The sequence below is a fragment of the Dipteris shenzhenensis genome, chromosome 29 (genome assembly GCF_047967505.1).
Source record: "Dipteris shenzhenensis isolate YYH24624 ecotype China chromosome 29, Dip_SZ_1.0, whole genome shotgun sequence".
NCBI lineage: Eukaryota > Viridiplantae > Streptophyta > Polypodiopsida > Gleicheniales > Dipteridaceae > Dipteris > Dipteris shenzhenensis.
The window spans coordinates 11,228,890-11,289,837 of record NC_141624.1 but is presented as its reverse complement, the minus strand read 5'-3'; the positions used below and the strand labels follow the sequence as shown (position 1 = coordinate 11,289,837).

The 60,948-nt window shown below is 41.5% G+C and overlaps 1 pseudogene; it reads left to right on the top strand.

Moving 5' to 3' along the window:
- Window positions 1-1,155: 1,155 nt before the first annotated feature.
- On the top strand, window positions 1,156-16,949 carry LOC147882434 (uncharacterized; annotated as a pseudogene).
- Window positions 16,950-60,948: the final 43,999 nt, after the last annotated feature.

Below are 60,948 nucleotides of genomic sequence, written 5' to 3'. Positions count from 1 at the left end.
CTGAAATTCGATGACAAATGATCCAAAAAATCAGCCAAAATCGTCAAAAACACAGTCAAAATTGAAGGGCTTCTCTATGGCGACATGACAAACAATTGCGTGATTCTTCTGCTGTGGATTCAAGTTGATATGTAAGCTTTTATTCTACAGTGAAAGCCCCTTGAGAATTGCTACAAGCTTTGCAAATCTTGGGCTCCAAATTTTCAGTTTGATGGTTGAAGATTTTTGACTGATTTCTGATGATAATGGTTGACCAGTCAACTGTGTGATGGGGCTTTTAGTCTTACTGCTCATTTACTGAGTTTTTCAGTTGATCATAACTGTGGTTGAGTATAAACATCATTTGGGAATTATTTTTCAAAGGATTATGAGAGTTTTATGATGATACACTTGGCTCATTACGTGGGTGGCATGAAGGATTTTCCAAAAGGAGTTGACGCTGCATTATAGAGGGGGAGCGCAGATTGTAGAGGGGGGGGGAGAGGCTTTCCAAAAAGCACGAGAGAAGGTGACGACTCTGGGTTTTTTGAGAAGAGAAGAAGGTGTGCGCTAATTGCACGTCGCTGGTGGTCTATGCTGCCTTCTGCGCTGATTGTGAGAGAGAGCTTTGCTTGTTTGAGGTGCTCGTACAAAGCTTGCCCCCCCCTTCACTGGAATTCTGTCGTAATCGCTTGTTCTTGAGGTGAATGAGAATTTGAGGAGCAGATGCCAAAGGATTGCACAAGAGACTGCTCATACACGGTTGTCCATGAATATTGCATGGCGCCTTCTCTGGTCGTGCTTTTTGCTGGTGCTACTCCGTAATTCTTCCATGCATGCATGGTGCCTTCTCGCGGTGTTGGCGATGAGACCCTCCACAAATCTCGCATGGCGCCTTCTCTGGTGGTCTTTTGTGCCGGTGGTGTTTCGCAATTCTTCACTGTGTTGGCTGTGTGTTCTAGTTCTTGGCATGTTAGTTGTTCGTTTTGGCATTCTATGATCTGTTTCCCTGGCATGTGTGTGGGATTCTCCCATGAGATGCAAGGTGGTTATATAAAGAATGGTACTCCTCTACTTGGATGCACTCGTCTCTCGCATCTCCTTCGTTTTTGTTTGTTGTGGTTGCTCATACATGCTACGGACTCAACTAAGAAGGTGGAGCTTACGATTGAACTGATGGACATTGAGAGTAGTACTTTTCAGGGAGGTTTGCTTAACACTTCTCACTTCTAACTTCCTTTTGTTTCATTTTTGTTTCTCACTTTGTTTTCTTGCTTCTAACTTCGCAATCTGAATTCGTTAATTGTGGATGTTCAGCTTTGGACGAGAAATTTGGCATCCCTATTGACGAAGAAGGCTACGACGATAATTCTGAATCGACAGGTGTGTAGTATTTTTCTTTGCATGTTTTTGTTTTTTAGGGTAATCCACGCAGCATGACAATATCTTATGGGCATTTTCATGTTGTATAGGGTATAGTCCTTTGTCTATAGCAGAAGAAACGAGATCAAATTTTGATGGGAATGTCACTTCGTCGAACAAATGCGGAGAGAAGCTAAAGCGCAGACTTATTGAAGATATAGTGTATTGTCGTGAGGGCAACAGTGTTTTCAAAGGTAACATACTGGTAGTGTGCGTAGTGTTGCTTTGTCATTGTACTGGTAGTGCTTGTTAACCTTTAGCTACTGACATCTTCTTTATTCGGGCTTTCTCCTTTTACTAGTGCAGTAGAACTAGGCGAGTGTTCCAAGTTCAACTCCAAGCATGTGGAAGGTGATCTCTGTTTGTCACACTATCGGGTTGAATCTGCATTTGCTTTGCTTGTCAATCCTATTTTCTATATGCATGAATGTCAAGACACTGTGGCCTATACCTTAGCAATCTTCTAATGTGTCACTCCGCATTCGATCTCCTTCTCCTCATACTTTCGCCTCCCATCAAGCTTCTATATCTCCTGCGCTAATTCAACCACCATCCTCATCCATGCAACCTCCACCATCCTCCTCCAAATCCCTACTTCTCTGCATGCCTCAACGAGCATTGGCCATGTAGCAATTCTAGCTCTGGACCACCTCTGTTGCCTTTGACAGCTCCTGCCACCATTACTGACATGTTTACAATGTAATAGAGGCTTTATAGACGCTCTTTGCCTTTGATCACCTTCACGAAATGTGTAGAAGCATGCATTGATTATCTTGCTAGAGTTTGATGGTCCTAAGAAGTCCATCCGTTCAACCTTTTCCCTCTAGGTCATTATCCTTTGAGTGAATTGAAAGAGCGATTGGCCCGTTCAAAGGCTTCCGAGTCACTGAAGACTTGCTATCATCTCTTGCACCTGTTCATCTGACCTTCCTGTCTTGAATATGTTCTCCAAGTTCGCATAGTTGTATCAGACCATTAACAATAAGATCGCTCGTTCCACTTCTTTTGTTAATCTCACATAATTCATCCACGTTTGAGTATTCATGTCTTATCACTGTGTTGTCACCCTTCAGTATTCCTGCATTGTCAATTGAATTAACAAGCTGTCTTGTTCACTTAAACCAGCTGTCTTCACTTTTGTTTGTGCTGCTTCCAATCGCATTTTGTACTACTCTGATCGTTCTTCTTCTCTGTGTGTTTGTGCGCAGAGGGGATAGCTACGTCAAATTCTCTTATGGTGATGACATCCTATTCTAAAGCATTAAAGGTTGGTGGTGGCAAGAGTTGTGTAATCAACAAGGGTAGCGCTTCCAAATCTTTGTAATAGGCTTTCTTGGGTGCAACCAGGCAAGGGTATGCTGAAGGTTGTTTTAGTGTCTTTTAATGTATTGTGCCATGTCTTAGTATTCGTATGTTTCTGCTTTAGCAAAGCGTATTTTTTAGTTGAATTGTTATTGTTACTGCAGGTTTCTTTTACTCCAATCGTAGGCTGAGTTCATACTGTTCAAAGTATTATGGTTGTGGTGATGATTCAGTGGTATCATGTGTGAAGAGGAGACGTTTGCACTAGTGTTTACAAACATGAGGATTTATAATATTGGAGTGCTTATGTGGTAGATATTGCTTTTTGTATTGAATAATTATTCGACATTTGTTGCGAACAACATTGTCATTTGCCCAATTTTTGCAGAACATCATGTTATGACTATTGATTTTAATATGGATGTTATTTAGTATTTTTCTATAATGTTTTCAGATTATGTGAAGCGCTCATAAAAATGATTGCCAATTGTGCAATACTAATGTATTTACATTTGTAGGCCTTTAATATAATATGCATTGGATAGTTACATTAGTAAGTGGCTTTCTAATTTCCATACTTGTAGTGAGTAAAACTTCTTCCAAAAGCTCTTCTAGTGGTTCTTTAGGCCGGAATGTGAACGAACCACCCCCCTTTGCAATTTCTTCAAGCTCATGCAAAGTTCTTGCTGCTCCTTCTTCTTTTGTTCCTGGAGGAAACGCATTGCCTTTGCTTTGCATAGCTGAGGTCTCTGAGTTCATTAGATTCCGTTTTGCTTTGGAGGGCAAGTTGCTTGTTAAGTATGGAACATACAAGGCTATGGATGTGGCATATGTACCTCAATATGGTTCCACACACATATGTACCTCAATATAGGGATGTCCTTACCATTGATTCATTTTATTGGATTGAGGGCGGTTGTTGAAAAGAGCTGTTGGTGAGGGTGGCACATGCAAATTCTCTCTTCGTGTTGATGCTACTACAAATGTCATTTGTGGTGGAGAGCCTTTTGATGGGAATATCTCCACGCTTCTAGAGGCTACCATTGCATCCTATGTTTGGACAACTAGAAACTCTATTTCTAATGTTGTTGGCACTATTGCCTTTGTCATTATCAAGGCTGACTCTGATAGCTTGACTATTACAGATGGTCCCTTGCCTGAGGACCGTGCTACTGTAAGTTAATTCTCATTTGTTTTCCCCTCTATTGAGCATTCAAATTCTTTTGATTTGCATTTTGTAATTTATTTATTTCTTTTTTCAGCTTTATTGCTGAAAGAAGAAATGTACGACAAATCTACAACATGTGCAATTAAGGAAGCAATGCCAACATGCATGGACACAAATGCACCTGCAAATGAAAGGATCAAAAAAAGGGGTAATGCCATACTTAACATTTAACACATTAGTGCACAACAAGTTGTATATATTGCACTATCAATGTCGCTAACAAGTACAACAAGAGAGTTCACATACATAAACACAAACAATCCTGACGAAAGAACATTACTACTAAAAGGACGATCACAATTTCAAAAAATGGACCCAAATAGCACAGACGTGTTCTTCAAAGATCAGATTTAAAAAATATTATATTGCCATATCTCAAAGGAAAAACTTTGTCCTGCAGAGTACATATCACACTATACTATACATGGAGAAAAAATAAAAAAGAGATTACGTGAAAAAATAATTCGATTCAACAACTACAACATAGCAAAGGATCCAAAAAACCATTTTAGAGAACAATGCTTACTATACTTGCTATTAATTCATGAAGAACACAAACTAAACACTAACAACACAACATGACATGACATGCACAACACCAACAAAAGAATAATAAAGGAAAATAGAAAAAAATTTAACAAACTATTGGTTCAAGATCTCAAACACCCTTGCGAAAATGACGTTGGTAATACATCATCTACTAGATCAGAGATTGAACAAACACCAAATGAATTTGATCTAGCAACAGACATTGACATAAGCAAAAAAAAAGAGAGAATCAAGCTTGTCTACAAAGATTACATATGCAACAATGCCAAACGTTGAATTCCATGAGAAAGTAAGCAATCTTACACAAGAACAATGTTTAATTGTAGATGATGTCATGTTAAACAAATGCGTAAAACAAACAAAAAAATCCACCTCTTCTTATCCGAAAATCCAGGTATAGGTAAAACATACACACTATTACTTCTGGTACAAGGACTACTACAACACTATAATCATAAGCAAATAGACGATATAAATGTAAGAAAACAATATAGTGTCTGTGCTCAACAGATAATAGAATCTCGTATGCAAGAGAGAAAACAGATAGTATGGAGAATCAAAAATTTGATTACTGTAGAACTGATACAATAGATGGCGTTGCCTCCCAACCGTGCGCTCCTGTGAGAGAAGCTTCGATGGCATGCTGGAAACAATAGAGGACGGAGGCTGGATGCTAAGGAATCAGGGTTGCTGTAGCCAGTGATGAAATGGGCTTCACGGGCTTGCTCTTATATAGCCACTAGTCGTAGTTGGTTAGACCCAATTGGGTGACCGACCCAGTCCGCCCAAAACGGTCGACTGGGGGTCGGTCCCGAAATAGGCCACCAACCACACGATAGAACCGGTGCGCAAAATAGAGCAACAGACCTATGGTCATCCGTTCGGCCCATAGCCATCCGCGATCATCTGGGGCTCCAAACGGGCCCCGCAACTCGAGAGTGGGTTGCCCCAGGAAATGCTCTGTCTACCCTCAATGCGGTCAGTCATGGGATGCCTTCCCGCACTTGCATGTAGCCTAGTTGGTAGTGTGCCAACTCTGTCGAGCCATCAGGCCACACATGGCCCCCATCTGGTGTCCGAACCAGGACCTACCGGATAACCAAGCTACTCAAATGCCTTCTCCTCATATGGGGGGCTTACAAGTAGAGTTAGCTGGTTCCCGCGTAGTTACACGAGAGTGGAGCATTGATATCTAACACCCCCCCTCAATGTCCACCTGCAAGTGAACTTACTTTTTCGACCCAATGCCAAGTCGATGAAGATGCCTCTCCAGCAACTCTCTTCCAAGAGCCTTTGTGAAGATGTCCGCAGCATTCTCTGTAGATGGACAGTACACAAAGTCGACCTCTCCATCCATGATGAGCTCATGTACAAAGTAATATTGAATCTCAATGTGTTTTGTGCGAGCGTGGAACACAGGGTTCTTTGCAATCGCCATGCAACTCTGATTGTCACATGATAACTGCGTGGGCTTGTTGTTCTGCACTGCACCCATGTCCCCTAAAATCCTCCTCAACCACATTGCCTCGCAAGAAGCAAAGCATGCTGATTTGTACTCAGCCTCGGTAGAAGAAAGAGCAACTATGGTTGCTTCTTGCTGACCCAAGACACAACTCCAGATCTAAGTGAGAAACAATAACCTGTCACTGATCTCCTGCTGTCCACGTCTCCTACCCAATCTGAGTCACAGAATCCGGTCAAGATGTTGTCCTTGGTATAGGTGATGCCATAATCAAGTGTGCCTTTGATGTATTTCAGCACCCACATCCCTGCCCTCCAATGGTTCTCCCGGAGCTTATTGGAAAACCTGCTTAGTACACCATCGCAAAGCTGATGTCCGGTTGCGTATTACACAAGTAAATCAAACTGCCCACAAGTCTTCTGTACTTCGCTTCGTCCACCAGTGGTGATGAATCCTCGTTTGAGAGCTTCACGTCAACCTCCATAGGGGTGCCAACTGTCTTGCACTCAGCCATGCCAAATGCCTTCAGTATCTCTTCGGCATACTTCAAGTGTGAGATGAAGATCTGTTTTGGATCTTGCCAAACTTCAATCCCCAAATAGAAATGCATCAGCTGTTATTTCAAACTCTCTTCCTAGCAAATGCTTTGTTTGCGAGATCTTCTCTTCATGGTTCCCTGTTATGACAAGGTTATCCACATAAAGGACCACGATCATACACCTACCTCCTTCTTTGAAGATATACAAATTTGCATCAGATGGGCTCCTTCTGAACCCATTTTGTAGAAAGTAGGCATCAATTCACTGGTACCACGCTCGTGAGTGTGGTCAAGGGCTTGCTCTAAGGTGCATGTGTGCATCTAGGGGAGTCACATGTGTGTGTGTGTGTGTTGTAGAAGGACACCTAGTGCTATGAGGTGTCCAATGCATGATCTAAGTGATGATGTAAGCACAAAGGACCCCACATGGGAGGTTCCTTTGATTTGGCCAGTCCCACTGATGTAGGGGTTGATTACCACTGATGTGGAAGGTGCCTTTGATCTAGGCCACCCTCTCCCCATTTCTATAAGACCCAAGACACAACTCCAGATCTAAGTGAGAAACAATAACCTGTCACTGATCTCCTGCTGTCCACGTCTCCTACCCAATCTGAGTCACAGAATCCGGTCAAGATGTTGTCCTTGGTATAGGTGATGCCATAATCAAGTGTGCCTTTGATGTATTTCAGCACCCGCATCCCTGCCCTCCAATGGTTCTCCCGGAGCTTATTGGAAAACCTGCTTAGTACACCATCGCAAAGCTGATGTCCGGTTGCGTATTACACAAGTAAATCAAACTGCCCACAAGTCTTCTGTACTTCGCTTCGTCCACCAGTGGTGATGAATCCTCGTTTGAGAGCTTCACGTCAACCTCCATAGGGGTGCCAACTGTCTTGCACTCAGCCATGCCAAATGCCTTCAGTATCTCTTCGGCATACTTCAAGTGTGAGATGAAGATCTGTTTTGGATCTTGCCAAACTTCAATCCCCAAATAGAAATGCATCAGCTGTTATTTCAAACTCTCTTCCTAGCAAATGCTTTGTTTGCGAGATCTTCTCTTCATGGTTCCCTGTTATGACAAGGTTATCCACATAAAGGACCACGATCATACACCTACCTCCTTCTTTGAAGATATACAAATTTGCATCAGATGGGCTCCTTCTGAACCCATTTTGTAGAAAGTAGGCATCAATTCACTGGTACCACGCTCGTGAGTGTGGTCAAGGGCTTGCTCTAAGGTGCATGTGTGCATCTAGGGGAGTCACATGTGTGTGTGTGTGTGTTGTAGAAGGACACCTAGTGCTATGAGGTGTCCAATGCATGATCTAAGTGATGATGTAAGCACAAAGGACCCCACATGGGAGGTTCCTTTGATTTGGCCAGTCCCACTGATGTAGGGGTTGATTACCACTGATGTGGAAGGTGCCTTTGATCTAGGCCACCCTCTCCCCATTTCTATAAGAGAGAGTCACCTCTCTCACAATCAAAGAGAACAACATTTTTTGGTTTGCATCTTGTGTTGTCACTTCTCTTCCCAAGATGCATCTCTTCTATCCCACTTACTTCTATATTTGGTATCAAAGCTTTAGGTTCTAGATCTAGCTTAGCCTAGCATTAGATGCTCCCTAGTATGAATTCTTAGACTTTTTCAAGCTTCTTCAGCATCTCCATTTCTTCCCCTCTTCTCACCCAAATTTGTGAGAGCTTGTTCTCTAATTATAGCCCACCATTTGCAAAACCCTTTGAACTAGAGCTTCTACCCCCTAGGGCGCACCTCTGGCTTAGAGCATTCTCCAAGATTTCATCCCAGTCGCGCATGGTGGTTGAAGTTTTTTGACTGATTTCTGATGATAATGGTTGACCAATCAACTGTGTGATGGGGTTTTTTAGTCTTACTACTCATTTACTGAGTTTTTCAGTTGATCATAACTTTGCTTGAGTATAAACATCATTTGGGAATTATCTTTCAAAGGATTATGAGAGTTTTATGATGATACATTGCCACTTGTAAGAGTATAGACACTACCTTATTTAAAGGTAAAAACTACTCAAATGGCATCCTCTTATGAATCACAATATGATCAAATGCCCAATATGAAGCGTGAATATTTCAAAAATCTCATGAAGACTTTCATCAACAACAAAGACAAATTGAAGTGCTCAGGACAAGGTGTGAACATACATGCCAACATATATGGAGATAAGCAAGTATGGTATGCATATGGTGAGACAAACTTTATTGAATTTGCCTCTACAATCATGAAGTCTATGACCACTGATAGTGGTGAACAAATGGATGCAAATATTGATGACTATGTTTCAAAGTATGTTTTCTTTTGGAAATGTTTTGTACTTCTCAAGAACAACATTCTTGCTTATGAGATATTCTTGATGCTACCATTGAAAAAGGGAGATCTACTCTCTTCACATTTTAATTTCATGCCAACTTATCCCAGTTTTGTAAACCTTGATCCTTGGGCACCTTTGCTAGCATGAGATCCTAGCTACAGATTTATCCTTGACCATCGTGAGATGGCATGTGTGACTACCATGAGATGGCATGAGAAACTATGTGATTAGATGTATCCTTGACATAGCAAGAGACAAACCCTTGAGGGGGGGTATGTTGGGATAAGTATGGTTAAGGGCTTGCTCTAAGGTGCATGTGTGCGTCTAGGGGAGTCACATGTGTGTGTGTGTGTTATAGAAGCACACCCAGTGCTATGAGGTGTCTAGTGTGTGACCTAAGTGATGATGTCAAGCACAAAGGCCCCCACATGGGAGGTTCCTTTGATTTAGCCAATCCCACTGATGTAGGGGCTGATTTCCACTGATGTAGGGAAGGTGCCTTTGATCTAGGCCACCCTCTCCCCATTTCTATAAGAGAGAGTCACGTCTCTCACAATCAAAGAGAACAACATTTTTTGGTTTGCATCTTGTGTTCTCACTTCTCTTCCAAGATGCATCTCTTCTATCCCACTCACTTCTACATAGGCTTCATGATTTACTTTTGTGGGAATTATTGCCCGGTGGTGGTGGCTCTCATCAGCCATGTCTGTCGTGGCTAAGATTCCACCAGGCTAGTAGTCAATTACCAGCCATCGATCGTAGTGGTGATCTGCTCATCCACCACATGGCATCTGCTTCATGATTACCATCCCCCGTCAGGGGTGGAGCCTAATATTCCATTGCGGTGGCCTATAATTAATATGGATGGAACCCCAATCTCCAGCCACCATGGTGGCTTGAACTTTATAATATATAAGATCCATGGCATTTGGCATTTTACTATGTTGTTCTCATCTGCCCCTGCTTTGCTACTTTTCTCCACACGCTCTGCTACTTTGCTCCACACCCCTCCTCCAGCTCTTTTCTACCCCTGCTCTACTTTGATCCATGCTCCCTCCTCCAACTCTCATCACTCATCTGCGTCCCTGTTCATCTGCTACTCACCCACTCATCTTCACCATGCCTACTACCACCCCCCCTCAATGCACTATGATACCAATGTTATCTGCTGTTATCTGCCTTCTCATAGAAGGTGATTGCGTTGTACTTACCTAGAGTAGAAATGTTGGCACTAGAGGAGACCCTTCGTTCCTACAGTCGATTCCCCCCATATCTGCATGTCACCCCCTTAGAGGACATGCTCACCTCTGGCCTCTTTATGGCTATGTTGTATGGGTTCCCCCTAGATGTCAATGAAGGCCTCAATATTTTCATGGTAGAGTACTCTCGACTTGTTGGGGGGGCCATAATCTGAGTCCTGGCAATGTGCATGGTCTTTGGCCTCTCCATCGTCTCCTCCTTTGGCTTTGTAAAAAAATTTAATGCAAGAGATTGGCACAAATACTGAGTTGTACAAATTCCCTCTTGCTCAGACGAGGCTCATAACCACTCAGCAATGGCTGGATGTAATCTTTTGGCCTCTAAGGCTCTCAATGATCTTTTGGCTCACTAGATGTAATGTTTTAGTCTTCAAGGCTCTCAGTAATTGCTAAGTTTTTATTACATTTATGTAATCTCTTTTTATTCAATTTGAGGCTTTGAGTATGCACTGTTGCTAACTTTTATATTTGAATGGTTATGGTCACTGGCTATAATCTTTTGGCATTTAAGGCTCTCAGCAATTGCCTAGTTTTTATAAATGTAGGATTCTCGGAATGATAGATTGTGTCTCATTATTACACCAAGAACCAGCATGGTGGTCTCTCCAAGCCAACCTTGAATTTTAATGATCTGCATGGGTGTGGTACCCAGCGACAGGTGGCAAAGCTATGGCAAAATGCTATGCGATGATAAGTGGTCAGGCGGCTCATGCCAGAGATTGCATTGCATGAAGTAGTGTAGACATGCACAATGTAGTACAGAGTTGGCGTGTGTCGAGATCTACAGTGTTCAAAATAAATAGATTGCGTCTCATTATTACGCTAATGTGGCATAATGACGTTAGGAAAGTTTTTTACGAGAGCGCAAGTCTGCGTGAAATTCAAATATTCACCCAAGAGCGCATTGCGTCATAGTCCCGAAATGGCCCTGAAAATATAGTTCTGCGATTAGCTACATCCAAGCAAACATTAACCCCTCCTTAATTGTTTTAAAAAAGAGCTTGAATCACATGCTTGTTTTAAAATCATAAAAATCCTCTATCACTAGGCATAGTTAGTCCTTAATCCACTTCTTGTGAAGGCCCTTGCGTCCAACATCCCCTCCCTTAATTGTTTAGAAAAGAGCTTGAATCACATGCTTGTATTAAAATTATAAAATTCTATTAAGAAATGTGAGAAGACTTTTCAAAAGTGGTGGCTAAATTGGTGCATCACTTTCAAAAAAGTGATGGCTTCATTGAGACAGTATTGAAACTATATGCACGAACACATGTTCATTATCAAAGTTGCTGAATTCATATAAACTATGTGAGATATAAAGAACTTGAGAATAACTAGATAAAAAAAGATTCTTTATGGACACATTACGAATGTATCACATGTTCTAATTCATCTACTAAATTTTTTCTTTGGTATTTGGACATGCTATTTATATCCAAGTTAGATAATGTCTCTTACCATAGCCACAAAATGAACCATATTCATAGATATTTGTGTGTATGCTAATAATGGGCCTTGGATAAAGGTTGGGTAGCAAATTGCTCTTTCATATTACTACTTAGGTTAAAGTATGCAACAAGTCAAGGGAAAGTCTCTATGTTTTTATTACAACTTAGTGTAAACTATGTAAGAAGATGTTAAATATTCCACATTCCATGGATATATACTCCTTAGTTGCATTGATGGCACTATGCTCAACCAATTTTCCTATCTATTGGTCAAGGCCATGGCATGTCATGGATAAAGGTTTGGTAAACTCAGGGGACAGATCTTTCTTTTATATTACTACTTCGAATGAAGTATGTAGCAAGTTGAGGGAAAGACTTTATTTTTTTATTCCAACATAGCGTGAAGTATGTAACAAGATCTATTAAATATTCTACATTCTGTGGATATCTACTCCTTCTTGCATCGATGACACCAACTTTCCTACGTATTAGTCAAGGCCATGGTGAGTATGGCACGTTGCATGCCTTACCTTTTTATCGGCTTGTCATCAAGCACAATGTTGCAGGAAGCAATCATCTGATAAATCTTGTATACTTTATGTTCTTCCACATACCAATCAAAAGCATTGTTAATTCAAAATCATAACCCATTGCGTGAGTGTCTAATTGGAGAGCTATGAGCCTAGTTGTGTATAAAGTAATCCAAACAAATTTTGCATAGGGGTGGATCAAGTATCTTGTTAGATTGGAGAGAGAGAGAGAGAGAGAGAGAGAGAGAGAGAGAGAGAGAGAGAGAGAGAGAGACTAGGAGCTTAAAAGATAAAATATGTGTGATTTTTTGCTTTTAAAAAATTAAGGTAAGCTTGAGTTGCCCGAGCTCCTCTCCCCTTTTATATCACACCTTTATTATTTGATTGAATTTGGGGTTTCCCTATTTTAGTTTCCTCCCATATTACCATGTTATTTAATGTAGTTCAAATTTTCATATTTAGATACAAGGGAAGTTTTTGAATTGCTTACTACTCAATCATGTGTGAGGGATAATGAATGAAGGAGACCCCACCACTAACCTACTAAGAACTCAATAAATTATAATAAGACAAAAGAGCTTGCTATTTTGGTCTACACTTCTTGTTTCATGGGATCTTTAAATAAGAAAGTGTTGTACATGCTGGGTGACACGATTACTTGTGGGATTTAGTGTCCAACAATTGTAGAAAAGGAGAGCACATGTATTGAAGGATTACTTATGGGATTTAGTGTCCAAGAATTGTAGAAAAGGAGAGCACATGTATGAAAGAAGGAAGAGAGAAGAACTAATAAGATCTAGAGAGGTCTCATGAATTGATTTAGTAGACTATTAAACTTGAAGGGAATTGATTTAGTTGACTCGTAAGAGACGGCACTCACTCGATGCGTGAGTGAGTGAGGAGGGCTGATATATTAAACTCCAAGGTCTTATAAGGATGGAGGCAAAGCTAGGGAGAGACGTAGTGAGTGATATACGAAACTCCAAGGGACATAATTTTAAGAGTTGAAGAATTGGAGCGGTAGCAAGATGAGGGCGTTGGTGGTGGTGTTGATCTTTGTGCTTACGAGTGCCGATGTGGGAGATCTCTTGTGCGTTCTCCCGCCTCAAGAATTCACGTTCTACACCACAGTCACCTATGGCGGTTCCCATTCCACCGTCACCCAGAGCGCAGGCCCTCCCTCGTCTAACGCCGCCGACCTTACCTTTGGAGAAATCGAGCTCACTTCCGGTATCCTTTCTGCAGCCTCTGACCTCTCCACATCCCCGTTGCTTGGCTCTTTCCAAGGTTTCCGCATGGCGACTGGCGCTGGCGTTGGTGGCAACGAAATCGTCCATAACACCTTGCAGTTTACCTCTGGCCCTTACGTTGGCACACTCGTTCTCGAAGAATATGCCAACGCCGGTAGCGTAACCGTTCCTAAGGTTCTCCCCCAGTTGGCCATGCTTGGCGGCACAGGAGACTTTCTTTGTGCCCGTGGCTACGCCATCAACAGTATCTACTCCGTCACGCCTTTTGCAGGCGGAACCAACGTAACATATGAGAAGACTCTTTACTTATACTTCTAAGTGCGTAACTTAGAGTTGCCAAATGGTTACCTCGCCTCTACCTCGAAGAGCCAAGTCTACGGCTGCTTCTGGCTCCCTTTCTCCTCCTCTCTCGCTGCCTCCATATTAGGTCCCTGATGGCCCCTCCCTTATCGCTCCTTCCCTCATCGCTTTTCTGCCCTTCTTTTCTGTTCTCTCCATTATCTGTGTTGTAATTCTCACAGCTTTAAGTATGAATTGCGCTCTTATTGTGACATTGAAACATCTGTTCATATCGTCAATGCACGGGCTCGGAATATTTAGGGGCCAAGAGTGCATGGCAGCAACTCTTCTGAGTTGCAACTTTCAAGTCATTCTCCTCCTTTTTACTGTCGCGCATGGGTGACTTCTGGGAGGTCCATTGTCCAGGGCAATCAATTTTCTTAGAACTTCGTGCCGTCTAGAGGCGCTCTGTGACTTTTCCAGGCTCCCTCACAGTTCGTCTCCATCCCGCATCGCCAGATGTAGAAGTGTGGAGGGGGGAGGCGGGGGGCTGAACGTAGGCAGAGGTGAGAGAGAGAGAGAGAGAGAGAGAGAGAGGGGAAACAGCGACGGAGCTTAATCAATTTAATTGATATGGTTTTAGCTTAGTTTATATCAAGTTAATCTATGTGCCGTTAGAACTAATTAATTGAATTTCAACCATTTATATCCCCTTGAATAAGTGTGCCTACGAGGCCTGCCTATTCTATATCAATTAGTGAATCTCCCTTGGGGGTTTTCACCAAGAAGATGTAAGTATAGGGATTTTAAAATTCAAAAATGTTAAGGTAAATTTATATAAGTGTATTAATTATATATGAGATATTCCATTCAATTTTTGGGAAAAGGCATTAATTTATATAGAAAAAGGGGTCCTTTTATCCATGGAGAGTTTATAGATAAGGTGTCAAAGCCACACGTTGTACTTAGGTTCTTAATAGTGCCTCCCTTAGGGAATCTCCTCCGTTCTTGGGATGAATGCCAATTTGAAGGCTTCAAGTCGTACTTGGACCTTCAATTTTAAACATTGTTCTATTGAGAAGAGAGTTACGGATGCACCAAGTGGCAAGCATACTTGTAAAATGAAGTGGCTTTTGACTTAGAATGTCAAGCATTGGAGGCATTCTTCATATCTTGAAAATATAGCATTATCATCAATCTCCTCTTGTTATAAGGTTTGAAGTGCATAAGTATTTGCAAGAGCTCTATTTTGATCCAATTTATTACCTTATCTGGTCAATCCATCTTAAAGTAATGCCCCACACTGCTCCAATTTTTAGATCTATTCTTTTCTTGCAATAGTATCCTTTAGTATTTGGGTAATCTCTGTGCTCATACTTCACAAACCTATGCCAAATAAGTAAAAGTATTTTTTTCTTACAATTGATGTTCTAGCTCATCCAATTATTTTCTCATTTTATTATGTATTAAATTTAAAGGAAGCAAAATCAATGTGGAGCAGACATGCAGTAGGTAAAGTTAAAGCCATCCTAACACTTGACATGAGAGGTATTATTTTATGAAGAGTTATAGTTCAGGCATCTAATTGTAAATGTAAGCTCTAATTGCACATCTAAAATCTAATTATAGACTTGGCTTTTTAGGTAGGAGCATAGTGCCATCAAACACAAAATCCAAGCTCTCCTTGAGCCACGTGTCCCTCTATTTTCAGTTTTGATTCATCTAAATTCAATTTGGTGACTGCATGTCTGCCTAAAAGGTGGTGCCTTTGCTTTTGGATCTATAAGGTGCCTTTGCTTTTCGATCTCACATGCCTCATGCGCATGCGTACTACTTGTTCATCATTTTCTTGCTATCAAGGAGCTGGTATTGCTCAACCATCTCAGTGTAGTTCTCCAAATGGGGTGACCTGGGAACTAATACGAGGCCGTATCGAGGGGTGTGTGGAGTTTCCCATCTTTGTTCAACAAATCATCCCAGGGCGAGACGAGGATCTTTTCTTAGTGTTTAGTTGTCGTTGCCTTCCAGGCTACGAGACTTCTCCGAGTGACAAGGGAGGGCATGTGGAGCAGCGCAGATCTCTGCGGATGCATTTAGTTTAGAGATTCAGTGCTTCTTGCACAGCATGGAAATGAATAGAAGAGAATTTCATGTCTCAAACAGTCCAAAGGTATCACAATACAGAATGAAAAGTTCATGTAAAGAAAACAGGGGATGATACAAGCAGTAGACCAGGGATGCGATCTGATCGGTTGGGTGTGTCTGGATTGCTCCTCCAGAATGTAATGCTTGTTAGACTTTGTGTTACAAGTTGCTAGAAAACGCCTATGAAAAGACTGAAACTGAGAAGAAAGCTAAGCAGGCTGGAGGTGCCCAAGTAGATTTTGGGAAGCGAACGAGAGGAAGAGCGAGCGGTTTTCATGTGCAAGAAGGTGGGAGAATAGCTGGGTTGATAGGTGGTTTTATGTAGCAGGTCGCTACTAGAGTAGCTTGCCACACTGAATGTATGATGTTGAGTTTCCAACATGCTATGTAGGAATTTCGACCCTTAATAGTAGACTTAGATTCTGAGTTGCAATCGAATCAATTATCATCTTTGCTCGATGCTATCGGATATTTAGAGAAGGTGAAGATCTTAAATGTGTTTGGAAATATGCCTTCCTGATAGCATTGGAGGATGCCGGTAAGCTTTTGTTGAGCATCACAGCTTCCCTGACCTCGTTATCTCTTGTTTGAGTGCCTAGAAAACATTTGTTGTTGTTGACTGCTATTATTGGTAACTTTCTCCAGAAGTTGGTGGAGCTCAAAGTCGGTTTCAATTAGTTGGAACGACTACCTTCAAGAATTGGCTATGACCTCAATTTTTTTGAAATGCTTTCTCTACATTCAAACAAGTTGATGTTCCTTGCATCTTCTATTTGTGAGCTAAAGCATCTCAAGTTTCTAGATTTGCATTTCAACAATTTGAAGTCCTTGTCTCCAACTATTGGAAACTTGGGTGCACTGGAAAAGCTAAATATAAGCAACAATCTCAACGATTTTGGGGGAGGATTGCCAGATTCCATAGGTGATCTAGCTTTCCTAGTGGAATTAGACCTGAGCTCTAATCAAAGAAGAGTTTTTCCTGATTCAATGGGAGCCTTGCGAAATCTGAAGGTAATCAAAGTTAACAACAGCCCTCTTGTGATACCGTCCTCAGAGGTGGTAGACCACGGTGTAGAGGTACTGATCGAGTACATGGAAGTAAGGTGGAAGACATCCCAAACATACGGAGAAGATTGTTTATGTGCATCACCCAAAGGGGGAAACAAGTTAGGGCAGCGAGCAGTAGTAGCACCTTCCTCATCAAAATAGAAACAACAATATTCTTTAAAAAAAGACATATTATGCAATGTGCAAAAAACATTATGCTATTTGCATAATACATGATGCAAGATCCCAAGGAATGCAATGTATACATTATGTGATTTGCAAAATACACGATACAAGATCCCTGGTATTATTTTGGAGAGAAAGTGTGACAACTCTCCCCCCACATGAACGTGTAGTTACATGAACAGGTGGTTATATATAATGTGAAAGTTGTGCCTAGATGATCATGTTTTCACATGATTATATGGTTATATATACTGCCAACTTTCTATCCACATGCCAACTCTCTATCCACATCAATGTGTGGTTATATACAAGATGTACACAATGCTATATAATTATACATAGCAATAAAACAAAGATTTGTCATGCGAATAAGAAAGCATTTCAAGTGTGCTTCGTTTCTTCATGACGTATCTTTTTACATTTGCAATGTACGTTGGAGATGTGACTTACGATCAATTGACATGGCTTGTCATTTACACCAATATCACATGGATTGTAAGCAATTGATACATGTACTTATCTACAAGCACATCTAAAGAGCAGATACTCTTATATTCTAATTGATGTCATTCATAGAAATGAAGCGAACATTTACTGAAAAGCAAATATGTGTTTATCAAAATAGTATCTGAAATAAGAAAAGACAATTATACCCTAGTGTTCCATCATGGCCATTCATCGATGCATATTTAGAAGAGTGGCAAAAGATGTTCTCCAAATTTATAACAAAAAAGAATAATTCTTGAGCTCCACCCTAAAAAATCAACTCATCATTACTTTCACAATCTAACAACTGCCTGCCCGAATCTAGTTGAGCTACCCATGCTAGGTATAGCTTCGTCCTCTATGCCTGAACTTGGCCCAAATCACTCACCACTTTGTTGTGAGGTAGTCGACTTTCTCGATCAACTAGATGAAGATCTCCCGGAGGCCTACCACAAGAAAAATTCACTCGAGGAAGGTAAGAATGAGGATACACGAGCCAGTTTTGAGGAGGTCCCCACCAACGTGTTACCTCCTAGGGGCATCTCAAGAAGAATTCCGAGGAGGATGGGTCAGGGAGAGATAACCAATTTAACTTTCTTAGAGATGCATGTAGAGCCCTCTTACAATGAGCCACAAGTAGTTAGGAATTTTGTTGTTTTGGTGATCTCCTGGAATGATAGCAAGTGTTGTAGTAGCTTGAAGCAGAAGGCGTGTCTTTCGGTTTTGAGAAGATTGAAAGCGAATGTTGTTCTGTTACAAGAGGTGAAGTGTGGAGCTAATGATAGTTTTTGGATTTCATGTTGGAAGCTGAACTTCGATACTTTTGTTAACTGCCCAACATGCGAGAAGGGGGGTGCTCGGTCATTCATCTCTAAAGGCTCAGGAAGTGTTTAGAGATATGCTTCAGGCTTTGTGGTGGCAGTTTCTTTAGTGTTAGATGGATTCAAATTTCATGGAGCTTGTATTTATGCCCCCAACTCTGATGGTCTGAGCTATGGTGTCTCATCACTCCGATGGTCCTTTGGATGCTAGCATAGGGGTAAGCCCACAGGAGAATGCAGTGTGTATAAGGCTTCGATGGGATAAACCCTATGATAGAACACTGTGGTGATGGATTCATGTGTATGGTCTACTATGGTCTCCTAGCTATGGCTCCAGCATCGGATAAGTGCCACTATCACACCCATTGGCCATGTCGGAGTCAAAGAGAAGAGACTTAGTGTGGGGATCCTGGAAACAAGAGTGAAAGCACTACCACTCAAATCTAGCAAGTGTGGCATACGCTACTCAATTAGGCTTAGATCATTGGTCACATCAAGAAAATCAGGCCAAAGAAAAGAATCCCCAAGTATGTGTAGGATGCAACCACCTTCACCAGTAATTCTAGAGCGAATTGGTCTCTGTGCATGGCTTCTTGGGATGTTGTCACAACATAACTACGGGATCATTGGGTTCTTCATGGAGATTGGAATACAATGGAGTCTCAAGATGATCTCATCCATTTCATCCAATATATGGCTCAGAGAGAGAAGATTTGGGAGAGGGACACTTTTTGAAAGTTGAAATTTCAAATTTCAAATCTCCCTCCCTCTCCCTCCCCCTCCCTCCTCTCTCTCCACCTCCCTCCCTCCTCCTGCCCCTCTCCCTCTCCCTCTCCCTCTCACCTCCCTCCCTCCCTCTCCCTCCCTCTCCCTCCCTTCTTCTCTCCCCTCCTTCTTGATCCTCCTCCCTCCCCTCTACTTCCTCCCCTCTCCTCCTCCAACCACGTTGCTCCTTTTGGCTCCTCCTCCCTCCTTCCTCTTCCCTCCTTCTCTAGCTACCCTACTCCCTCTCCCCTCCTCCAGCTGCCTTGCTCCCCCTTCCTCCTTCCTCTCCCCTCCTGTAGCAGCTCTCCCCCTTCCTCCTTCCCTCCCTTCTGCACCAGCTGCCCTACTCTCCTCCTCCTCTTCCTCTTGCCTTGGCCTACTTCTCCTCCTCCCTCTTCCTTACTACTTCCTCCCTCTCACTACTCCCTCTTTGCCAGCTTCTCCTTTGCATGCTCTGATACCTATAGCACTGATACCTCTCTTTGAGTACTCATGGGACCATTCGAGGACATATCCAACAAGTACCATGTGAACTTACAATTGGAGGCTGAATATGCAAGCACACACCATTTGGGATTTAAGGGAACTCCTCAAAATGGAGTCAAAATGTGCTCCACATTCTTCGATTGTAAGGGAAGAAGCATCTTGACCTTTGGGTGGATGAAACCTTGTATCCTTTAGACCCTGTCACCCAAATGAGTCCTCCTTTTCATTCAGTATATGATGTTGTTCGGTTTTTTTGTGACAGACATGCTAGATTGCTTGGTTATTGCAATCAATTGAGCCATGCTCAGACATTGGCTATGTAAGCAAGGGAGGTGCAGAGAGCCCAAGCAGAAGAACTAGCACATTTGGGAAATATTACTATTGTGGCAATGCATAGTAGTATACAAGATCTCCAATTGCAAAACAAGGAACTCAATGTGACAAAGCCCGTGCACTAGACTTGGAGTGACATGAATTGGAAGAATCAATCCATAAGATTTTTGAAAGAAAACAAGCTTTGGAAAGGTCTATCTATGGCCAAGTTCAATGTGCTATGGAGAAGGAATGGGAGAAGTTGATAGAACGAGTACAAAAGTTGAAGGCAACACCTTTGGGATTGAAGGAGAGGAAAGACAATTGCAATCTATGGATGCACTATCAGCCAATAGCGGTGCTCGAAAGAGGAGAGTACGGGCTATAAGGTTAGTTCTCCAATGTTTCAATGAAATTTCTTACTCCAAAATATTCATGGTATTGCATTGTTTACACTAAGAGTCATTTGTACTCTACTTTAGGAATTTCATGGAGGATGTGATGGGAACAATGGAAATGGATGATATTGACCCTTCATATGTTCTGAGAAGTTTAATAAAGCCAAGTGATGTCATTGAAGTGTTGAAGGACCCTAGACAAAAAGGGCTACGTGGACAAGTTGCTAGAGAGGTAATGAAGGACTTCAAGGGCTAGAGGTACTTGGAGGCTGGAGCTAATGATGCTACTAGTGTAAGTTGTGAAGCTTAGAACTCTGTTTTTAAATTTTTCAAGTCTGGTATGAAGAAAAGTATAAGATATCTACATTGTCATTGCCAACACCCTAGTCTGTAAGGCTTGCACATCAAATAAACAAACCATTGACCAATGTGCTAGAGAAAAGCTTGGAGGATACCATTGTGTAAGTGGCACAATGACTTGGAAGAGTAAAAAGGAATCTGGAATCCAAACATTTGAGATGAATGCTTTCAATAATGTTTACGTGGATGTAGAGAATTTGCAGAGAGCCATGGTCAAATTCTATGGGATGAGAGAAGAAGGTGAGAGGAATTCCCTCCACGTTCAACTTTACTTCTTCTCATTTCTATATCCTTACTGTATGCCTCTTCCATTGTAGAGATGTCAAGCTAGTATTTGTTATGAAAATGGATGAAGCTTAGTGAAAGAGCACATGATAGAGTGGGTGAGCATTTGTATTATGAATGACACCTTGTGTTTTGCTCAAGGGGATGAGGAAGCTAAGCAAGGTTTCTTAGTCCAATCTGAGAAGGACATATGGTGGCTTGTAGCATTTGAGACCCCAAAGGAGTGCCACCAGACATTGAAGTGGTTTTGGAGAGAATCAGCATCCCATCGATTATTCAAAGACAAGAGGTAGGGCAAACATTGACAGTGGATGGGCAAGTTGAATGGCATCTAGCTAGTGATTTGAAGACCCTCAAGTGCTTGTATGGTTGTGATACCAGTGCATATGAAAAATAGATATGCTTCAACCAAAGTTTAGCCCCTCATCATCATAAAAAGGATCCTAAGTGGGACCCCATTTTGCCGATTCCATTGAAGCAATTACATACATATGTGTACTTTGCATGCTGAACTGAACATACTTGACAAGTTTGAACAAATATGGAGAGAGGAGAGGAGAAGAGTGGAGATGAGGAGAGAGTGCATAGCTAGAGAACACACCACAAATGACTAACTATACACTAGATTTAGTTGAAAATGTAGAATATATACAAACCCCTTTAGGGTTAGGGTTAGGGCTTCTAACCCTTTTCTTTATATCACCCTATTGGGCTAGTGCTATGCACATATTGAACATCATGAAGTAGGCCTTCCCTCAAGATGATGATCCTGGGGAATCAAAGAAGGACTAAGCATTACATTCCATCACACCCCTTTAATGGGAATGTCCTTCGTCTGCATTATACCAAGAGCTTTTTTGTGCTTCTTAAAAATCTCTTTGCCAAGTGGTTTGGTAAAGATGTCTGCAACATTTTCTTTGCTATCACAATGCTACAGTGTGATGTCACCAAGTAACACTCTTTCTCTGAAAAGATGCTTTCTGACATCAATGTGCTTGGTCTTGGAGAGATATAATAGATTCTTGGCCAATGCTTGAGCCAATTGATTATCACAGTATACTATTTTTGGCTTTGATTAATCAAAGTAATCAATTTCTGACAATAGTCTTCTAATCCATATAGCTTCACATGCACCTGTTGTGAGTGCCCTATATTTTGCTTCAGTTTTGAAGACAAAGAAATAGTTGGTTGTTTATTTAACAATCATGATATAGCACCTTGACCAAAGAAAAATGCATATCCTTGTGTGGATCTCCTGGTCTCATGATCTCTTGCATAGTCAATGTCACGGTATCCATGCAATCTTGGATGACTTCCTCTGTATTCTATTCCAAACTATCTTGTACCTCTCCCGTACCTCTAATGTATCTCAAGACTCTTTTGGTTACATTCCAGTGATACTATTTTCTATTTGTCATAAACTGTGCTAGTGAACTTATTGCATAACAAATATCTGGCCATGTGATAGTCAGATATATAAGAGATTTGATGAGTTGCCGATAGTACTTGTCATTGACTGTAGGCTTTTCTACATATTTAGCAAGTTTCAAACTCTGCTCCATGGGAGTGGCTGCAATCTTGCAATCTGCCATATGAAACTTCTTCAAGAGACTGTCAACATATTTTAGTTGACTCATGAAGGTGCTTTCTGAATCTCTCAAGAACTCAATACCAAGACAATACTACATAAGTCCAAGATTTTTCATGTTGAACTCTGTAGATAAGTCTTGTTTTAACTTCTTGATGAAGCTATCATTACTTCTAGTCACAACCACATACCATCTACATACAAAAGTGCAATAGTAATGTCTTCCCCTTGAGCTTTGTAGTAGAGAGTGTGATCTGCATCAGACTTCATGTATCCTAGATTAGCAAAATATTTGTCAATTCTGTTGTACCAAATTCTGGGTGCTTACTTTAAGCCATGGAGACTTTTCTTGAGATGGCAAACCTGATTCTCTTTCCCTAGTTCAACATAACCTACTGGTTGTTACGTGTAGACTTCTTCATCTAGGTAACCATTGAGAAAGGCATTCTTGACATCTAGTTGGTACACATTCCATCTACTAAGTGTCACTAGTGATATCAAGAACCGTATGGACTCCATCTTTGCTACTAGAGCATAAGTCTCATCATAACATTGACCATATTATTGTGCAAAACTTTTTGCAACTAGTATGGCTTTGTATCTTTTGTTATCTCTGCGAGCATCAATGGACGAAGCTTTTCACAAGTATTGGTCGATGGTGGATCTGGGGTTAACATCATCACCTTGCAGACATGCAAAGAATTGGGTTGGAATGACTAGCAGTTGGTGCCATTTTTGGTTTGAATGGTTGATCAACAAAGAATACATCCATTGGGCATGCTGTGACGTGTGCATCGAGGTTTCCAAAATCGACTTCATAGTTTTCCTTATCATGCTCAGCATGGAGGGGCCATGGCCAAAGTACAGTTTCCTTTTGGGAGAACCCTAGTTACGGTAGGCAAATGTGAAGCAAAATTGGGTCCTCACTACATTGCCGGTGTGACTAGGTAGAGATAAGGTCCACATGTCAATGGGAGTGGTCAATGCACTCGATGGGGTAGTCCGACCAATCATGGCCGAAACAGTGAACATGGCGGATGGCCTCGAGGACTATGAAGAAGAGAAGTTTCTATGCAACAACCCAGACTTGGTGCCACTATTTACAGTCGATGGAATTTTGGCACAATATCGCTAGCCAGAATCAGGGATTGGTCTAGTGTCATTGCAATCACAGTTGCAACCTGTGAAGGACCTATTGTCTATAGATCTTAAATATGAAAGATGTCCTAGAACAGGAGAGGGAATTTGAGGAGCGATTGACATGGGTAGTGCACGTGTAGGAAGACACTCTAGAGACAGTGTTCCTAGGTGTTGATAGGAGCTAAGCCCATGAAGATTAGCACACTTCTAGAAGAGGAATTCAGGAACGAATTGGTGTCCTTGATAATCCAGTTTGTGGATGTGTTTACGTGGGACTCTTTTGATATGCCTGGCCTGGACCCAAAGTTTTACGAGCACTAGGTTAACCTGAAGAAGGATGTCGTGTCCACCAAAATGCACCATTACTGCATGATTCCGCATGTGGCTAAGCAGGTCAAGACAAAACTAGAGAGGCTACAGGTGGGATTCATTGCACCGATCAAGGATCGGGAGTGGCTTTCTCCAATTGTGATTGTGCCTAAGAAAAATAAGAAGCTGTAGATTTGTGTGGATTATCACAAACTGAATGCATCTACACTTCTAACCCATTTCCACTCCCATATATGGATTCCATGTTCGATGATGTGGTAGGGCACGAGGTCTACTCATTTTTGGATGGGTATAGCAGATACAATCAGATTCGGATGGTGACAAAGGACCAGCCAAAGACCGCTTTCATTACGGCTTGGGGGGGTATATGTGTGCACGATCATGTGGTTTGGATTGCAGAATGCACCATCGATGTTCTGTGTGCTATGCAAGAGATCTTTGAGGAATATTTAATAGATTTCATGAGAATCTTCCTAAATGATCTCAACATGTTTGGAGCCAAAGCCAATCACTTGGATCACTTGCGACTATGCTTTCAACACTACAGAGAGTGTCCTTCAGTCTGAATCCAATAAAGTGTGTATTTGCGATCCAAAGTGGCCATCTTTTGGGGCATGTGATCAGCACTGAAGGAATAGGAGTGGACTCGGATAAGGTGGTAGCAATAACCAGCACTAGCTAACCCAAAAGAATGCCTGCAATTTCAAGGATAGATATGATGGCATGGTCACCACCTCCAATTCTTGGCTCACATGTCCATACCCCTGAATGCTTTGACGCATGTGGAGACCAAAACTTTTGTATGCTACGTAGAATGCGAGAAGGCGTATCAGCAGTTGAATGTGCAACTTTCCAGAGCACCTATTTTGGTCCCTCTAGATTGGGAGAAGACTATCCATGTGTTCATGGATGCCTCGGATTTAGTGATTGGAAGTGTTCTGATGTAGCAAGATGAGGTAGGGTGGTTCTAACCAGTCTATTATGCAAGTTGTAAACTATCACCGATAGAGTAGAATTATTCAATGACAGAACATGAAGGCCTATGAATAGTTTTCTCTGTGAAGAAGTTCCATCACTACCTATTGGGGTGCCATTTTACGTTTCATATCGATCATTCAACTTTGTTGTACTTGGTCAAGTAACAAAACTTGACTGGACGGCTAGCAAGATGGATGCTATTGCTACTGTAGGAGTATGATTCGAGGCAGTACATTGACCAGGATCCCAGCATATGGTGGCAAACATATGGTGGCAAACTACCTATTGCATTTGGAAACAAGGGAGCCCGTAACCGGCATTGAAGATGAGTTTCCAAAGGTGGACCTCAATGTGGTTTTGGTGGCTATTGCAGAGCCATCTGAGGGACTAGTAACTTAGGGTATACAAATGCTGAATTATCTCAATGGGGATCAATGGAAGCGATTAGCACTCAGAAGCCATGGATTTGAATTAGTGGTCGGTCAACTCTATCGTAGGCATTTGCTGGATGTTCTACTCTAGTGTGTGCTTCCATAGGAGCAAGCAACGGTCCTCATGGAGGTGCATTGCGGAGTGGCACATGGCACGAGGCTACTTTGTGAGAGCAATTATGGCCAAGAACTATTGCAAGCAGGTTTGTGGTGGTTGGCACTACAAAAGGATGCCCGCTGGCTCACACTGCAGTGCGATCTATGTCAATGGCTTGGATAGCCCTCAGACCGAGATCGGATGCCAATGCAACCAATGCTTCCTTTGGGCCCTTTCTAGAAATGGGATTTGGACTTCATGGGTCCCTTCAAGCCTGTAACTACACGGACTCAGAATTGCTACATGCTAGTAGCCACAAATTATTGCACCAAGTGGGTGTAGTCCTGGGCACTATGGGATAACACCACATGCTCCACAACCAAGTGCTTATACAAGGATGTGTTCTATCGGTTTGACTGTCCGATTGAGCTGGTGAGTGACAAAGGGAAGCATTTTATGGTGCAAGTGGTAAAGGAAATGATGACTCTATACATAATCATTCACAAAAAATCATTGTCTCTTATTATCCGCAAGCAAATGGCTAGGCGAAGTTTTCCAATAAGCAGTTCAAGTAGATTACCACATTACTAGTGAATAGTCATCACATAGATTGGGATGAGAAGCTCCTTTCCACAGTCTGGGCATACTGCACATCATACAAAGTCGCCACCACCGGTCTTACACCGTTCAAGTTGGCATTCAAGGTGGATACCATTACACTGATGGAATATGTTGTGGTAAGCCTCTGCATTGCGATTGAGGACAGGTTGCTTCCGCAAGAGTCCATGGAATTCCAACCATGTGCTAGAGAAGTTGGAGGAAGATAGAATGGAGAGCTATTACTTGAACCAAATAGTTCAAGCTTGAAGGAAGAGGTGAGTGGACTTGGCATTGAAGAAGAATATTTTTACAAAGGGGCAACTGGCCTTGCTCTTTAATGGTTGCATGGGCTGCATGCCGGGGAAGCTCAAGATGCAGTGGTCAGTATTGTGGATCAACGTCATTCTATTTGGTGGATCTATAGGGATGGGTGTTACCATTGCTAGTGAATGTATTCCAGTTGTGGAGATATCATCATGAAGGCCATATTAAATTCCCATTCCCAATCACACATGACGTACTCATTCCATGGATCGGGGTCAGTGCATAGTATCCAATGGTGGGATCGTTCACTCCTTATGGTGATGAGCACGTACCTACTAATGGGATCTTGAGTTCAATTTCACTGCCATGCATTTACACACTATGCCTCATCTCAGCAGCTCAGTTCAACAATACTCCTTATTCACAACCATCTTCTCACATTGCTGATTTCCTATTTTCTCCCTCACACTCTCAATTTTCTACTCTTACCTTTCACACCCCGACATCCTCAGCGTTCCCCTCACCTCCAACACCTCCTTCCTACCCCTCCTTCTTCTCTCAAACTCATGGACATGGCGTTGGTGCAGACTCTCATTGTGACACCGCTTCATGGTCACAACAAAGAGATGATCAATCACTCGCTGCCTGTGCATGCTGAGGCTGAGTAGCTTTCAAGCATCGATTGGGCTCAAATTGTGATGCACCTTGAGGAGACCCTAAGATAGTGCAACTATGCAGGCAACTAGAGCAAGGCAATCATGTGGACATGTTGGATGGGGGCCAAGGACCTTAATAGTGGAATTGATTTACAAGCAACTCTTCTTGCTGATGGTAGACGGAGAAACACAAGACTTCCCAATGCCTGATGCATCAGCTTTGGAGGGAGAGTTTGGGCTAGCGGTATGAGGAGAGTATCAACTGAGCAACCATGTAGACATGCATCTCAGGGAGGGCTATAGATGGGTGATTGAGTCTATCTTTCTGTAGGCCAAGGCGTATACTATTTCAAATTGCACCCATGGCATATTGTTGCTAGCAGAGACACAACCAGTGGCATGGGCAATGGTGTTCAAGGAGCAGCTCAGCAAGAGTGGTGAGAGCAACAACAAGGGGCAAAGCCATTATGATAAAGTTGGGCCAAGTGCTCAACCTTCTCTTCAAACTGGCAACATTGAAGTGCCCTTGTACCTCGGTGTTGTCATCAGATCGCTAGTGACGACGGATGGCCTAATAATTTCTCGCATTGAGCAATAGAGAAAGAGGAAGCACAATTAGGAGGGTGGATGTTCATCCCAAGCTCGCACATAGGTGACTCCAACCTCAACAGCTCCAGTGCCTCCCTTGCCTCCATCAACCTCCTCCCACTTGGTGTCAAAAGCAGTGTCAATGGCACTGTTGCCACCACCAAAATCTTCTCAGATGACTTTCGACGGAATTACGACACAGCATCAGTCATTGATTGTAGTGATGGCACTAGCAAGTGATGCGGATAACTGGCCTAGTTCAGTAGTAGTGACAACCAGTGTGGCAGGGACAATAGCATTGAGTGAGGTGACCAATCCCATTTCGGTAAGCAGTGTGGTGAGCACGCTAGTGGGATTTCCAGCATTGGTTCAGTGACAAGAAGCATAGCCAAATTTAGCTCATCCATTCGTCAGTGGTGGGAACAGATCCTGAACATATCAATGCCGCAAATCAGTGTGGCCTCTACCTCCGCAAAAGGGATGACCATAGTGCCAACATAGGTGGTGTGTTCTCTTCCATTACAACGATCCATGTTCGTCACTATGGGTGGCCAGCCATGGATGCCCTCTCCACGGACCTCACAACCAACATCATTGCATGCCCCATTAGAGGTAGGTGAACAATATCTGATTCAATTAGCATGGGAATGGGCAACTTAGCAGGCCATCAGAGTGCAAGAAGAGGAGCTGCAGAAAGAAAATGAAGTCTTGTGGACACAAAATGCGGCCCTCCAGAGGTGGCTCAAGCTCAGCTGACTCTTACACTAGATGAGCAGGTCCGAACTGCGGAGGAGTCTATGGACCAGTTACACGTGCTACATGAAGAGAGCCTCCGCACCACCTTTGTGGACATCGAATGCACTGGCACACTTTTTGGCCACAATTATTGGGACAGTGTTTGTCAACATGGAGTAGCTGTATGACTTGCTAGTCACACTCCAGGAGGAGATCTGAGGAGAGTGGGATGTCTAGATCATTCATGCGGTCGCAACGTTCAATGGTTATGGGACATGCCGGAGCATCATTCTGAGACCCCCTCCTCTAGACATAGGTGGAAGTGTGGGTGGGTTCTCTGGTGTGGGTGCGGGTGCAAACATATTTGCAGAGACAATTGGAATAGGTCCGACTCCTACCATCACCAGATCACGGTAGGGTACCACATTGAGCGACAACCGCAATACGGACAAAGGTGAGGTGCTAGCAGAGGACTACGTGGAGTCATTCCCAAGTCGCTCACCTCAAGGAGAAAATGTGCATTCCTATTGATGTCAGCATGACCAATAACCCGTGACAACGCCTTGCACTTCAAGAGGTCCTCAATGCCTCATGGCAATAACTTTTTGTGGATAACCACAAAGCACCCTTTTGCTTGTCTGAGGTAATGTGCTAGTGCTTAGGCTACCACAAACAAGGTGTTGCCGAGATGAGAAGAGATCGACCTCAAATGCCTCCTACAACAATCCAACATTACGTTAGAACGACGATAAAGCAAAATTATACCAAGAGAGAAGAATTTCAAAGCTCATAGTTTCTTACCACTATGGAGTCGTCATGCTTGATCCCTTCCTCTTTGTCAATGAGGATGGATCGATGGGTCTCCTGCTATCCAGAGTGAGATGTGGAGGCTTCTTCTAGCAGATCAGGTATGTCAAAGTAGATCAATTTGTCTACATCTTTGATTGTGGCCAGTGTGAAAGCAAGAACCTCTTCTGTTGAATCATCTACTCCCAAAAACCTAGAACACACTATTCAAAATTTTTGGACTTGTGTAAAGTCCAATTTGAGAAATGGACCAAAAAACAGTCCAAAAATTTTGAATATACTAGTAATGTTGTTTTTTAACTAGATTTGCCAACTCAAAACAAAAGATTTAATGATTTTTAATTAGATTTGCCAACTCAAAACAAAAGATTTAATGATTTTGAACTAGATTTGCCAACTCAAAACAAAAGATTTAATGATTAAGTACTAAGAACATCAATGCATAACCAAATCTCTTACAAGGTTGGTCTACATAAACATCTTCATAACTTCACAAAAATCTCTTACAAAGTGGTCTACATAAACATCTTCATGACTTCTTGTGAATTGAGCAACTATCACCTAAGAACATCAATACATGACCAATAATAGATGACCAATTCTCTTACAAAGTGGTCTACATAAACATCTTCATAATCACCTAAGAACATCAATAGATGACCAATAATAGATGACCAGATCTCTTGGAAAGGTGGTGTAAATAAACACCTTTATGTATAAGTGGTGTGCACACACCTTTATGACCATTTCTTTTAGAAAGGTGGTGTACATAAAGCCCTTAGAAAGGTAGTGTAGATAAATCCTTTTATGTGTAAGTAGTGTACATATACACCACACTTGGTATTAAAAAACACCGTTAAGTATAAAATGGCCCTCATAAACAATCTTTATACACAATAATGAGAGCAAAGAAATAAAAAAAGTAGTAAACTTTTTATTAGATATTAGCTTTACATAGAAGTTCAAAACTTGTGATTACAAAGCCGTTAGCCAACATGTTACTCAGTACCAATGTCCTCAATGCCAGGCCCTTGACTACCAGGGTCCTGACTAATAGGCTGCTCTAAGACTGGAGTCTCAGTAGCAAGGTCCTTACTAGTTTGCTCTTCAGTTCCAAGCACCTGACTAGTAGGCTGCTCTAGAGTCTCATGACCAAGTTCTTGGTAAGTAGGGACCTGGCTACTAGGTTCTTGACTAGTAAGCTGCTCTGGAGTCTGTAAGGTCATGGTTGAAGAACCATCTATGCCTCCTGGTAACTCCTCCTGGTCATGCTTTGCCTCGTCCATACCTTCTTTGAGTAAGGCTTCCTTGCTTGATCCACTTGCCTGCTGTCCTTCACCCAAGATCCTTCACCCAAGATCGATCCACTTGCATGTCCTTCATCCAAGATCAAGGGTGCCTTCCTCACTTTTAATTTTAAGGGAAGTGCTTCCACCTCTTTAGCCTTACCTTTACCTGTGACGTGCTGTACTATTGTAACTTCTTGTGCTGTGAACCTTCCCGTATGATGAGTGGAACCTCCTTGACTCTAGTTGACAATTGATCACCCTTATTCTTTGTGCGGATTTCTTCTTGCCGTAAGTCATCGGATGCAGAGCTTTCATCCTCATCATCACCTGAGCTAGAATCATCACCCTCAGACTCACTACCCTCTTCTTTGACATTTTCCTCCTCAAAGAAAGTAGTGCAACTGTAATATGTGTCAAAGAACTCAATTTGATGGGGGGTATCAATGACATTTACATTTCTACCTTGGCGTAGCAATTTCTCAGCAGCAAAACCCATTCGATACAATGCTACTTCCCACCCATCATTCAATAAATTCTTTGTCATCTCTAGTATCACATCAGGATCCATCGGCTTTCTGTAATCCACCATTGCTGCATCAAGCTTAACCTTATGGTCCTCAAAGTAATGAAGCTCGAGAGTCCTTAAAGGAGTTTGGATTAGATTACCACCACCCCTCGATCAGAAGCACATCAAGAAAGGCTGCAAGACTTGAATGGCAGTGCCTTCCAAGACAGTCATATGATTACGCAGGACTATACCATGGTATACTTTTGAAAGTAAATACCCAAATGAAGATGTCAAACTCGCATATAGGGCATCCCTTTGTGATTCTGTCATGAACAGGACCAACGTTGATCTTTTCTTATCTACCATAGGACCTTCAATAATAAACCGCACAAGTTTAACTATCCGTGACACTGCAAGGTCTTGCAATTCATCTATGAAAAATACGCATGGCTTCTCCCAAGCATGACCGCTCATTGTTATGAAATGCTCCGTATCAATGCCATTGATGTGTGCAAATTTTGTATAATTCTCTGATAGCAGGATATCATAAGAGAAGCTGAATGGAGAACCATCATCTAAACCACCAATTGCTCTACCTTGGGTACTGGACTGCAAGGCCTTTTTCTTAATGTCCATATATTCTGTCTCAACAACCTTTGGCATTTTAGCTCTTAGATCCTTTGTTGGTGTGGCATCTGCATCCATTGAAGCCAACCACTTTCTAGCCCATGTCTTATCAAGGAGTTGACCTAGGCTAAGTGCTTTCTTCTTATCCACATCAATTGACTTGCCAGCTAACTCATCATCAGATCTCATCATCAGATTTTAATAAAAATAATAGTGCCAAGAGAGCAGCCTCACTTTGAATCATTCGGGTGACCACTTCATCTAAGTTGCTATGCTTGCTCTTCTTTCCAAAGAAGCAGTCACCACTTAGGATCTTCTTGCATACTTCTTCTGTTATTGCATCTGGAACAAACCTTAAAGCTCTCCACCAAACAATAGACATCGGTTTCTTTATTTCTTTCCTCTGAGTTACAATGTGCTCTGGTGCCTCAAAGGATATCTTTCCTGTTTCATATGCTTGGCAAACATCCACGATGCTCTGAAACACTAAGTCCTCATGGAAGACAATGCAAGTAACATCCCTGTATCTTGCAATGGCGGTGTTCAAATCCTTTGCCTCAACCTTCCTGGTATGCCTTGCGTATTGCTTACAACACCTTTCAAGCATCTATAGAGCCGAGTCCTCTTTGCCATGTACTCCGATGTAGGTCTCCTGCCCTTCACTGTTTGTGGCTTTCCACAGCCCATCCATAACTCCCTTGCCTTTATCAAGATCTCAGAAAGAGAAGAGCTTTTTTTCAACCTAAATGGAGCAGAATTCAGCCTCTCTGATTCTAGAATGTACTTCGAGTCATCATTAAATATGCATATATGACAAATGACCCGTTGAAACTTTTCCATCCACTCACTCTGTGGCAAGTTTCCTTTTCTTCCCTCATCAAGGGCGATCCTGCAAGCCTCACAAAAGTGTTGCCCATCAATGGGCTCAAACCTGCATCTTTCTAAGAATCTATTCTTTGCGAGCATGTATCTCTTCTCGATGTCACTCCCATATCGGCTTTGGTACAAAGCCTCTCCATGAACAAAGTCACTCCTTCTAAAGTTCTCAAAAGCATCAAGAAAGTCCACGTGCTTTTGAAATGTGACATCAAGCAATGTAGGATCATCTTCTTTAAGTCTCTTAAATGCCATAGGACGAAGAGTGATATTAGTGGCAACGGGAGTTCTTGTTTTCCTTGTATCTTCATACAATTTGCGTGCAAATATCTTATCGAGCTTTCTTTGATTTGTGAACAATGAAACTCGATCAATAAGCATTGTGGCCACGCTGAATTGTGAAAATCCCCAAATGTATCCCTCATCCTCTGGAGGATGTAAGTCCGCCACACTTATAGAAAAGTCTTCGAGACTTGTATCTTCTTCTTGCTGATCTTTCTCTTCATCGCTATCCAATTTTTCGCCTGGTTTTAAATAGCCTGCACTTGAGCGATCTCCACATGGAGTAGGAGTTATTTTTGCTCTCTTTCTGGGAATAGCTATAGCACTTGAGTCTGCTCCACGATCACTCCTTCTTGTTCCTGTAGTTGCAGCAGTCGATGGCGTAGGTACAGTTGGAGATACTATAGTTACACTTGTTGGAGTTACCGGAGTTACTGCCACAGATATTGACGGTACTTGAGGGTTATATGTTATAGATGGCATACTTAGTGCTGCTGAAGGTTCAACACCACCACTTGGAAATGCATCCCACATTTTCTTCAATGCTTCTAAGGCATTAAGTAATTCTTGGAATCCCTCAATTGAATCTGGTAACGGCTTCAAGAAGTGCTTCGGAGTAACTCATAACTTGTAAACCACCTCGTCATTCTTTCCTTGGCACACAATTTCTATCAAATTGTTTTCTTTAATATTGATGTTTGATACCATGCCACCATTTCTTACTGCCTCTGCAGAATATTTCGGGCTTGATATGTTCTCTGAAGTGATCACCAAAAAATACTTTGATTTGCGCTCCATAAAATACCAAGCATGTTCAAGGTATTTGAAAGACACCTTGGAACCAAAAGTGGAAGCCATGGAAGCTATAGTTTTCTGAAAAACAATCAAAAATAAAAAATGAGAAATACAATGATTTTCAAACTCAAAATATTAAATAAATTTTTAATTAAATATTCTTTTAAGTTTTATTTATTTTTAATTTTTAAAATAAAATATTTTTTTTCTTTTTTAATTATTTTATTTTAATTAATTAGTTTATTTTTATATTTAAAATTTAATTTAATTTTTTGATTTTTTTAAAGTTTTATTTATTTTAACTTTTTTAATTTTGACGGGACAGGACGAAGGAAAGCGCGGGGAAGGGGGAGCGGGAGGGGACGACGGCGGGGACGAGGAGGGGGTGTGGGGCAAGGGAGAGACGGAGGGGGCTCAGGCGGGGAGAGGGAGGCGGAGGGGCATTGCTGCCCCACAACAGGTGAGCCCCTCCCCCTCCCCGCTCGTGCTCCCTCCCCTTGCCCCACGCCCCCTTACCCTCCCATGCCCACCCCTTGCCCGCCACCTTGCGATGTCCCCTTCCCTGCCCCTCGCCCACCCCCTTGCCCTCCCCATGCCCACCTCTTCCCTCCGCCTGCCCCGCACCTATTGCGCACGCAACAGGTGGGGATCCCCACCTGTTGCGCATGCAACAGATGTCCTCCCCTCGCCCACCCCCTTGCCCTCCCCGCCCCTCGCCTGCCCCACACCCCCTTCCATCCGCCCACCCCCTTGCTCTTCCCATGCCCCCCCTTCCCTTCCCCTTGCCCCCTGTTGCGCACGCAACAGGTGAGGGGGGCATCGCCCCCCTCCCCGCCCCCCTCGCTCGCATGCCCTCCCCACGCCCCCCCTCCCCTTCCCCCTCCCCCCCTCCCCTCACCCGCCGCCCCTCCCCTCGCCCTCGCCTGCCCCCTCGCCCCTCCTCCCCCTTGCTCCCCCCTTGCCCCTCCCCCTCACCCTCGCCCGCCCCCTCGCTCGCTTGCCCGCCCCCCCTCCCCTTCCCCCTCCCCTCGCCCTCGCTCGCCCCTTCGCCCCTGCTCCCCCCATCCCCGCCCCCCCTCCCCCTTGCCCCTCCCCCCCACGCCCTCCGCCCAACGCCCCCCCACGCCCGCCCGCCCCCCCCCTCGCACACGTGGTGAGGGAAGGGGAGGGCCAAGGGAAGGGGGGGGCGAGGGGGGGGGCGGGCGGCACGTGGTGAGGGAAGGGGAGGGGCAAGGGAAGGGGGGGGTGGGCAGAGGGCGAGCGGGGGGGGGAGGGGAGGGGGGGCAGGCGAGGGGCGGGGAGGGGAGGGGGGGGATGCCCCCCCCACCTGTTGCACACGCAACAGGTGGGGGGGGCATTCCCCCCCCTCCCCTCGCCCTCGCCCCCCGTCCCCTTCCCGCGCTCCCTCCACACCCCCCCCCTTCCCTCCGCCCCCCCAGCACCCCCCCCCACGCGCTCGCCCCCCCCCTTCCCTCCGCCCTCCCCACGCCCCCCCCGCGCGCCCGCCCCCTTCCGTCGACGGCAGGGGGTGGGCACACGGGGGGGGCGTGGGGAGGGCGGAGGGACGGGAGGGCGGAGGGGTCGACGGCAGGGGCCAGGGGGCAGGGGCGGGGGGGGTGGGGAGGGCGGGAGGGAAGGGGGGGGGTGTGGGGAGGGCGGAGGGGAGGGAAGGGGGAGGGACGACAGGGAGAGGGAGGGCAGAGGGAGGGGGTGCGGAGGGAAGGGGGGAGCGACGACAAGCGGCAGGGGGAAGGGAAGGAAGGGGACGGGAGGAGGGAAGGAGGAGGAAGCAAGCAAGGGGAAGGGGCCTTGGGGAGGGAGGAGAGGGGAAGGGGGAAGGGAAGGGAAGGGAAGGGAGGGGAGAAGCGGGAGGAGAGGGGAAGGGAGAGGAAGGGGAGGGGAGAGAGGAAGTTGGAGAAGAGGGAGGGAGGGAGTACCTGAGTGGAGAGGTGGTGGAGCTCCAGGAGAGTTGTGAGAGAGAATAAGAGAGTTGTGAGACAGAATGAGGAGAAGTAGAGTTTTATAGGAAATGGATAGCTTTTAGGCCAAGTCAGCTTTTTTAGTTTTTAAGGTTTTTTTAGTTCTTTTAGGTTCACTATAAGTAGAACATTCTTCATTCTCTCTTTCATTCAAAGATCATTCGTTTACACTCCACGCTTCTCTCCTCTCATCAACCTGTTGCAGGATTCGCAAAAATTTTCAAAATGTTGCAAGAGGTGAGTTCATTTCTAACCTCTTGTGTACGCAAGAATTCTAAGAATCAAGTTTTTATAAATTTGAATTTTTTTTCAAATCCGGTCTTTTTCTCAAAAACTTGTGTGTACGCAACAACTTCAAAAACCATTTTAGCATTAAATCTTTTTTTCCACAAATTTTCCTCTTTAACTCAAACTCTCACAACCCCTCCCTACCTATTGCGTACGCAACAACTTCAAAACAAAATTTAACACTCAAACCCTACCTATTGCGTACGCAACAACTTCAAAACAAAATTTAATCATAAATCTCTCAAAAAAACTCATCAACCAAAAAAAACAATCTATTACAAATTTCTCTCTCAACCTCAAAGCCACTCAAACCTCCCTACCTATTACGTACGCAACAACTCCAAAACAAAATTCAATCATAAATCTCTCCAAAAAACTCCTTTTAAAAAAAAAACAATCTATAATACATTTCTCTCTCAACCTCAAAAGCACTCAAACCTCCCTACCTATTGCGTACGCAACAACTTCAAAACAAAATTTTATCACAAATCCTCCAAAAAACTCTTCTCACTACACTTTATTACAAATATCTCTATCAACCTCAAAACCACTCAAATGTCCTACCTATTGCGTACGCAACAACTTCAAAACAAAATTTAATCATAAATCTTTTCAAAAAACTCTTCTCACTACACTTTATTAATATAAGAAATCCATTTATAATATTTTTACCCCATAATATAATAAATTTTTATTAACTAATGTTAAAATATAATTTTGCTAAAAATATATATTATTAATCTATAAATTAATATAAATATTATATAAATAAATATATAAATATATTAATTTAAGAAAAAAGTTGAAAGGAGATCTTCTAGCATATGTGCTTTATATAATACTTAGTCTTAAAACAATGAAGAATTAGTGAATATATTGCTCTTCTATACATTATTAACTTAAAAACTAATATAAATATAAATTAATTATTATATAAATTTAAATAAATATATAAATAATTAATATTATACATTAATAACATTTAAAATTATGTGGATTATATACTAATAATCTTTCAATTTTAAAAAGTAGTCAATAAAAGAATTAAATTAATTTTAAAATTAAGAAAATATTAAAATTTACACACTTACTTTTAGCATGTAGGCTTTTATTCCATGTGTATAATACTTGTTAGTTAGTCGAAAAATGAAAAATTAGATAATGTATTTGTAAGGTAGGTATTTAAAACCATAGAATCTAGAAGACTACACTATCATTGCATCCATATCATTTTTTTACTTTAGTAACCATCAGATATCCATGATTCCATGTGTATAATACTTGTTAGTTAGTCGAAAGAATGCAAAATTAGATAATGTATTTGTAAGGTAGGTATTTAAAACCATAGAATCTAGAAGACTACAGTATCATTGCATCCATATCATTTTTTTTACTTTAGCAAGCACCAGATATCCATGGTATCCATGATATGGAATACATATTTCTTAGAATGTCCATGATATGGAATATATATTTCTTCGAATATTTCTTATCAAATACTTTTTCATTTCTTCTCATACACCATGCACTTGTTCCTAATCAGTGTGCATACATCACTTCTTCGAATCGGTGTGCTTTTAGCCTATGTACTTGTTCCTAATTAGTAGGATACTTTGAGTAGGTAGGCTTGTAAGTACTTAAAGTAAAGCCTTTGCAAAGGATCGTACCTTTTGATACACCATGCAGCATGAATGTAAAAAAATATGAATCGGTGTGCTTTTAGCCTATGTGCTTGTACCTAATCAGTAGGATACTTTGACTAGGTAGACTTATACTTACTTAAAGTAAAGCCTTTGCAATGTATCGTACCTATAAACAAAACACTTTGGAAAGCATATAACAAATAGTCTATATATATCTAAACTAAATACTTTAGAATGCATATTTTATATAGTCTATATATCTTAAATCTTACACCCTAAATCTTAAATCCTAAAGTTTCCTAAATCTTAGGTTATATAATCTAAGCTCTTAAACTTATATAATAGTTATAATCCCTAAACCTTAAATCCTAATCCCTATAACTTAAATTCTAAAACCTAATTTTCAATTCTAAACCCTAGATTCTACACTCTAAGCTCATGATCTTATATACTAAACCTTAAAACCTAAATCCTAAACCTTAAAACAATAATCATAAACCCTAAAAGCTAAACCCTAAACCCTATATTTTTAACCCTAAACCCTAAACCCTAAATCCTAAACCCTAAACCCTAAAAATATAATCATAAACACTAAACCCTAAACACTAAATCTTAAATCCTAAGCCCTAAATCCTTAACCCTAAATACTAAACCCTAAACCCTAACCCTAAAATACAATCAAAATTTTATGATTTTTCTCGATTTGTGCAACATGTTAGATATACCCCCAACCTGTTGCTTGAGCAACAGGTAGGATATACCCCCCAACCTGTTGCTCAAGCAACAGGTTAGGGGATATACCCCCAACCTATTGCTCAAGCAACAGGTTGGGAGGTATATCCAACATGTTGCACAAATCAAGAAAATTCTTGATTTGTGCAACATGTTGGATATACCCCCCAACCTGTTGCTTGAGCAACAGGTTGAGGAGTATATTATACCCCCAACCTATTGCTCAAGCAATAGGTTGAGGAGTATATTAAACATGTTGCACAAATCGAGAATTTTCTTGATTTGTGCAATCAAGAACAGGTTGGGGGTATATCCAATCTGTTGCACAAATCAAGAAAATTCTCGATTTGTGCAACATGTTGGATATACTCCTCAACCTATTGCTCAAGCAACAGGTTGGGGGTATATCCAACCTGTTGCACAAATCAAGAAAATTCTCGATTTGTGCAACATGTTGGATATCCCCCAAGCAACAGGTTGGAGGCCTGTTGTTGGATATATCTCCCAACCTGTTGCTTGAGCAACAGGTTGGGGGTATATTCAACTTGTTGCACAAATCTAGAATTTTCTAGATTTGTGCAATAGGTTGGATATACCCCCAACCTTTTCTAGATTTGTGCAACAAGTTGAATATACCCCCAACCTGTTGCTCAAGCAACAGGTTGGGAGATATATCCAACAACAGGCCTCCAACCTGTTGCTTGGGGGATATATCCAACAACAAGCCTCCAGGTTGGGGGGTATATGCAACCTGTTGCACAAATCGAGAATTTTCTTGATTTGTGTAACAAATTGGATATACCACCCAACCTGTTGCTTAAGCAATAGGCTGGGGGATATATCCAACAATAGGCCTCCAACCTGTTGCTTGGGGGATATATCCAACTGTTGAACCTGTTGCTTGGGGGATATATCCAACTATCGCTCAACCTTGCACAAATCAAGATTTTTCAGTTGTAGGTTGGATATATTCCCCAATTGTATATCAAATTGTTGCACAAACAAGAAAAATTCTTGATTTGTGCAATAAGTTGGATATATCCCCCAACCTCTTGCTTGATATATCCAACCGGTTGCTCAAGCAACAAGTTGGGGGATATATCCAACCTATTGCACAAATTAAAAAAATTCATTAAATTTTGGTTGTATTTTAGGGTTAAGGTTTAGGGTTTAAGATTTAAGATTTAGGGTTTAGGATTTAAGATTTAGGGTTTAGGATTTAGAGTTTAGGGTTTAAGGTTTAGGATTTATTGTTTAGGAGTTTAGGATTTAGGGTTTAGGAATTAAATGTTTGAAGTTTAGGATTTACGGTGGTTAAGATGTTTTGGTATTAATTATTTAAAGTTTAGGATGTAGGGTTTAGGTTAATGCCTTCTCTGCTAGTTTTGATATAGAAGTTATTAAGTAATAATAAGCTCAATGATTATTTATTAAATGTTCATTTTGAGTTGCTAATTTACTTTTATACATAAAACAGGTATTCACCCTAACAGAGGGTATGGATGTGGTGTTATATAAGAAGAATGAAGTGGTGGCTTTTGGACGAATTCATAGTCTTGATCCTATGAATGTGTGTCATTTTCAACGTTGTGGTGAGAGAAGATGTGTAGTGATAATCACCCACGTTGTAAATCCTGAAGTACATTTAAAATATCCACATGGAGACTTTGAAACATTGGGAGATATCTTACAATGTGACATATGATATGCAAGCACACAGAACACTCTGGGACTAAGACGAAATTGTTCCAAAGACATACTTTCAGGATATCAAGAAAACTTATATCCAGGGGGAAAAAGTACAGATGTTATCTCGCTCCGAAGAAGTTTTAGCAATTGGCAACTTTAAGGGCTATGCTCATAGTTTTCTCTATATAGTGGAGATAATTAAGTTGACTAGTGCAGGTGTCATTCAAAATGCAATGGATAGTACTTCACATTTAGACGTCCATAATACTACGTCTCAACTACAAGTTCATAGTACTTGTAAATGGGGGTTAGCTTTCTTGAAATCAAGTTTGCCCAAGACAGTTTCCTTCAATGTCATGGAAGACACAACAGAATATTATCAGAAGAAAAAGACTATAACACAAATGGGATCCAAATTGATAAGAAGCTATAGTAGTAATCAAGAGTATCATAGTGGCATGCTCATAGGTATCGAGGACATTATAGTAACAGATGTTGATGTAGAAAAGGTTTCTTGTGTTGCAAGTGACTCAAATATACTCACTGGTATAGAAGACTTGTCTTGTGTTGCAAGTGACTCGAACAGGCTCACTGGTATAGAAGACTTGTCATGTGTTGCAAGTGACTCGAACAGGCTCACTGGTATAGAAGATTTATCCTGTGTTGCAAGTGACTCGAACAGGCTCACTGGTATAGAAGACTTGTCTTATGCTACAAGTGACTCAAACATGCTTATTGATATAAAAGACAGAAGATGTGTTGAGAATAATAAGATGGGACCACAAAGAAAAATACACGCAAAGATCAATGGGATAAGTGATGCAATAACAGGAATTGATGATATTAGTGACAATGATCATGATGTTACCACTCGAATACAAGGCAAAAGGGGCAGAGAATCTGAGAATATTGTTGCTAGCATGCCAGAGAATATAGATGGGAGAATCTTGAGTTACGAAGGAGAAACAGTTCAACCACAAAATTCAAGAGACATTGGCAACAAATTGACATCAATGAACATGTCGACCAGATTGCCATTTCCAAGATATTATAAAGTATCAAATAATTCTCAAGCCTACATAGCATTTGATTATAAAGATGAAGATTCAAAGGAAATGGATTCGAGGTTTGATGGTCTTACAACTAGAAAACGCAAGACACTATTTACAAAAAGAAAGTATGTGAGTGTGAAGAGGCAAAAAATCATGGCATCAATTCCAGAACCAAAGAGACATGTGATGCTATCCGAGGAGAATATGGAAAGGATGCTTATGCGAGTTTGTTGCAAGAGACTTTGCATTAGAAAAGTTGGGAAAGATGATTGTGCAGCCATACGCCTTGGTATTTGGAATAAGATAGCGCCTAATAGACATAACTATCTTCTTCAAGAGTTTTCATGCTTTCTTCATCAAAACACTAATCAAGATTTGAGCACAGGACACTGTAAACCTAGATTGAAACCCATGGTTAATGGGAGACCCATTTGCAATCGAGGATATCAATGGTTAACTGGACTATCACATGGCACATATTGGACCATCTGGGCAGAGGTAAAAGAAAAAGTTATTCATACAATTCATGGAAATACCTACAAGCTTAAATGCCATGGAAGCACTATAAATGCAACCGCAACATTAAAGCAAGTTCTCGAAGACCATGCATTACCATAGCCTAATCTTCAACAAACAATGCTAGATGGACGTGTCGAATGCCAACAACATCTTCCTTTGGGAATGACAAAGAAGGTCGTCCTAGAGACTGTCAATAAAACTTTACAAGACAGAGACGAGAGCATGATTTCATGATCAACCTTGTACAAAATTTGGCGTAGAGATTTTTGCCATGTCAAGACACCATCAAAGCAAAGGATGTCAAAATGTAAGACATGTGATGAATTAAAAAATGCCATTGAACATAGTAAATGTGAGCAGCAGCGAGGAAGATATATTAAATGGCGATCAATCCATTTACGTCATGTGCAGGATGCTCGAAAGTTGTATGCTTCTTGGAGAGAGGAAGCTATTTCACATGTTGATAAGTCCATGTGCATCACCATTGATGGCATGGACCAGAATACAACCACTTTGCCACGATATAGACGTATCCCACCGGCATTGGAGGGCAAACGTGGACTAAAAACACACTTGTGTGGAGTATTAGTACATGGATACCGAATCTTTTGTGATGTATGGATTGATAGTTTGCATGACCATGATAGTAACCAGGTTGTTACATCAATCATGAAAGCAATAAGAAAGGTCAGAGATGCTCGCAGATGTTTGCCTAACACATTGCGAATACAAGCTGATAATTGTTAGAGAGAGAACAAGAATAAATATATATTTGCTTTATGCTCTATGTTGGTTGGTTTGAAAATATTTGAAGAAGTGGAAGTTGGCTTTCTTCTTGTCGGCCATACACATGAAGACATAGATCAAATCTTCAGTGTTATCTCTGGTGAGTTGAAGGCAATGGATGTTTTGACAATGGAGGATATGCTATTTCGAATTGGGAAAAAAATTGAAGGTTCTCGCAAGGAAGAATCAGAAGTGGCTATCTTAGAGAGGATGGTAGATTGGAGAGCATTTATAGAGCCACAGGTACAAACAGGAGATGATGCCCTAATAGGACACACAAATCCACACTACTTTCGGTTTCACATGCATAACAATATTCCAGTGATGCAATGGAAGCACTACTCAGTAGATGGAGATCATTTATGGAGTGAGTCATATGCTTTATTACAACGAATAATTCCATTGGAGGAAACTAGATTTGTTCTTGCAAAAAACAAATCACTTGACATAGATTAAATGAAAGGCTTGAAAGCCTTCATTAAACATCTTCAAAGTATGATGCAGAAATATCCAGAGCAATCAACTAAGAATTTGGAGACAATTAAATCAACTAAAGCACTTATCCAATCTTTAGAAAAACAAGAAAACTTAATGAGCATTGAATACTCTGAATCCTTTTGGCCAGAACAAGCTAGGTCACCAAGTTTTCCTTTGGATATAAATATGTTAGTAGATATGGAGGAAGCAGAGGAATGCCTTTTACCTCGAAAATATTGTGGTAGGAAGGGAGACAAACCCTTACCAGAGTTTATACCATGTAATGAGATTCATGTAATGAGATTGAAGAGGGTCTATTTATTGCAGTTTGGGCATCTGATCTGGGTTCAGAGTTGGATGACCAAGGTGGCCCAATTTGGGTTGCAAAGGTTACTAAGATAGAAAGGGATGACAAGGGAACTCCTATAACATTTACAGCTTTATGGTATGAACCAAAGCCATTAAAAAATCTCCCGAGAAGATATACAATAAAACAACTCTATGAGGGATGCTTGCAAAAGAAACATGAATGGGTTCCAAATAATGAGGGATTAACAGAGGTAGAAGTCAGTAGCATTATTCATTGCTGGAAATCGAGGACACGAAGTTTTAAAAAGAAGCATGGATACAATGTTGAAAAATGTATCACAATCCCTGATCCAAGTCATGTCCATATGAAACATCATTTGGCAAGACTTGACCCATCAAGCTCAAATACATTACATGAATCTGATGACTCTGAACGAGATTCAGATGCATAAGATAATGTTTTGTATGCTTTTTTCCATACAAATGGTGTATCTATACACCACCAATAAGATAATTTATTGTATGGTTTGTTTTTTAAAAAAGGGTGTATCTATACACCACTTATGTATTGAATTCAACAAACTCCTTTTTTGCAAAAAAATGGTGTATCTATACACCACTTATATGTTGAATTCAACAAACTCTTTTCATATGGTGTCATATTTTCACTTCATAGTGTTAAAATTGAACTTGATTAGGAGACTACTATTATTATTATTATAGTTATTGGATGGGGGCACCATGCATGAGTTTGGGAATTATAGCTTCAGCGAGCCACTTTTTTTAAAATTAGAGGTTACCACTTGACTTTTTACTAGCTTAATAAGGCCATATTTGTATATAAGTGACCCATTAAGTGCTCAAAAAACCCAATTTTTTAGCTCACTAAGTGAAGTTGAGTGGAGAGGATATGCTCCAAAAAAAAGTCCAAACCAAGAGAGAAAGTCCAAAAATTTTGAATAGTGTGTTCTAGGTTGTTGCATAGTAGTGTCCACCTCGTATCCACACGACACCAAGGGCTTCTTCCTCTCGGAGACCAAACATAACCTCCATTTCATGGAGAAAGAGATATTGTTCTCCATCAACAAGAAGGGGAGCAAGAAACCATATTTCTATTGGGGGGTCAACAAAGGTGGTGCCCAAGGTAGATGGAATTTCAAAAGTGGAAGGGGGTTCAGGAGATCTCTAAGGTTAAAATGGTTCTTAGATAAACTTTAGTCAAAGTTCAGGCCTGGCAGGGTCATACAACACATATTATCTACCCCGACCACCTATGTTTTGTCTATGTGAATTTTTTCCAAGTGCTAGTGGCTAGAAGTGGAAAGGCTCCTTAGGGCCTTCCTTTGAGCCAAAGATGGGGGAAGGAGGAGAATGCACCATATCCCCTAGGATCCCTTGAAAACTTTGAAGCTCTAGGGTGGCTTAGGCTCCTCGACATCAGGCTCCAAAATGTTTCATTGATTTATAAGTGTCTTCCGAGAGTCCTTAATACACAAGCCCCCTAGATCGATAGCATGAAGGAATGTATTCAAAAGGGTGGCAGCAAAGGGGTTGGGACGTGGCCGGGTCTATCCTAGTGCCATAGACAGTGTTCGAATTTCCCACTTAGGATCAAGGGCTTAGACATCACTACAGGGTTTTTGGTAGAGGGAAGCTGGAACATGGTAGAGAAACACCGTGAAGGCCCAAGAGGTGATCCAAGCTTATACAAAAGCATCTAATGGAGATAGCTTTTCGGAAAGAAACTTTGGAAGCATGAGGCCATCAGAGCCAGAGGACTCTTCAAAAAAGGAGTTCAGGTTTGTCTGACATATGCAATCAAAGGTTGGCTGACTGGTTCTCCCTTGATGAGCTTTGGGTCCACTTCAAGTGTACCATGGGTGAAATGGATTTGCTGCTGTGGTTGATCTTGGAAAGACTATCGAAATCATGGCCTACCAATAGTGTGTCAGTATGTGAATGGAAAGCAAAGAAGTGGGTGCTGGGTAGGACTCGCCTAGACAAAGTAGCAGCCAAGACTATCTACAATTAGCTTATCAAGGGTCGGACCTTAATTCTAGATTTGAATCGTGAGTGGTCCTTGAGAAGAGGAGCAACCTGGTGATCCTATAGGTTGAAGAGCATTTGGAAGCACTCTCAGTTTGGCAAGGTCAGCTTCATTCTCTGGAAGTTAATGATTCAATGGCTCCAAGTAAGAGGTAAGTTGGTGGATAAGCACACACGTGTCTCCCAAGTTCCCTTTGTGCAGTAGCCTCAATCAAAGTTCTCCACCACCTGTTTCTCCACCACCTATTGCTGCACTATAACATCTCTCACATCACATGGGGCAGATGGAGAAGGCAATCCGATTATTGGACCTTATGTACAAGTTACATGTAGGCTCTAGTTGGCTACTAGTTCTTATAGGTGACTTATCCCATCTCCCTTCCGCATTGGTAGCATGCTGGCAATATGTTTGCAGGCCACTATCATGCTTGCCATCTAGGAAATTCATAACCTTTTGGCCTTTTGTAGTTTGTAAGGCACTATAAGCAAGGAAACCTTGATTGCTTGGTCAAAAATGTTTTGAGAGATCTACGATGGGGTTGAGTAACTTTGACCTAGTTGTGAGAAGGACCCTATTGGTTATTAAGAGATGTATGGAAATTTACTTCACCCTTGCTGCTTCAATGCTGGCTAAGGGTGGTTGGCCACTTTTTGTCAGCCAATTTTTTTAAACAATCTTTAATTAGGGCCTAACCAACCCCTCTTATATTATCGGCATACTTTTTTTTAAAAACTTCATAATCTCAACATGAAGGTTTGAAGCCTCCCCTTGCATGAAATTTTTTTAGTGTATTTGTTTAAAGTAGTCAACATCTGTAGGATCACTATGAGCTACATATAGCTACGCACGAACTCTATGCTATCACTTTTCCTCATAAGATTCTAATCATCCAAGGAGGAAGGACTTTGACATCAAAAAGGATTTACTCAAAGTACAAAGGGTATTTGGCAATAGTAGGCACAAGCTACATGTTATTGATAGATCTGCATTTGGAGATGGGATCTCCTTTTGACAAGATGTACATTCTCCATGGAGAAAGGTCATGCACATAGAACAAAATGAAATTAATGAGGGGAGAGATCCCTTGAAAGATTTATTGGCAACCAAGGGTACAATGCATCTCTCTCTCTCTCTCTCTCTCTCTCACACACACACATACATACACACACACACACACACACACACACACACACACACACACACACACACACACACACACACACACATTAAATAACTTCCATGAGTCAAATATCCAAATTAAAGCTATGCATCCACCAAAAGCATGAAGTCGGACTCAATATCTAAGAGAAGAGTGGTTCCAATATTACTTAGGGCACTTTCAAAAACACATGGAGAGAGCTATATGAGGATTGAATGAGTTTCCAAATTTTTCTGGTAATGCCTTTGCTTATCATATCTTGCATCATAAGAAATCATGGTATACTTTGCACTCCTTTTGCAATAACATACTTGGATCTTTGTGCCTTTCTTCATTTCAATAAGCCTTGTCATTGCCATATTCCTACTTTCTTTGTTGCAATGCCACATTCCTAGTTGCAACTAAGCAAAGGGTGTAGTCATTGAACCTATGCTCCTTCTAGATCATGGACACCAGTAAGTATATGCCCTTGCTACTAGTAATGTAGCCTACCATGCACCACAAAAGGACTTTCAACAAGGCCTCTATTTTTTGTCACGGTCAACATTTTGCAAAAAGAGGCCATTGGGATTGGGGAGTTGAATTTCTTTGTAATGTGGTCCATGAAGCCCTGTAGTGTGACTGTTTGACATGTTGACCTAAGCCTTCCTCTGCCTCTTTCACCAATGGCCCTTCAAGTGGGAAGCTATGACAAAATATGAAGAGGAAAGAGGAGAAGAGTGGAGATGAGGAGAGAGGGAACAGCTAGAGAGCACCCCACAAATGACTAACTATACACTAGATTTAGTTGAAAATGTAGAATATATACAAACCCATTTAGGGTTACAAACTCATTTAGGGTTAGGGCATCTATCCCTTTCCTTTATAGCACTCTATAAGTGTTAGTGCTATCCACATGTAATCACATGATGTTGAGCGTGGTCTCTCAACACCTTCCCTCAAGATCAACATCATGAAGTAGGCCTTCCCTCAAGATGATGATTCTGGGGAACCGAAAAAGGAATGAACATTACATTCCATCACACCCTTTTAATGGGAATGTCCTTCCTCTACCTCAAACCAAGATCTTGTCGGTGTTTCTCGAAAATATCTTTACCGAGTTGTCTACAACATTCTCTTTGCTATCACAATGCTGCAATGTGATGTCACCAAGTAACACTCTTTCTCTGATGAAGTGCTCTCTGACATCAATGTGCTTTGTCATGGAGTGATATACTAGATTCTTGGCCAACACTTGAGCCGATCGATTATCATAGTATATTGTTGTTGGATGTGATTCATCAAAGTAATCTATTTTTTATGACAATAGTCATTCGAGCCATATAGCTTCACATGCACTTGTAGTGAGTACCCTATATTCTTCTTAAGTTGAAGAAAAAGAAAGAGTTGGTTGTTTGTTTGATAGCCATGATATAGCAACTTGACAAGGAAAAATGCATATCCATGTGTGGATCTCCTAGTCTCATGATCTCTGGCATAGTCACTATCACAATATCCATACAACCATGGATGACTTCCTCTATATTCTATCCCAAGCTGTCTTGTACCTCTAATGTATCTCAAGACTCTTTTGGCTGCATTTCAGTGAGATTATTTTGAATTTGCCATAAACTATGCTATTGGACTTACTACATAACAAATATCTAGCCATGTGATAGTCAGATATAAAAGAGATCCGATGAGCTGCCTGTAGTATCTATCATTGGCTGTAGGCTTTTCTTAATCTTTAGTAAGTTTCAAACTTTGTTCCATGGGAGTGGCTGCAATCTTGCAATCTGCCATTTGAAACTTCTTTAGGAGACTGTCAACATATTTGAGCTGACTCATGAAGGTGATGTCTAAATCTCTTCAAAACTCAATACCAAGATAATAGTGCATTAGTCCAAGATCTTTCATGTCAAACTCTGCAAATAAATCTTGTTTCAATTTCTTGATGAAGCTATCCTTGCTTCCTATCACAATCAGATCATCTACATACAAAAGTGCAATAGTAATGTCTTCCCCTTGAACTTTGTAGTAGAGTGTATGATCTACATTGGATTTTATGTATCTCAGATCAGCAAAATACTTGTCAATTCTGTTGTACCAACTTTTGGGTGCTTGCTTTAAGCCATAGAGACTCTTTTTGAGATGGCAAAACTAATTCTCCTTTCCTAGTTCAACATAACGTGCTGGTTGTTGCATGTAGACTTCCTCATCTAGGTAACCATTGAAAAATGCATTCTTGACATTGAGCTAGTACACATTACATCTGTTGAGTATCACTAGTACACATTCCATCTGCTAAGTGTCACTAGTGATATCAAGAACCATATGGACTCCAGTTTTGCTACTACTAGAGCATAAGTCTCATCCTAATCTTGACCATATTGCTGTGCAAATCCTTTTGCAACTAGTCTAGCTTTGTATCTTTGAATACTTCCATCTGGATTGTACTTCACTTTGTATACCCATTTATTTGCTATGGCCTTCTTTCCTGGTGGAAGGTTGCAAAATTCCCAAGTATTATTATTATACAAAGCATCTGTTTCTTCATTCATAGCAGTTTGCCATTCTAGCTTGTCTATTGCATCTTCAAAGTACACTGGCTCTTCTGTAGCCATGATGATAGTCATAAGAGCATAGTTGGTAGTTTCAACGTGAATTGCTTTTCCTTTTTGAGCATATGTCAATCTGGCTAAAGGTCTGCTTTCCCTAGTAGACCATCTAAGTTGATGTGGCTCTACTTGGGGTGTTTCTGGCAATTCTTGCTCTTCTTCATCAAACATTTCTGTAGATGACTATGAAATCGGTGGTAGTTTCTGTGGCGTTAAAGGTCACTGTGCCTTAACCCCAGTTATGTACAATACTCAAACACATATATAAATGAATGAAAAAGAAGATTAGGGTGGTTCTGCACCCACCAAACTTGTGTGGCTCTCTGTCTCTCTCTATCCTTCTTCCATTCTTGCTTCCGTTGAGAGCACTCTCAACTGGTATCAGAGCCCGGGTGATCTAGCTGAGCGTGCGTGAATGCTTGAAGCTTAGCAGCTTTGTGGGAGGAAGGAGAAGCTTTGTGGGAAGCTTTGTGGGTGACTTTACTTGCATCCGAGTGTGCAGAGACCTTAGAGGAACCTTTGGAAAAGTCACTTTGGCTTTACGAAGTGGTTTTGAGAGCCTGTTAAGTGATTTCAAAGAAAAAGTCGTTTTTTGAGCTTTTCCCTGTTCCGTTCGATGACAGAGACTCCATATTGACTTGTAGAGGCAACTATTGCTTGCTTTTGGTGTCCACATTACTTCAGGAGCTTGGAAACACCTTCATTCTTGAATCTGGGATCATTTCATTGGATTTCTGAGTCACTGTGTCAGTTCCTGCGTTTTTTGCCCGGGTGTTGGAACTCAAGTTTGGAGCAACCATTTGCAGATCTGTCAGTTCCGGTGGACTCAGGAGGTCCCAAAACTTCTATGTTGCTCATCATTCGCACTCCAGTGGAGTTTACAGATAGCTCTGTTTCAAAAAACGTTTTTCAGTCTGTGTGTTGGACCCAGTGATTGAGACCACGGTTTCCAAAACCGTCTGTCCCATTGCGTTTCGGACGCCCAAAAACCCCTACCTATCAGTTCTTGCGTGATTCGGTGGAGGATTTTCAGAGTTATAAATCTTTGTGTATTCGATTTCGTCTCTCTGTTATGCATTTTTCATACTAAGGTTTTGAAACCTTAGATTTATGCCACATGGCAGTGGATAAGTGTTGACTCCCATTTCTCACTCATCGGTTGGGATTTTGGAGTTCTGGCAGAAGAGAGATATTTGCAGATTTTCTTGCTGATTCCGATTATGCAATGGCGCCCATGTTTTGAGGCATCTCAGGTTCTATTTTCAGTAGCGCTCATTACCGTGGGACTATGATTTCTTGAGCATACCTTATGCAGATCACTCTGGTGAGCAGTGTGCGCTCATTCGTGGTATGCATTGGGTTGCAATGGATGATTTATAGGCCATTTGGATGCATTGCGGTCCTTGTTGGATGCGCTGATAGGCCCAAATTGCCTTGTGGGATGCTATTTTTTATGGACGCTTTGCACATGGATGCTATTTTATGCTGAGGGACAGCTTTGACACATTGTTGGTGATGCACTGATAGTGCTATGCTCTCTTGGATGAGACATTATTGATGCATATGCCAGTGGACAATGTTTATGCTTGAGTCATTTGGCACTTGTTGGCATTTTCTTTTGGGCCAGATTTGCTCATATGGATGCATAGTATATGCACATGAGTCAGATGCTTTGAGCTTTGAGTTTTGGTGATATTTCACTCTATTGTGGCATACACATTTGGGTGCACCTGGTATTTGGTGTGATTCTCTCTTGAGGCACTAGCATTTGGGATTTTGTTTCATTTGCATCATGGCATCCTCTTCCATGCCTGAAAAGGAGTTTTTCAGCATTAAAAAGTTCTATGGGACAAACTTTTCTTTGTGGAAAGAACAAATAAGGGATGTGCTTATTCAAAAGAAGCAGATTAAACCCTTGGCAGGGATTAAAGCTAAGCCTGCAAATATGTCTGAGGATGATTGGAATGAGTTTGATGCATTAGCAAAGTCTACTATTAGACTTCATCTTGCAGAGTCAGTTTATTTCACAGTAGTAAATGAGCAGACTACGGAAGATTTGTGGAAGAAACTGTGTGCCACTTATGAGAAGGAAACTGCCTCTAATAAAGTTTACCTCATGAAGAGGTTGTTTGAGTTGCAGATGAAGGAAGGGGTCTCCATTGCTTCTCATTTGAATGAATTCAATATTATTTTCAGCCAACTTCAGGCTCAGAAAATGAATTTTAATGCGGAGACTAAGGCAATATTTCTCTTATGTTCATTGCCATCCTCATGGGATACCTTTCGTACAGCTGTCAGTAAATCTGCACCTGGTGGAGTACTGAAATTTGATGATGTTGTGGGTAGCTTGTTGGCCGAGGAGATTAGACGGAAGTCTATGGATGGCAACAAGCAGGATGCAGCCTTAAATGTGCAAAGTGGCAGATCACAGTTCAGGGGGAAGTCCCAAGAAAGAGGGAAGTCTCGTAGCAAATCCAGGGCACGAAACATTGAGTGTTACCACTGTGGCAAGAAGGGCCATATGAAAAAGGATTGCTACAAGCTGAAAAGAGAGCAAAAGGATAAGAAAAAGAATGCAAATTGGGGTGCAAATCAAAAGGAAGAGAGTCCAAGGGAGGACAAAGAAAAAGTGAAGATCGAGGAGATCAATGCAATCACACATGATAGTGACAATGATGTTCTCTTCATGTCTAGTTTATCTGCAGAGTTGCTTACCACTTCAGATGATGCATATTCCCAGGATTGGATTTTGGATTCTGGTGCTTCATTCCATGTTACTCCCCATAGGGAATGGTTCTCCACTTATGATAGTGGAAAGACAGGTTGTGTGCATCTTGGAAATGACTATGCATGTGACATAGTGGGAGCAGGTGACATAAAGTTTTCTTTTGCAAATGGGTCTGCATTTGTTTTGAAACATGTGAGACATGTGCCTAAGTTGACCAAGAGTCTTATTTCAGTGGGTCAGCTAGATGATGCTGGTTTTCACACCACTTTTGGCTTTCAAAGTTGGAAAATTCAAAAGGGCTCTATGCTTTTGGCCAGGGGTGCCAAGTGTGGGACTTTGTATCCCTTACATGTATCAGGGGTATTTGATCATGTTGTTGCAATAACCGAGCAGCCAAGCACTTCTTTGTGGCATTGCAAGTTGGGCACATGAGCCAGAATGGAATGAAACTCTTATGCCGTTTGGGTTATGTACCGCATTTGAGTTTCTCTGATTTTGAATTTTGTGAGCACTGTCTCTATGGGAAGCAGACTAAATCAGCCCATAAAAAAAGGGGAAAGAAAGAGTTTGAAATGCTTGATTTGGTGCATTCAGACGTATGTGGTCCCATGCCTACACGGTCATTAGGCGGGGCTGAATACTATGTGACATTCATTGATGATGCAACTAGGAAAGTGTGGGCTTATGCTATAGCTCGGAAGAGTGATGTGTTCCAGGTATTTCAGAAATGGTTGGCCTTGGTTGAGAATCAGTCAGGTAGAACGCTTAAATGCCTACGGACTGACAATGCAAGTCTTTCTGGTGGTTTTTGGGCTAAGGCAATGAAGACTGCAGTGCATGTGATCAATAGATCACCTAGTAAGAGTTTGGATGGTGGTATTCCTGAAGAGGCATGGAGTGGCAAGAAGACCTCTTACTCTCATTTGCGTATATTTGGGTGTGAGGCATATGCACATGTGCCAAAAGAGCTTCGAAAGAAGCTAGATCCTAAGTCTAGGAAATGCATCTTTTTGGGTTATGGTGAAAGTGGAGAGATGGGCTATCGTCTCTGGGATCCAGAAGCAAAGAAGATCATACGCAGCCATGATGTGGTCTTCAATGAGAAGAAGATGCATAAGGCACCCATGAGGGATGTGGAAATGAGGAGAATCACTTTCCAGGATGTGAATCCACCTCCATATGTTGATAGACAGCAAGCTGTCCATGCACCAAATGTGCAAGAAATGGTACAACCAAGTACTCCCACAGGTATACAATCAAGGGTAGATGATGGATCATCTATTGGTGGAAATGATGAGCCAAATATGGCTGATATGCAAATGGGACAGCAAGCTGAAATGCCCTTGAGAAGATCATCTAGAGTGTCTAGACCGCCTGATAGGTTTGTTCCAGGGGTAGACTATGTGATGCTTACTGATTGCGGGGAGCCTTCTTGCTACAAAGAGGCTATGATGCGTGAGGATCAACGCAAGTGGGAGTATGCTATGCAATCAGAGATGAGTTCACTTATGAAGAATAAGACTTGGGACTTGGTTTCTTTGCCACATGGAAAGAAAGCATTGCCATGTAAATGGGTCTACAAAATGAAGGTCACAGGTGATGATGTGCCTAGGTACAAGGCCCGTTTGGTTGCTAAAGGGTTCAAGCAAGAGAAGGGTGTGGACTTTGATGAGATATTCTCTCCGGTTGTGAAGATGACCACACTTAGATGCATGCTTGCACTAGTGGCATCAGAGGATATGGAGCTTATGCAAATGAATGTCAAGACAGCTTTCTTGCATGGGGATTTGCATGAGGAAATTTACATGGTGCAGCCGGAAGGCTTTGAAGCAAAGGGCAAAGAGCATTTAGTTTGCAAGCTGAAGAAGAGTCTCTATGGTCTTAAGCAAGCACCTAGAGAATGGTATCAGAAGTTTGATACTTTCATTCGGTCCCAGGATTTTAGGAGGAGTGAAATTGATCACTGCCTCTACACTAAAAGGGCTAAGGATAATAGCCTGATAATCTTGGCACTATATGTGGATGATATGCTATTGGCTAGCAAGAATACTTATGAGCTAGATGCATTAAAGGCCAAGTTGCATGAGGCCTTTGATATGAAGGATTTGGGACTTGCAGGTCATATTCTTGGTATGCGCATCACACGTGATCGGAGTAGGAAACTCCTTTGGCTTTCACAAAAAGAGTATGTTACAAAAGTATTACAGCGTTTCAATATGGAGGGGGGGAAGGCAGTGAGCACTCCATTGCCTCCATATGTGAAACTGAGTCATACAGATAGTCCCAAATCATATGAGGAGAGGGCCATGATGGCCAAAGTTCCTTATGCATCAGCAATTGGGAGTCTTATGTATGCTATGATAGCTACTAGACCAGACATTGCATTTGCGGTGGGAGTTGTTAGCCGGTATATGGCTAATCCAGGAAAGAGGCATTGGGAGGCAGTTAAGTGCATCATGAGGTACATGAAGGGTACCAAGGAGATGTGCATTTACTTTGGTAAAGGAGACATGCGTGTACTTGGGTACACAGATCAGACTATGCAGGGCATGTGGATAGTAGGAGATCCACTTCTGGTTATGTGTTCACCTTTGCAGGTGGTGCAGTGTCGTGGATGTCTCGCGCACAGAAGTGCGTTGCTTTGTCTACCACAGAGGCTGAGTATGTTGCAGCCACAGAGGGTTACAAGGAGGCTATATGGCTTGATCGGCTAGTGGGAGATTTGGGGATTCATACAGGTGTACCGACATTGCATAGTGATTCCATGAGTGCTAAGCACGGAATCCGGTCTTTCATGCAAAGACCAAACACATTGAGGTCAGGTACCATTTCATCAGGGAGGTACTTGAGGACAAGCGCATAGAGCTTGTCAAGGTTCATACAGATGATAACCCTGCAGATATGCTGACGAAGAGTCTACCTAGTCAGCGGTTTGAGTATTGTCGTGTATTGATGGGCATTGGATAGTATGCTCACTAGTTGTTCTCCCTTAAAGGCACATTGTCCTTTAAGTGGGAGGTTGTGGGGTTAAAGGTCACTGTGCCTTAACCCCAGTTATGTACAATACTCAAACACATATATAAATGAATGAAAAAGAAGATTAGGGTGGTTCTGCACCCACCAAACTTGTGTGGCTCTCTGTCTCTCTCTATCCTTCTTCCGTTCTTGCTTCCGTTGAGAGCACTCTCAGTTTCAACGTGAATTGCTTTTCCTTTTTGAGCATATGTCAATCTGGCTAAAGGTCTGCTTTCTCTAGTAGACCATCTAAGTTGATGTGGCGCTGCTTGGGGTGTTTCTGGCAATTCTTGCTCTTCTTCATCAACCATTTCTGTAGATGACTATGAAATCGGTGCATCTATCTCCAGTGTGTTTGAGGTTTTCCATTCTGATTCCTCATCGGAGATTACATCTCTAGAGATAATGACCTTGCTGTTGATAGGATCATACAACTTGCATGCTTTGCTTTCTTCACTGTAGCCAACCATGATGCATTTTCATGATTTTGCATCCAATTTCCTATGATGATCATCATGTATGTGAGCATATGCTATGCAACCAAATATGCAAAGATGCCCAAGGTGTGGCTTGTGTCAAGTAAATGCTTCATAATGTGTCATACCCTGTATCAGTTTGGTAGGAAGCTGATTAAGCAAGTACTTTGCAGTGGCTATTGCTTCTACCCAATACTTATTCGAAAGATGCTTCTCACTAAGCATTGCTCTAGTACTATCTGCTAAAGTACCATTCTTCCTTTTAGCTCTTGCATTTTGTTGAGAAGTATCTACACAAGTGAATTGTCTTTGAATGCCACGACTTCTGCAAAAGTTCATGAATGCTAAAGACATGTATTCACCTCCTCTGTCTGATCTCATGACTTTGATCTTTCTACCTGTGTGGTTTTCTACCATGGCTTTGAATTCTTGAAAATCTGGAAAAGACTTTAGATCTCTCTTTTAGAAAGTAGATCCAACAATATCTGTTGTAGTTATCGATGAAAGCTAAGTAGTAAAGTGAACCATTGATGCTGCGGGTATGGGCGTAACCCCATACATCTATATGTATCAAATCAAGAATACCTCTTGCTTGAGAGGTGCTTTTGTCAAAGTTGGTGGTTCGCTTTTGTTTGCGGAAGCAGCATGCTTTGCAAACTTTTCCAAGAAATTGTAGCTTAGGAATCCCAATTGCCATATTATGATTCTTGAGATCTATCAAGCTCTTGAAATTGACATGACCATATCTCTTGTGCCATTTACAGATAGTGGCATCTGTTGTGGTTGAGCTGACATGGCATGCAAATCTAGTACTGTAGCTAGCATTCTATAGAAGCGTCCTTTCTTGACTCCTTTTCCTACTAGCTGAAATCTTCCGGATTTGTCTCTAATAGTGCATTCATCTCTGTCAAAGATGACTCGGTAGTTGTGTTTCATCATTTGACCTACTAACAAGAGGTTCTTGGAACATAGAGTACATCTTTCACCAATCCTTTCATACTAGTGAAATTGTTCATAGGGATAATGCATGTCCCTTGAACTAGATTCGGTGTATTATCTGCCATGTAGATGACATTATTTTGACCTTCTAATGGTTTCATCTCTGTGAACCATTCCTTATGATTTGTCAAATGACATGATGCACCACTGTCAATGTACCAAGGATCTTGATCTGCCTGGTCGACTTGATAACTGAAATTTTCTTTTGAATTGCAATTAGTGTCTAGGTACACTGTATTAGTCTTTTGCATTTCCTCATTTGCAAGAAACATATTCCCATGTCGATTTGCATAATGACTGTGACTAGAATGTCCACCACGATGATTTCTTCTTCCATGGAAATTCCCTCGATTGCTACTAGATTGACCGTCTTAGTCGTACTGGTTCTTGTGGCAATCTCTTTCATAGTGTCCAAACTTATGACAGTAGTTGCACTAGATGTTTGAAACATTCGTGGATGCATTTCCTCCTCTTGGAATCTTCCTTGATTGGAATAATTTCCTCTTTGCTAATTCTGATGTTGCTTAGGATGGTGTTGACGCTGATTTTGACTTTGCTGCTGATGACTTTGATGCTGATGATGACCACTTCGCTGGAATGATCTACCTCTTCCTCTGCCTCTGCCTCTGCCTCTACCTCTACTTCTATCTGAAGCTGTGAATGCCTGATCATTAGAATGACCTTTGTGTGCATGAATGGCTTGCATCCTAAGTTCTTCACCAAGTAAAACTTACTGAAGTTCTTCCAGTGTTGGAATTTGCCGTTGGATGGCAATACTATGGACTAGATTATCGTATCCCTCTCCTAGTCCATTCAAATGACTTGAACCATTTCTGCTGGATTCATGGTCTCTCCTGCTACTGCAAGTTGATTCTTGTAGTCTTTGATCTTGAGTATGTAAGCATGACCGATTTCACTACTGTTACGAAAAATCTGGTTGATTTGGTTTCTCAGTGTGAGAATCCTAGAAGTGTTTTTGGACTCATAGAGAGCTACAAACATATCCCATGCTTCTTTTGATGACTTGACTGTGTTGAGTTGTCCTAGCATGACATCTTGCACATTCTTCTTGATCAGATGATATGCATACTTATCTTTCTTATCCCATTCTACCTGTGCTCGAGCAATGGCAAGATCTGCTACTACAGGTGTGGAAACTGTTTGTGTAGTTGGAGATCCCGTTGTAGATCCCACTGCTAGTGCTATGACAACAGGTGGAGTAGGGCTACTGTTGGCTAGATCATGCAATGATCTAGGTGTAGATCCATCGACATACTCCCATTTGTCCTGAAGTATAAGAATGGTCTCCATTTAGTATTTCATGTGCTGTAATTGGAGTTTTCTAGCTTAGCAGATGCCTCCAGATTGAGGTTGCTAGACGTAGACATGGTGCAAGAAATGTACTCAAAGAATCGTGAAAATCATTGTCTGAATCAACTACAAAACATTGATTGTGGCAAGTGAATTCTAAACTATCGGTGAAGTTAGATCTGTAATATATAATCCGATATGAATTACAAGGCTTGTGGCAAATGATGTTGAGAATAGCCAAGAGGCTTTACAAGGCTGAAATAAAGTGCACAATGCCATGAAATAGCCAAAGAGGCTTTACAATGATGCCATGTGTGTGTGAAATCAAATCATGTGCTATCTGCCCACTGATCAATCGGCAATTCCTCTGAACACTCTGAAGTCTACTCATTGAACTGATGAACGTCAGGTTTCAAGTAATGTGATAATGTGAAACCATATGTGAGCGTAGGGACTGACTCCGAGTAAGAACTAGTTGGGAATTTCGAGCATGGCTTAGATTGGCAACTTGGAGAAATTCAAAGCATCTCCTCTATGGTGATCTAGTCTACTCTGATCTAGATCTATACCAACCATCGATCGATGAAAGAACAACAAATAATTTCTTTTCTTTGGTTCCTTTTATGTGCTGTGTCAGATGCATCGATGTAGAGGCTGATGTGTGTGTAGGAAGTGGATTTATCATGAGACGAGGCTCAAAATTGAGTGATACTTGCACCAAAATGTGTGCTTGATGTGATGATCATGTAGAGCACAAAAAAGAAAGCAATTTTCCTTTTTGGAGCCCCCTCAAATTCTTCCTGGATCAAGAGATACGACTTGATCTAGGTGGAGGGGCAAAAGGACTACAAATGTGCTCAATGATGATGTGGCCACTATGTTCACATGCAGGGGTGTGCTTGCCAAGGGGTGTGCCTTTGGGGCACTATTTGATGAGGTGGCACATGGATTTACATACAATGCCTGACAAGGGGTAACTGTGATTACCAAGGGACTACCACGTGGCAATGCTGATGTGTTAGGTGATTGGTCCTACTGAGGTGGTAGATAAGGTGATGTGGCAAATAAGTTGACCAAACCTTACTGTGGTGACCCAACTAGGGGTTAACCTAACCCATGGTTAACTTGACTCTTGGGTTAAAGTTGACCTGTGACCCTAGGATAAGGTTGGTGATGTGGCTAGGGACACGTGTTAGTTGGAGGTCTACCAGTGTGGCAGATGAGGATGAACCTTGGAATTTCCACGTGTTAGATTTTGAACCAAGCGTTAAGGAGTGGTGATCTTGAGGATAGGGTATCCTCCACGTGTTGCAAGATAAGGGGATACACATAATCTTTTTCAAGATTTCAGTGGAGTCTGTCTACTCTATGGCGATCCATTGACGTGATTGTGGCACTATGGGTTGTTTTGAAGCGGGTCGATGATGCAGAGCTTTGGAGGTATTGGGTCATTTAAGCCTTTGGAGGTGCATCATTAGAGCCTTTGTATGCAGCTGACCTTTGAAGTAGGCTACAATGAAGGGCTCCAACAAGTCTCATTCTTGGTGGTGGGATAGCCATATTGCCCCTAAGCACTCATCGAAATGGCTCGAGGACACTTTGAATGTCATGGATGTCAAAGTGAAAGCCATGTTGAAGCTGATCGAAGACGATGCAGACTCGTTTGCTAAATGAGCCCAGATGTATTACAAGAAGACTTCTACCATTCTTACCGCCTAGCTTGGCATGGGTGTAGACTATTGCTTGGCCGCCCGATGCTAGGTACAAAATAGGAAGTCGGTTGTTGGGCATCGCTATTGCATGGAGCGCTATAGGTTCTACTGAGTCGGCTGGCTAGAGCACTGGGTGCATATGCTTCTTTTCTATCGAACAATGCTTCACAAATTTGAAGGAGCTCAAAGGCTTTAATTTTCTCCACTAGTTATAGAAAATTGTTGCAACAAATAGGTTGTTGTGCACACAGGTGGAAGGACTTTGGAAGCCAAGAGTACTATCATAAGAGTGATGATGGACAAATGGTAGAGGGAAAAGGAGGAATTATGAATTGTTGGGCCAGTGATGGCATGGCTAAAATAGTTGTTAAGGTGCCAGGCTATTATAGATAGACAATCTACAACTCTTTGACTTGCGGTGGACACATTATCAAAGACACACTTGATGAGGTGATAATTTTTAACTGCTCTTCCTACTTTTCTTGAATCCCATGGAGTTTGATGACATTGCCTTTTCTTGGAGAATCTATGATCATAAGAGGTCCACTTTCCTTGCCATGTAGCCTTGCTGTAGATATGAATGTAATCAGATTGACACAAACAACATGAAGATATAGACTAATGTAACCCCTTTTCCTTGAGTTTATCAATTGTAGCATGGTGCAATGAACTCTTGAATTTATTAATTACTACATAGTGTGATGTATGAATCTCTTCACACTTCTGTCATGTATAGCAATTGTAGACTAACTCTTGAATCATGGATGCACGTGCAAACAAATAATTTAATTCTCAATCCACATCTTTACAAGGCCTTTGGAAAGTATTAGCCCCTTTCCATAAATTTTTTAAAACTGTGTTACCCTTTCTCTTTCATTGTACCATTGGTATTTCCAAGCTCTCTTGGAAATTATGCATGAAAAATCTTAATCTTTTCTTTGTGTAGCCTATCACTGAAACCAAGAAGAGGAAGTTTACAATACAAAGCACTACTTGATAAAATGGAAGAGATAACTAAAGCACAAAGAGATAGCAACAACCAACTAGTGCAATCTCCCATCCCTCTCTCCTCCAAAATAAGGGATGCTTATTACATAGCCTCTTTGGGCTTGATTTATCCAAAAATGATTTATGAATTCTATAAAAAATATTTCCCAAGGTATAAAATATCAAGGAATACGAAATTGGGCCATGGACATAGTATATGCCATGTGACACCTCAATCGATACCCTCGTGCTAACTCATCATTAATTCCATCACCTATACTCAAGCTACAGTCGCATTAGTTAACAATTGATTAAACAAATTACCAAATCGATGAATCCCAAAACAATTACATTCAAATGCAGTAATCAAACACAACATCAATAACACTAGAAACATCAGTATTAACATGCAATCACCTCACTCACAATATCGACCATCTGGCATGGCAAAACACATGTTAGTTAAGCATTCTAAACTAAACGATGCAAAGCTTCCACTGGAATCCTTGTCGCATTCTATGTGATTCTATGGTATACTTTGTCATAGTAATCATGACTAAAAATAAAATAGTATCTATGGAATGTAATATAAAAATAACAATTCCATAACATATCATTTCATGAAGGCAAGAAAATAGAGGCGCAATGCCTTTGCATTTTTCTTGGGTCAAAACATGAGTAAAAGCTTCAACTTAGAGGTTGTTATTAAAATGTCTTGATGATATCTTCTATCTTCAAAAAGAAAAGGATGAGCCACATCCCCATTTTCTGAAAGAGAAAGCTCTATGATTTATTTTAGATTTAAAAATAGCTAAATTTCCCTAGAAAGAGAGAAATATCTAGCTCTTTAATTTTAGAGAATAGAGATATGATGTGTTGGGATTTTCTCAGGTTGCAATATAAATAAAATAGTAAAGAAAAGTTAGACCGGCTAGTTTCTTCAACTTTCAGATAGTATTAGATTCT